This window comes from Primulina huaijiensis, chromosome 2 (genome assembly GCF_012295235.1).
Source record: "Primulina huaijiensis isolate GDHJ02 chromosome 2, ASM1229523v2, whole genome shotgun sequence".
Lineage (NCBI taxonomy): Eukaryota > Viridiplantae > Streptophyta > Magnoliopsida > Lamiales > Gesneriaceae > Primulina > Primulina huaijiensis.
In genome coordinates, this window is record NC_133307.1 from 4495767 (window position 1) to 4567855 (window position 72089).

The 72089-nt window shown below is 34.5% G+C and overlaps 7 protein-coding genes across 11 annotated transcripts in view; 4 read left to right on the forward strand and 3 right to left on the reverse strand.

Annotated features, from left to right (window-relative positions):
* Positions 1-1365, reverse strand: part of LOC140965217 (casein kinase II subunit alpha-2-like) — an 8142-nt gene extending 6777 nt beyond the window's left edge. The window contains exon 1 of the mRNA XM_073425345.1: positions 1102-1365. Coding sequence (XP_073281446.1) covers positions 1102-1187 — 86 coding nt within the window. The 5' untranslated portion in view covers positions 1188-1365. The remainder of the gene's footprint in view (positions 1-1101) is intronic.
* Positions 1366-9563: 8198 nt separating this feature from the next.
* LOC140965221 (transcription elongation factor SPT4 homolog 1-like) lies at positions 9564-18007 on the reverse strand. 4 transcript variants are annotated; one of them, XM_073425363.1, is made up of 6 exons: positions 17826-17981; positions 16957-17067; positions 16747-16838; positions 16586-16641; positions 10208-10269; positions 9564-9830 (listed from the first exon to the last, which is right to left on the reverse strand). In XM_073425363.1, the coding sequence occupies exons 2-6, from the start codon at positions 17056-17058 to the stop codon at positions 9780-9782; spliced, it is 363 nt and encodes a 120-aa protein (XP_073281464.1). In that variant the 5' UTR covers positions 17059-17067; positions 17826-17981; the 3' UTR covers positions 9564-9779. The 4 variants fall into 4 exon arrangements, with proteins under 4 accessions (XP_073281464.1, XP_073281474.1, XP_073281481.1 ...); XM_073425373.1 differs by having other exon boundaries at positions 16957-17077; positions 17840-17966; XM_073425380.1 differs by lacking the exon at positions 17826-17981 and adding an exon at positions 17253-17808 and having other exon boundaries at positions 16957-17077.
* Positions 18008-19649: 1642 nt separating this feature from the next.
* On the forward strand, positions 19650-22619 carry LOC140965244 (uncharacterized). Its single transcript, XM_073425391.1, has 4 exons — positions 19650-20172; positions 20636-20864; positions 22021-22145; positions 22298-22619. The coding sequence occupies exons 1-4, from the start codon at positions 19864-19866 to the stop codon at positions 22379-22381; spliced, it is 747 nt and encodes a 248-aa protein (XP_073281492.1). The 5' UTR covers positions 19650-19863; the 3' UTR covers positions 22382-22619.
* A 5827-nt stretch (positions 22620-28446) lies between these two features.
* Positions 28447-30303, forward strand: LOC140959028 (uncharacterized). Its single transcript, XM_073416731.1, has 3 exons — positions 28447-28986; positions 29475-29548; positions 29975-30303. Exons 1-3 carry the CDS (start codon positions 28878-28880, stop codon positions 30140-30142), a joined length of 351 nt encoding a protein of 116 aa, XP_073272832.1. The 5' UTR covers positions 28447-28877; the 3' UTR covers positions 30143-30303.
* A 5547-nt stretch (positions 30304-35850) lies between these two features.
* LOC140965252 (QWRF motif-containing protein 2-like) lies at positions 35851-43659 on the forward strand. The gene is made up of 6 exons (XM_073425402.1): positions 35851-37311; positions 42034-42153; positions 42545-42658; positions 42773-42862; positions 43131-43241; positions 43321-43659. Exons 1-6 carry the CDS (start codon positions 36022-36024, stop codon positions 43375-43377), a joined length of 1782 nt encoding a protein of 593 aa, XP_073281503.1. The 5' UTR covers positions 35851-36021; the 3' UTR covers positions 43378-43659.
* Positions 43660-44632: 973 nt separating this feature from the next.
* On the reverse strand, positions 44633-45742 carry LOC140965262 (zinc finger protein ZAT10-like). The gene has a single exon (XM_073425412.1). It carries the CDS (start codon positions 45532-45534, stop codon positions 44797-44799), a length of 738 nt encoding a protein of 245 aa, XP_073281513.1. The 5' UTR covers positions 45535-45742; the 3' UTR covers positions 44633-44796.
* A 1822-nt stretch (positions 45743-47564) lies between these two features.
* LOC140965269 (adenine phosphoribosyltransferase 1-like) lies at positions 47565-52177 on the forward strand. 2 transcript variants are annotated; one of them, XM_073425424.1, is made up of 6 exons: positions 47565-47855; positions 48010-48120; positions 48340-48432; positions 49545-49694; positions 50040-50098; positions 50655-51926. In XM_073425424.1, exons 1-6 carry the CDS (start codon positions 47606-47608, stop codon positions 50724-50726), a joined length of 735 nt encoding a protein of 244 aa, XP_073281525.1. In that variant the 5' UTR covers positions 47565-47605; the 3' UTR covers positions 50727-51926. The 2 variants fall into 2 exon arrangements, with proteins under 2 accessions (XP_073281525.1, XP_073281534.1); XM_073425433.1 differs by having other exon boundaries at positions 47570-47855; positions 51879-52177.
* The last annotated feature ends 19912 nt before the right edge of the window (positions 52178-72089 follow it).

Consider the following 72089-nt stretch of genomic DNA (forward strand, 5'->3'; position numbering starts at 1 on the left):
ATCAACATTTAAAAAATTATGGCTAAAATAGATTCAAGATTACATTAAAAAACTGCAGATTTCTACTAAAGTCTAAAAACCTTTCAAGCAGAATTGAATAAAAAACCCAACCAAACTGCACCATTTTTTTCAGGCACCAGCATCAGACGGATATGGTTAATTCAGAAGGCACTATGCCAAAGACAGTTTGCTAGGAGAAAACGAGATTTTCAAAAAACAAGAAGTGAGGTATAATTAATGATAAAGACTTTCATAAAGGGCATAGCAAGTCATGCGTTTTAAGAATTACATTGGATACATCGAGTAAACCAATCCACTTGAAGTTTGGAACCAATTAACTGCAAAACCTGATTGCCAAAGTGACAAGTTGTTTGCACAATATTTATTGAGTTGCTGGCGTCCAGGTGCTACAAGCACCGATTTGTGGGACAAATAATAAAAATCTAACTTCCAACTATTCAAATGACGTGAATTCCAAATTCGATTGTCGGTTCTGATATCCTAAACTAACATGCACCAAAATAAAAGAACTTGACTGAAACGACATTAGAAATTGAAAAAAAGAAAATCACAACATGATTTTACTTTCATAAATCATCAGGAATCCGCATAATTGCAATAAAAATTGCTGAAAAATGAAAATGAATAAAAACTTGAAAGTAGACTAAAAAGATAAAAAATACTTGAAGATGAAAACTAAAGATTTTTGCATAGTGTTTGCAAATTGTTTGAGTGATCGGTTCTGTTCTCCTTCAGCTGTTGAATTTCTTTTTCTTTAGATTTCTGGGTGGTTCTCCCACTCCCCCCACTAATCACGATTTCCTCCATAAAACTGATCATCCATCCCCCAAAGCACTAAACTAGATAATCTGAATGACGAATTATATTACACTTTGTTGGCAACATTTCATTACACTGATGCGATCAGGTTTCCGATGAGCAAACAAAGCGACCCATTGTTCCACAAGCTAATTTATGAGTCGAATACAAATATACTACTGTCCACGCACACATCAAAACTATCAAGGAAAACAAATTTCCCAAACTCTTCAATATGAAATATTTGAAAAAGTGGGGGAAACGCATTCCAGAAATCCATACCCCCATTGAACGATGAGCGACTCGTAATCCCAATAATCTCGCGCGCGGTGAACGTTGACGTCAGCGTAAACGCGAGCTTGCGACATCGCAAGCTTCGGCTCTCCCGCTGGAGAAGATCTGCACAGGATTTCGTCTCCGGGATTCCGATTCCGATTACACCTAAATTTTTATTAGTTATTCATTCGTTCAGATAAAATGATATTACGAACTGTACCGGCCGGGTGAGGTAATTAGCTAGTTGGGCCGACGGCATTTTAAAAAATTGGATTTGAATTCGGATTTTGGATTGGAAATTCACAAAAAAGACGTTCTTTTAATAAAATTTTATTATGAATTTATAAAAATATTATTCATTAATATGTTGAATTGAAATTTTGATTTCAATAATTTGAATAGTTCATTTGTCGTTTTTCATAAATTAAATTGATTTAAATTTTAAGTAAGTAAAATTCATTTATATTCATAAATAAAAAAATAATTTAAAATTGAAGATGGTATCCATATCTAATAATTATTTAAAAGAAATTAATAAAAAATAAATCACAATTATAAATTACAAAATTCACACAATTCTATGAAAAAGTTTACAAAAATATACAAACATCTTGAAAAAAGTCTATAAAGAGTCTAAAAAATTTGTTTTATAATTCTATGAGATTTTATAAAAGTCAATAAAAGTTCATTAACTCCACAAAAGTCTATCATTTAAAAAAGTCATTAAAAGTCTTTAAAAATATAGAATGAATACATATCTTTAATAATTTTTATGGAGTTTAAAACTCTAGAGGTATTCAATCTAGAATTTTGTATCTATACTATTCTATACTTTATTATTTGTTGTTACTCTGAAACTTGTAGACAGAAATTATGTGCAGCAGTGAATATCAGTAAGTCAAGGCAAGGATGTATCATTTGTTCGCAAGACGAAATTGTCCGTATACCAGTGCATTACATTGGCGGCAATCGTCTCTAAGATACAACGACACAACCCAGAAAGTGTAGCACAATAGGTTCTGGATAGCAGCGAACAGAAGTATGTTTGAACTCTCAAGTTTCGGAAAGAAAGGAATGCAGCGAAACGAGGATGCAAAAAGTGTGTAATGAATGTCTACAGAGAACTATTTATAAAGTGAGCCTCATATGCCAAGAGACACACCCTTCTGTCCAGAAGACACACCTTTTTGCCCAGGGGACACACACCCTTCTGTGGTAAGTCACAAGCGAGGGGACACATGGTTCTGTCGACAGACAGTCACACGAGATGTGGTTCGGATCGGAGGGTACACTTTGAATTGTTTCAAATTATTTTCAAATAAACTTTCTCCAAAAGATTAATATAGTCAAGAGACCACACCGCACCGAACCGAGCCGGGCTGAGCCGAGCCGATCGGCCGCGCGTGTGTGTTTTTCACCGAGATCCAACCTATTAGCGTCTTCCCCCTTTCCAAAAACTTCTGGTGTCCCTTGGGGCCCAAACCAATAGCTCAAACATGGAGCTAATAAATTAGATTTTCCTTGGCACATTTTCCAATGTGGGACAAGACACATTTTCCAATGTTCATTCACCACTCATACTTATCTAACAATTCTCCACATGAATGAAATTAATGCATGTGATACATTTGTCTCACATCTTGAAAATTAAATATTTAAAATGAGTTTATAATGGGCTTACAATAGACTTTTATCGCAACTTGGGTTAATCATTTTAGTAAAGTGAGGACGAATATGAAATAGTTGCTATAAAGATCCATTATGCAGTCACGTGGCACGGGCTCGGGCGCAGGGCGTGACATAATGGCATCAGAGCCGGTCACCGGCAAGGAACACCGAGAAATAAGTGCTATGCAGGGTAAAGTGCTACGTGCATGGGAGCCATCTCTTGAACCTGTGGGGCAAAGTGCTACATTACGGAAGCCACCTCTTGAACCTGTAGGAGCCACCTCTAGATTCTCGGCACTGGTGGATCGAGGGATCAGGCCGCGACGAGGACGTCGCGTTCTGAAGGAAGGATAATTGTGATACCTTTGTCCAACATCTTAAAAATTAAATATTTAAAATGAGTTTATAATGGGCTTACAATGGACTTTTATAGCAACTTGGGTTAATTATTTTCGTAAAGTGGGGACGAATACGAAGTAGTTGCTATAAAGGTCCATTGTGCAGTCACGCGGCACGGGCCTGGGCTCGGGGCACCTTTTAATCTGGGTACTTAAGCCTGGAGGTCATGGGTTCAAGTGTTGGGGAAGGCGAAAGAAACCACTTTCCAGGGGTGGGATATTCTATGAGTGACGGTGCATAGACAGGGGCCGAGGCCCATGCTGGACTATCCTAACGACCCATGATCAGTAGTGGTGCATGGGTATGGGTCGAGGCCCATTTTTATTCAGCCTAATGGTCCATGATCGTTACAATGCATGTATGCAGATTCACTTGAAAGCTCTTGTGAATTATTATTGCATCAGGATAGGTAGTTTTTGACTTTGAACCTTCCTTAGTAATATACTATTGGATTTACTAGTTGTGTAGTGACGTGATGTCTTGAACTAGCTAAATATTTATGTAAACCAAGTCAATAGTACTTACGCAACAATGATTCTAACATATTCTTGTTCTCATGTTGTGTCCATTTCGACAGTGGACCATATCTCAGATTAATAAGTGTTTTTCATTGAAGCGGTTATTACTTCTCGCTTATATAGGTGATCTCCTATCTAGAGTATCCTTCCATATCCTACCTATTAGGTATAGGAATAATTAAAAGAAAACTTAACATCACCACATGTTGCAGGTCTTTTTCTACTTGGATTTTTATAGTAATGAGCCTTAACTGATTCCAAGTATTCAGACTAATATTTACAACTTAGTTTTCTCATTGGACCAAGGTCTTGGGATCTCCAATTCGTAAGGTTGGGTTACCGCCATAAATATTTTATTTTGTAGGTTTTAAGCTCATTCCTCTTAATAATTTGTACATTTGATCTCTTTTTATTCCTTTAGTAAATGGATCCGCCATGTTTTCCTTTGATTTCACATATTCAACAGAAATAACCTCGTTCGAGATCAATTGTCTTATGGTGTTATGTCTCCAGCGAATGTGTCGAGACTTACCATTGTATATACTACTATGTGCTCTTCCTATTGCCGATTAACTATCACAATGAATAATAATAGAAGGCACTGCTTATTCCAACAAGGAATATCTTCTAGAAAATTTCTCAGTCATTCGACTTCTTCCCCAACTTTATCTAAAGCAATGAACTCGGATTCTATAGTGGATCAAGCTATACATGTTTGCTTAGAAGATTTCCATGACACCGCTCCTCCACCTATTGTGAATACATATCCGCAAGTAGATTTGGAGTCTTTTGTGTCAAATATCCAATTGGCATCATAATATCCTTCTAAAACTGCAGGATATTTTGTATATATCAAACCATAGTTCAATGTATATTTTAAATATCCAAGCACTCTCGTTAAGGCTTTCCAATGATCCTTACTTGGATTACTTGTGAACCTGCTTAACTTATTCACTGTATATGCAAGGTTTGGACGGGTACAGTTAGTCAAGAACATTAAGACTACCTATTATCCTTGCATATTCGAGTTGTGAGATAGGATCTCCTCGATTCTTTGCTAAGTGAACGCCTAAATCTGTAGGTGTTCTAGCGGGGCGACTATTTAAGGCACTAAACCTTTCAAGTACCTTTTCAATATAGTGAGTTTGTGATAAGATAATTCCATCAGGTGTCCTAGAGATTTTACTCCCTAATATAAGATCACATAACCCCAAGTCTTTCATATTAAAATACTCTTTTTAACATTTTCTTGGTATTCATAATCAACTCATGATTACTTTCCATAATCAACATATCATCTACATAAAGGCGGACAACTACATAAGAAATTGCAGTACCTTTAATATACACACATTTGTCACATTCGTTGATTTTGAAAACATTTGACTTCATTGTAGTGTCAAATTTTTCATGTCATTACTTAGGTGCTTGTTTGAGTCCGTATAGTGACTTGACAAGTTTGCACACTTTCTTTTCTTGTCTGGGTACGACAAACCCCTCAGGTTGTTCCATATATATTTTTTCTTCCAATTCTCCATTCAAGAAGGCTGTTTTTACATCCATTTGATGAATCTCAAGGTTATGCAAAGCAGCAATTGCTATGAAAACACGAATGGATGTAATCCTAGTGACAGGAGAGTATGTGTCAAAGAAGTCATATCCTTCCTTTTGTTTGAACCCTTTAGCTACCAATCGAGCTTTGTATTTATCTATAGATCCATATTCTTTGTATTTCTTTTTAAAGATTTACTTGCATCCTAAAGGCTTACAACCTGGAGGGAGATCAGTCAACTCCCAAGTATGATTATGCATTATGGAGTCTATTTCATTTTTTATTTCTTCTTTCCAGAAAGGAGCTTCTGGATTGAATAGAGCTTCTTCTTGAATAGATCTTGGTTCATCATCTAACATATATGTTAGAAAGTCAAGACCAATGGACTTATCAACTCTTGTTCTTTTACTACATCTTGTTTCCTCTTGGCTTTGAGTGGAATCAATTGTAGTCTCATGAAGTCTTTTGTTTGAATTTTTTGCCTTCCTTTCCTTACAAGGAAAAATATTTTCAAAAAATACATCATTCCTTGATTCAATTATTGTTCTTTCATTTATATCAGGAATTGTTGACTTGTGCACCAAAAATCGATAAGCACTACTGTTATATGCATATCCAATAAAAATACAGTCAACTGTTTTAGGTCCAATTTTAATTTGTTTTGGCTTAGTTACTTCTGCTTTAGCCAAACACCCCCACACTTTGAGATATTTGTAAGAAGGTTTATGACATCTCCATAGTTCATATGGAGTTTCATCTTTCCCTTTGTGTGGTATCTTATTAAGAATGAGATTTGCAGATAAAATAGCTCCCCCCTCCCCCCCCCACAGGTTCTAAGGTAAGCCAAAATTTATCAATAACATGTTCATCATCTCCTTAAGAGTACGATTTTTACGTTCTGCAACTCCATTGGATTGAGGTGAGTATGGTGCTGTAGTTTGATGAATTATACCAGAGTTAGTACAAAATTCTTCAAATGGAGCGACATACTCTCCACCTCGATCACTTCGAATCATTTTGACCTTTGAACTGAGTTGATTCTCAACCTCATTCTTATACTTTTTTAAAGCTTCTAAGGCTTCATATTTGCTTTTCAATAAATAGACATAACATAACCTAGTGCAGTCATCAATAAACGTTATGAAATATTTTTTTCACCTCGAGTTTGCACAAGTTTTAAATCATATACATCAGTGTGGATTAATTCAAGTGGCGTAGTACTTCTTGTCACAAAATGGAATGAAGCTTTTGCCATTTTTGCTTCAACACAAATCTCTTGGGGCTCAAACCCAAAGCTCAAACATATAGCTAATAAAGTAGATTTTCATTGGCACATTTTCCAATGTGAGACAAGACACATTTCCCAATGTTCATTCACCACTCATATTTAACTAACATTATTAAGTTTGAGACGCTTAAAGTAACTACTTTTTGGTGTCATTGTTTGTTTTAATAAATCTATATATTAATAAAGTGTTAAAATTTTAATACAAGTCACAAGTAGTTCAGTGGATAGAGTTTTTGTTTTTAGACATCAAATTGTGGGTTCAAATACTACTTGTATCTTTTTTTCTATTTATTTTTTAATTCATATATCAAAATTGTAGTATGATCTCTCACTATTTCTTATAATTATATTTTGATCTTCATTTAAATATAAACTAAATGAATTATAAAAATATTAGATAAGCACGCAACACGTGCATCGGTGTACTGTACTCTATAAAAGTTTAGTGGTATTCAATGTAAACTTTTCTAAAATTTTAAAAACTCATGTGATATTCAAACTTGACTTTTAAAAACTCTACAAAAGTTTATAAATATTTAAAATATCAATAAACTTTTAATAACTCCTTAAATTCTATTAAATACAAGAATTAAAACCTAAGGCACAACAATAAAATGTCCAAAAATATCTTTGATTCAACATAAAAATTTGGATGTATATTTAATTGATATATCAACCAAACTCACATACTCAATACGAACACTAAAATTTTCATTCTTTTCTCTTCCATTTATTTTTCTTTTTATTTGTAATTTTTAAAAACATATTTTTTTTATTGCTAACAATAGTTTAAAATCAAAATTATTAACATTATTCATTTTATTTTTTGAAGTTCCAGTCACAAAACTTCACAAAATTTAAAATTATATTTATTAAAATTTTTGAAAAATTATTACACTGCATAATAAAAAAATTATAATATTTTATTGACCTATAAAGTGAAAATAATAATAATTTTTAATAAGTAAAAAAAATTGACATATTGTCAAAAACAAAATTGATATATTTTTTGCAAAAATTTATTTAAAATGAATGAAATTATTTTAATTTTGATTATTTATTAATACTGAAAATTATTGTTATGTATTTTTAAAAAATATTAATTATTTAAATAAACATGTTGAATTGAATAATTGAAGTTTAATTGTATTAAATTTATTACCGACTATTTATTGTCTTTCGTAAAATCAATATGTTAAAAATATTATATTGAGATAGAGAAATATTTGAAATAAATAAAAAGTTATTCACGTTTAATTGTTAGTTCAAATAAATTTTAAAAATCACAATAATAAATTAGAAAATCCATAATGTTCTATAAAATTTTTTACAAAGGTCAATAAAAGTCGTGAAAAATAAATCTACAAGATTCTGTGAAAATCTTTAAAAATATGTGAGATTATGCAAAAGTAAGTAGAATTCTATCAACTCCACAAAAGTCTATTATTTGAAAAAAGTCAACAAATCTCTGCAATGAATTTGAAATTCAATTTGGATGTTTGGTAAAATTTTAAATATAATTTGAAATTTATTTTAAGCATTAAATAATTTATTTTATATTAAAAATCTTGTATTGCTATTTTTAAAATGATTTGCTTATTAACAATATTTATATAAATATTCTTATTTTTTTATCAAGGAAAAAATTATTTTCGAACATATAAAAAATATTTTTAATTAAAATTTTTTAATAAATGCAAAAATTATAAATTTATCATTAAAAATAAATTCAATTCGAAATCTCACCGAATCTTCTTGAATTCCATGATTCCAAACACATTGATATTCTTTTTGGCCCAATTATAATTCCTCTTCGCATTGGCTTTTATTAAATTAAACTTAAAATATCAAATATTCTAACTTGTCTTACTTCTGAGTTCAGATCTCAGTAATCGAAAATTGGAGGACCCGAAAATATTTGAGATCTTTTTTAAAAATAAAAAATTTGATATCAATTTCAATGAATCAATCAATCAATCACATTGATGGTGACTTCTTCAATCCAACCTAGGTGAGGTTCCATTAGGAGATTATGTGCTACACTAGGTGCCCATCCACATTCATTTGGCACCAAATGAACCATGAAGATCCACCAAGTGTGTTGGTCGATCATAAAATCTCCCGGTTTAATTAGTGAAGAGTTTTTCGTATCAAATACCCAAATAATTTCAAGTAGAAGATTTAAAAACATTTGTGGTATATATGGAATACAAAATCGATATCGTTGGGAATACGAACAAAGTCTGACATTGGAAATTCATGGAGATGATCGCTTGTTTATAAGATAAAAGATATCTCTAATGGTATAATATTTTTTTGGGTAAAGTTCTACGAGAGTTTGAGCTTAAACTGAACAATATCATATTTATAGAGATATGTGAGTTCCACTTACCACATATATTAAGTACCAGCAATTCAACATATACATATACATACACATTATTGAACAACAAAAAAGGATCTGGATCTCATACAGTGCACCAACCACATCATTTGGTGTTGTGGATATTTAATGAGCTCTGTTGATTTGAGCTTATTTTAAACTAGTTTTTTAGGTTTGATTTTATTTTCTTCTCGATTATTTCATCTTGTCTTCTTTTGTTCATTTTCTTCTTTTTCTTGTTTTTTTTCTCTCATTCAATTTTATTATTATTTTTATTTTTACAAGAAATAATATAACATATAAATTTCGATTTTCTTGTTCTTTTGAATGTCTAAATCTTTTTCTAATTGTTTGTACTATCAAATTTTTTACTTGGTTTTGTTTGTTTATATTTATATTGTGCTATTGATCTGAAACTCTTATTAATTAAAATGTTTATATTATTTCATATAAAATTGTTCGTTAATATTTGTGGGAGTAGAAAAAATTGGAGGAAAATGGAGGGAAAATAAAAGAAGAAACAAGTGGGAAAAAAGTGAAAAAAAATAGAAGAATTTAAAAAATTAAAAGAAAAATAATATTGAAAAAAATTGTGAAAATTGCCATGTATGCACACAACATCATTTGCTGTTTTACTCAACACTGTAGGGGATCCTGATCCAACGAAGGGGCATGCGATCGAAAAATGAAATGCATTAAACAGCTTGTTCATTAATGCAACACAAGCATCAAGAACGCTTCTTTAATCATAAAAAATATAGAATAACTCAAAAATGCTTCTTGAATCATCAAAATAAATGACATAGCTATGTCACACGACCCCACAGATGTATACTAAAGAAGTAGAGAATATCATCAGGGAAAACATTCAATCACTTATGCTCGTTTTGGTGGAACATATGGCACATGCTCGTCTTCACAAATATTCTGCAATCATGCGCGAATAATTTATCAGAAACAGTAGACATAACAGATAAAGAACGTTAATAGCAAACTTATGACTATATGGTGAACAAGCACGGCTAGTGACACACTTAGTTTACTTTAGTCAAGATCAACTAAATGAAACTATAGAGTTTTCTGCGTGCAGAAAAGGTTGAGTGACACTGATAAAATTGGCCATGACTGGGGCCGACTCAAAATTAATATGGGGCCATCCTATTTTGTTTCTCCTTCTGGGCAAGAACATTTAAAACCACGTAAGAAAACACAGGGCTAACGGATCGATGAAGAGGGGGAATAGATAGTAGGGTAAGACCATTTTTTGGGTTTATTTACTTGAAGTGATACCCAAGATAGCATACCTGCAGGTCGTGAGGGAGTGCTTCAGAAACTGCAAGTGTGTAACAACCAGGAACGAATTTTCCTGAAAAGTTTCAAAACAATCACACAAACGAAATAATCATAGTACATTTTTTCATCATAACAAGACACGTAGAGGTATGCATCAAAACAGCATGCAAAAGGGAGCGTGAGGATGTGCAAAAGAAATTATGTTCGATGAAAAATGAGCTAGCCCAATCTCTTGAAGGTTCATGGAAGAAAGAGGAATAATGGTGAAGAAAGAATGCGAAAATCCTTCTTCATTTCCCCTAAAAAATCTAATAGCAAAGTTCACATTTGTCTCCTTGATGTGATCTATCTTCCAGATCTTAATGCTAACATTATAAGTCATATTTAACAGATATTCCCAACCATTCAATCCTTTGTTGGTAATTATGGCCTCTGTCTTTAGCATGAAAACATGCAGGTTGTCTACAGCAGCCAATTTTTTTTTAAGAAAAGGAAATCTAAATGGTTCGAGGTTCTGAAAAATCACTGTCACGAGCCGCGAAGACGACGTGGGCCGAGAAGGGGTTGTGGACAACAATGTGGAGAACGAGCCCAAGAGGTATCAACGTTTCACACATGGGAAATTTAGGGTTAAAAGTTGAGGAGCAAGAAGATTCTTTCCTTAGTTAGCAAAGATAATTATTTCCTTGTTTTTACTATTTTCTTGTTTTTTGAGATTTCAGCATATCTTTTAAATTTGGTAGGATTTCCTTTCCGTTGTGGGGGATTGCATCATTAGTATATATAGGGATTTGGGAGAAAGAGATGCTGAGGAAAAAATATTATCAATAAAAGTTTATTTTCAAGATCGGGTGGTTCTCTTGTTCTCTCGAGCCCCAATTCTTCAACTAATCATAGGTCGTCAAGGGCGTAAATCAAAACGACAGGAATCCTACTCCGAACGAGAAGATTTCACTGTCAAACGACCCATAACACGATCCCTAACGCAGGCACGTAACATATTGGTATCAGAGCCAGCCGTTATGGGGGATATCAACAAGCTGGAACAACAATTTGCGGCATTAATGAACATGTATCAGGAGGATAAACGTGCAACCGAACAGCGGCAGCAGGAGATGGCCGCACAATTGCAGGAGCTTTCACTGAGCTTGACAAACACACGTTCTGAACATTCAGGAGGGCACAACGGGGAAAGTAGCTACAAGGACTCGCGCATTCCGCGCCGTGAGGACTCGAAGCGCATCGACGAAGGAGAAGGCCGTAGGTATATTCCAAAATACTCAAAACTAGATTTTCCTAGTTACAATGGCCAGGGAGACCCGTTGGGATGGATCCATCGGTGCGAACATTTTTTTCGACATCAACATACACCGGAAGAGGAGAAGGTGGAGTTAGCATCCTTCCACCTAGAAGAAGAAGCGCAAGTATGGTTCCTCAAATTGGAAAGGGATAGGCCGAACTTACAGTGGGAAGAGTTCAAGATCCAATGCAATCTCCGATTTGGCCCGACGATCCGCAGCAATAAATTGGGAGAATTATCTAAGTTACGCCAAACAGGAACAGTAGGGGAATATCAGCGCCGATTCGAACAACTGGCTGCTCATGCCTGTGCTCTCACCAGTGAACAAGAAGTAGAAATATTCATCAGCGGGTTAAGGGAGCAGATTGCAATTGAGGTGGAAATCCAGCAGCCCAAGGATTTAGCAAGCGCAATGAGCCTTGCTCGCCTATTCGAGCGAAAAGAAGGGACTCAAGCACCGCGCAAACCCGGGGTTAATCCGAGTCCACCGCCGTTTGTTAAGAAATTGAATCGAGCGGAGATGGAGGAGCGCCGATCACGGGGGCTCTGTTTTAACTGTGATGAAATGTATGTCCCCGGTCATCGATGCAAAAAATTATTTTGGTTAGAACTAACCGATGAAGAACAAGGTGAATCAGAGGAATCCCACGACTTGGGGCTGACCATAAACGCTATTTCGGGGTCCTCACAAGCGCAAACCATGAAAATTAAAGGGGCTATTAATGGTGTTCCGGTCTTGGTACTCATAGATTCGGGCAGCACACACTGCTTCTTGGACACCAACTTGGCCGATAAATTGAAGTTGCCAATAGAAAATCCAGCAGCCCTTTGGGTAACAGTGGCCAGTGGAAAAAAATTATCATGCACTGGAGTTTGTCGTAACATAAACATCCAACTGGAGCGACATTCCTTTTGTGTGGAATTTTTCATTTTCTCATTAGGTGAATTCGGAGCAGTCTTGGGCGTGAATTGGCTCAAAACACTGGGTCCTATTACATGGAACTTCAAGGATATGTCGATGAGATTCTTGCAAGGGGGCACAACAATTGCATTATACGGCGTACAAAAAGGCGGCACTACAACTAGTCTGCATTTATCTACGTTGTGTAACAATAAAGAAGACTCCCAGGGACAATTAGCACATCTTTTGGAAGAATTTTCTGATATCTTTGCTGAACCAGGGGGACTTCCGATTTCTCGCAGCGCCAATCACAAAATTATATTGGAACACGGTGCCAATCCCGTCGTGGTGCGCCCATATCGATATCCTCATGCACAAAAAGATGAAATTGAGCGACAATGCGCTGATATGCTCGAGAAATGTCTCATTCGGCCCAGCAATTCGCCATTTTCATCCCCAGTACTTCTAGTCAAGAAAAGTGACAACACTTGGAGGTTTTGTGTCGACTATCGGGCTCTTAATGCAAAAACTATCAAGGATAAATTCCCGATCCCGGTCATAGACGAGCTTCTGGAGGAGCTTCATGGTGCGAAATATTTTTCAAAGCTGGATCTGCGGGCCGGATACCACCAGATTCTTATGGATCCTAGTTGCGTGCACATGACAGCCATCCGCACCCACCACGGCCACTTTGAGTTTGTCGTAATGCCCTTTGGCCTTACCAACGCCCCTTCTACCTTCCAATCAATCGTGAACTCGGTATTTGGACGATATTTGAGGCAATTTATTTTGGTTTTCTTTGATGATATCTTGATCTACAGCCCAACGTGGGACGACCACTTGTGTCACATTCGCACAGTTTTTTCAATATTACGGCAACAACAATTTGTCTTGAAGCGATCTAAGTGTATCTTCGCCAAAAAAGAGGTGGCCTATCTAGGGCACGTCGTCAATCAAACGGGTGTCAAGGTTGATGAGGACAAGATTAAGGCAATCACACAATGGCCAGCCCCAAACACAGTTAAAGGGTTGCGAGGATTTTTGGGGCTCACCGGTTATTATCGTAAATTCGTCAAGGATTATGGCACCATCGCAGCTCCCCTTACGCAGCTATTAAAAAAGAACTCCTTCAAGTGGAGCGACGAGGCTTCTCGTGCGTTTGCCTTATTAAAAACTGTTATGACAACAACCCCTGTTCTTGCCTTGCCGGATTTTTCAGCACACTTTGTGGTCGAGTGCGACGCTTCTGATACTGGGATTGGTGCAGTTTTGCATCAAAATGGGCGTCCCATTGCTTTCTTTAGCCAACCCTTACCACAACGACACAAAAAGCTTCCTGCATATGAGAAAGAGTTGATTGGGTTAGCTAAAGCGGTGCGCCATTGGCGACCTTATTTTTGGGGCAACACTTTTGTGGTTCGCACCGATCATTATAGCCTTAAATTTTTACTGGAACAGCGGATTACGACTTCACCACAGCAGCATTGGGTTAGCAAGCTTCTGGGTTTTGATTTTCACGTGGAATACAAAGCAGGCAGCACCAACGTGGTGGCGGATGCGCTGTCCAGACGTGATGATGCGGAGGGCAGTTTACAAGCTATCTCCCTGCCGCAATCCGCGATTTTCAGCACCATTCGGGAGGAACATAGGGACACGGCCGAGCTTCAACCCCTTATCCAGAAAATCCAGCAAGGCGAAGCTATAGGGCCTTGGGAATTCCGGGATGGTCTTATATGGTATCGCCAGCGTATTTATTTGCCGAAGATCTCTCCCTCCATTGCCAGTATCATTTCGGATACCCATAATGCCTACCATGAGGGCTTCCAGAAAACTGTTCACCGCATTTCCCGTGATTTCTTTTGGGCGGGAATGAAACGCCAAGTCCAAGAGTATGTGGCTACGTGTCTCATATGTCAACGTAATAAGGTGGAACTTTTAAAACCGGCAGGGTTACTCCAACCCCTACCGATACCTCAGCATATATGGGCCGATATTTCCATGGATTTTGTTGAAGGGCTTCCGGTGTCACAAGGCAAAAGTGTGCTATTGGTCGTTGTCGATCGCCTCTCTAAATATGCTCATTTTTTGGCCCTCTCCCATCCGTATACCGCGGTGCACGTCGCTCGCATTTTCTTTGATCACGTGTTTAAATTGCATGGGCTACCAGAGACAATTGTTACTGATCGGGATGTCACTTTTACAAGCTCTTTTTGGAAGGAACTTTTCCGACTGAGTGGTTCACAATTATGCTTTACGTCGGCATATCACCCACAATCTGATGGTCAAACAGAGGCTGTTAATCGCATCATGGAAATGTATTTGCGCTGCTTTACAGGGGATTATCCAAAGAAATGGGTAGGTTGGCTGTCATGGTCTGAGTATTGCTACAACACCAGTTTTCACTCTTCTCTTCGCAACTACACCATTTGAAGCCGTCTATGGGCGCCCCCCACCACGCCTGTTGTCATGTTGCCCCGGTCTTTCACGCATTGATTCTGTGGATAGAGAATTACAAACTCGTGATCAAGTTCTTGGGGAATTAAAAAACAGACTCTTGCAAGCACAAAACTCCATGAAGACACAATATGATGCTACTCATCGGGAACTCCAGTTCGACGTGGGGGACAAGGTACTGCTCAAACTGCAGCCATATCGTCAGAAATCCGTAGCTTTTCGCAAAAATCAGAAACTCGGCCCCCGTTACTATGGTCCATTTTCGGTAGCTAGTCGCATTGGCTCCGTCGCCTACAAACTTCAACTCCCAGAATCATCCAAGATCCATCCCGTTTTCCATGTTTCATCACTCAAGAAGTTCAAGGGCAATCAGGAGGCAGACCCCGTACTTCCACATTTTCCCCTAGACGAGGAGAACAGACAACCACAGGCCATCCTTGATACCCGCATACGCAATGGCGGCCACGAGTTTTTAGTTCATTGGCAAGGGCTGGCACCATCTGAGGCTTCTTTGGAAGCGGGTTCAGCCTTCGCAACCCAATTCCCTTCTTTCAAGTTTGAGGACAAACTTGCATCTCAAGGGGACGGCAATGTCACGAGCCGCGAAGACGACGTGGGCCGAGAAGGGGTTGTGGACAACAATGTGGAGAACGAGTCCAAGAATGGGGAGGACGAGCCCAAGAGGTATCAACGTTTCACACATGGGAAATTTAGGGTTAAAAGTTGAGGAGCAAGAAGATTTTTTCCTTAGTTAGCAAAGATAATTATTTCCTTGTTTTTACTATTTTCTTGTTTTTTGAGATTTCAGCATATCTTTTAAATTTGGTAGGATTTCCTTTCCGTTGTGGGGGATTGCATCATTAGTATATATAGGGATTTGGGAGAAAGAGATGCTGAGGAAAAAATATTATCAATAAAAGTTTATTTTCAAGATCGGGTGGTTCTCTTGTTCTCTCGAGCCCCAATTCTTCAACTAATCATAGGTCGTCAAGGGCGTAAATCAAAACGACAGGAATCCTACTCCGAACGAGAAGATTTCACTGTCCAACGACCCATAACATGATCCCTAACGCAGGCACGTAACAATCACCATTGGCCAGCTTGAACATAGTTGTGCTAACATGCATCATGGAGAATACAGATGATTATTATGTGGACATAATGGCCGTGGAACAGATATAAAATGGTTTTACAGTTGACTTCAAGTAGAAAAATAATCAGAGAGACAAACTAAGCATTGTCCCGAGGTATTCATGGGTTTTTCAAGGAGATGCGGAGTGGTTTAAATCCCCAGTTATAGTGATGCCTGAGTTGAGAATTTTTTGACGCCTTGCAAGATTAAAGCATAGGTTTAATACGAGGCAACACATATCTTTTACACTGCAGCTTGGAAGAATTAATTCAATGAGGAACAAATCCCAAGTTCTCTGGACTTGTTTGCACTGGGCATGATGACTTTACATTAAAGAAAATGAAAGAAGACAAAATTCATCACACATGGGTGTGATATCGAAGGTTTTTTTAGACATACTGTAAGAATAGGAAAAATCAAAACAAACACGTTTTTTTCTTCATGCATAATTTCCAAGCTTGATATGACATACAGATAATAATTTATCTATCTTAAGGTTCATCGACTCACAACTACTTTAATTTTTTATATTTGTGATACAGAAAATCATTTTATATAAGTGAGAGCAACATGATTCTAAAATAGTATAGCAATGAAAATACCGATGCGGAGCCACCGAGCAGCCCAACTCCTAGCAGGGTCCATGACAGAGATTATCCTATTTGATTCATAAAACAAATAGTGTGAAATAGATTACAGCAACAAAATGTTTCATTTCTCTGACTAATTATTTATTTTATAAGTGATATTAAAAGAGTAAAACCCGGTGAAATTGGGAGTCGTGCAGTCAACAACGCGTTCATGGTCATCCTCCATTTGAAAGAAAGGGCAGTTCTCGCACCCTGATTCCCGAAACTGCAATAGTAGCATGTGTAAAACATGGAAAATATCAAATTTCATATTGAAAATGAAAAAAATAAAAGTAAAAAAGGAAACAAACAGGAACACATAAATTTATGGGGATAAAGCCAACCTGATCATACGTCTTAACAAGACGGCAGCGAAGACAAGCTCGAAGCTCATGTCCAAAGCTTGTGGGTATCTGTGCAGCCACTACTCCCCCATGATTAGCCATTGCTTCCCTCTAGGTGGTACTACAAGAACAATGAAGGCAGAACTATTAACAGGGTATAATATTACCAAATAGTTTTGCACAAAAGTCATCCTCAGAAGTATAAGCAGTAGTCAATCAATCCCGCCGATCATCCTGATCCCATGAAAAAATTTGAAAATTGTAATTGCAAAATTCTTACAAATTTATTTTTCTACCCCAATTATGTTAGACAACCGTAGCTGTGCCCCGGCATCCAGCCCATCCCACTGCAACAAATCGTACCTCAGAATACACGAAAAGCAACTTCTTTCATACCAATAACTACACGGCTAGGATGGTTGACATGGAAAAAATATGTGTACTGAATTATAAATTTTATACAAATACTCCACAGGTAGTAAGTAGCTTACTACTAACTTGTTCAAGACCCTTAAACCTTAAAGAGGATTAGAGCAAAAAATCAAATCAATTCATTCAAATTAGATGAACATAAAAAAAAGGAAACAACGACAATCAGAATAAGTTCACAAGTCAATAAATAACAAATCGAAAAACGTGAGAGATGTATCAGCTCAATGGCTTCTAATTTACAGACATCAAATTCATTCATTCTCACTTTCCCTTGTCACACAAATTGAAACAGCACATGAAAACACGCATCCTGATTGTAAAAAAAGTTCACTTTTTTTTTAAATCACACAAATATAAGAAATGAATACAACTAACCATTTTCTGGAATTTTTAGGACAATAAAACAGAAAAACATATAAAATTAGGTTGAATTATACCTCACTGGTAATACCGTCAAGCTTTATCAAATTTTTGCTTCGACTATGGCCTCCTTTCAACGGTTCCGGATTCAGAGTCCGATTTTTCGCCTGGCGATGAATGTATTATTTTCCTGAAATATGCATATGAATGCGAATGAACTCGGGTTAATAGACTGGGCTATCTGATTTGTTGGGCTTCATGGCAATTGGGATATTAATTACCACACCAACGTAACCAAATTTTTTAAAATAATAACGATTACGTATATAAATAAAGATTATGATTACTATTTTGATATAATTTTTAATTATTATTTGAATAACGATAATTTAATTATATTAAATATGTTAATTTTAAGGTAATATGAGAATTTTTTAAGGCAAAAACTTATGTGAGACGGTCTCATGGGTCGTATTTTGTGAGACATATATTTTATTTGGGTCATCAATGAAAAAGTATTACTTTTTATCTTAAGAATATTATTTTTTATTGTGAATATCGGTAGGGTTGACCCGTCTCACAGATAAATATTCATGAGACCGTCTCACAAGATACCTACTCATTTTTTAATATCTAAAATGGATTAGATGTTGAGTAAGTCTCTTGTGAGACGGTCTCACGAATCTTTATCTGTGAGACGGGTCAACCCTACCAATATTCACAATAAAAAGTAATACTCTTAGCATAAAAAAGTAATACTTTTTCATGGATGACCCAAATAAGAGATCTGTTTCACAAAATATGACCCGTGAGACTGTCTCACACAAGTTTTTGCCTTATATGTTGTAGTATTTTTGTAAAAAATAATTTGTGTAACAAAATTGTAGCATTAAGAATTTCAATTTTATATATAATATAGATAACACAAAACTTTATTCCTTTGATATGTGTAAATATAATCTGAAATAAAAAATACAAATAAAAAAATCAAATAATTTCATAAGATCAAATATTAAGCAAGTCACTAGTTTTTTTAAAATAATATTAAAATAACAAAATATATATAAAAAAAAGAAACTTTTAAAATTTTTATAATAAAGCGGTTTGCTTTCTAAGGAGTCGATGTTCTTTAATGTTGGATAATATAAATATTGTAATAATTGACCTCGTAAAAAGAGTTGATGTTTCTGTATGATAATGTGAGCCACAAAATAAAGAATATATCATATACTAATAAGTCACGAAGATAACATCGTCAACAAGAAAATGATAAGAGTGAATTTTGGCTGATACGAGATAATATCAACAATAAGACATACTCGTATTCTGAATCATGAGTCTAACATGACACCTACGCATGTGTAATCTTTTATGTCCATATGTTGCTTAGTATGAGGTTTTGCATTGCACAATATAAAGAAATAAAGTTGCGTTTCTATTAACAACTATAAATTTTGGCATATTGATAAAACTGTGGAAAATGCTCGACACCCAACCCTAATTTCATGAAAATTATTTTATTATTATTTTTATTTTTAATATTTCTAATGTTATTAATTTTTTTTAATATTATTTGTTGTTAGCTTTGGGGAACAAAANAATTATTGATGAAACATATCAAACTTTTTATTATTATTGTTATTTTTAATATTTCTAATGTTATTAATTTATTTTTATATTATTTGGATTATTAATATTATTATTCTTATTTTATTTCTTATTAATAATCACAAGTTTAATTGATATGTAATAATATTTTATTTCTTATCAATAATCACAAGTTAGTATTTAATTTAAAAAATAAAAAGTTCGATATGTTTCATCAATAATTTAAAAATATTAAATATATGATTTAATATTATATATATATATAATTTAAGAATTGTTTTTTTTGTTCCCCAAAGCCAGTGACTGTAATCGTGAAAGGAAGTGGGTCGGTCTGGTTCCGTTGTGAGACCTAGGCATTACAGTGAAATCTGAATCTTCTCTTCCCCTGCTCTTCCCCAATCTCCGCCGCCCTTTTCCTCTAGCTTCCCTCGGAGACACGCAAGTTTCAACTTCCTCTGTCAAATACTCTGTGTTTTCTCCCGATTAGAAAGTATTTAAGAAAGAAAAATGAGATTTGATTTCATAACAAACTTCGCCAAATGCGCTGTTCTCCAACACCCAGAGCGACGTTTCTATGGCATATACAACCGCCAATGCCACAGCCCGTCCCAGCTCCATCAAAGAACCAATATTTCTGGAAGCCCATTTAGAATTTCCTCGCACTTCGTAATTTTGTGCAAGCGGTATTCGTCGAAATCGGCTAATTCGAATATGGGACTCCTGGCTTGGTATTTAGGCATGCTGGAGTCGCGTCCGATTCTGACGAAGAGCATATCTTCGGCCATTATTTACGCGGCAGCTGATGTCACCTCGCAGGTGGTTTTACATGCTTGTTAATTCCTCTGTTCATAAGTTTCTCTGATTAGATTCTGCCATATTAAAGCTCGATTAATGAAAAGATTGGCTTCGATCGGTATAAATGGTTAGTGCATTTTGGCATTCTTTAAGTTTGGTTGATTATAACTATTTAAGATTATCGCATGAAGCCGTAAGATTTTGATTATTGCAGGAATAATAATGTCTTTATTGAGGCTTTATTGTTAATTTGTGTGCACCAATAATTCATTTTCTATGATTTTATCAGCCGGAAGTTGATCATAAGTAAAAAATGTTCAGTCATGTCAAATTCTGTGTGTAAATGTTGGGAAATTTAACTGATTAGAGTGCATTGTGCCGTTGATACAAAACATTTATTTGTTTTTGGTTGTGAATATAAAATACCGGTGTGTGAAGCATTATGAATTGAGATGATTGATTACTTGTGTCTGAACTTTGTTAGACAATTACTATGGAGCCACACGATGCATGGGATCCAATAAGGACATTGAGGATGGCTGGTTTTGGGCTGATGATTTTAGGTCCGTCGCAGCATTTTTGGTTTAATTTTGTGGGGAGAGTGGTACCAAAGCGCGATGTGATAAGTACTTTCAAGAAGTTGACTATGGGACAACTTTTCTATGGACCTACTATAAATGGCATTTTCTTCTCTTTTAATGCAGCTCTTCAAGGTATGCTACCCTTTCTTTGCAATATTTGAAAACTAAAATTGCAGCAATATCATTCTGTCAATATCTATGTCATTTATCTGTTCCCTTCCGATGTATTTTGATTGTATTAGTTGAATTTATATTCCCCAATGCTACATTTGGATTGTCTATTTAAGCTGTATGGATTTAAAATCCATCTTCCAAATTCATCGTATACATTTGGCAACAAGAATAAAATAATGATTTTGAAATAAGCCTTTCAAATCCAATGCATTATTAGCTCGTTTCGGGGGCATTTGAAATTTCTGTTAAAATATCACACCAAATCTATGTATTTTCCAATCCATTCATTTAATATTGATTGTCAGATCCAAATCCAGCCATTCAAACACAAGTATTGAATATAAAACTTCTGAGGTTATAGCTATTTGTTCTCACTCGAGGATGCGGTATATAGATGTCGAAACATCTACTTCAGCGACAAACATCAAATTCTATTAATGAGTTTAAAATCTTGCTGATTGGATTAAATATAAATTAATCTTACTAGGGTTTGTCATTGTATGTTCTTGCTGGTAATGTTAAACCTGGTGGCGGGATTTTACCTTGTGGTTTTTTATAAGCTATGTATGAATTGAAAGATTTTGATATAGATTTGGAAACAGTCGTTTCATCATCATTTCAGTTAACACAGTATCTAAGGATCTGAAGACCATAAAAAAATCTAACCTTTTGGGTATAACAAAGTTCAAAATTATAAATCCGAAACGAATAATTCCAAAATGCTCAACAAATTTTTTTATTCAAAGATTACCTATTATAAATTTCAAAATAATGCAACTGGGTGTAGATAATGAGTTTACACAAGTATGCACCCATTCTAAGACAAGCATGAGGCTTTATCATCATCCTTTGAAATTAAAAAATCTTTTGGTAGCGACAAAAACTTGAAAAAACAAAGAAGTTTGGCTTTACTGTATCTGGTCGTGAAAGTGAAGGGAGATTTTGGTTGCCATAATGTTTCCGTGTTATGTTGATATTGTCAAACTAGGTTGAATCATATCTTTAAGAAACAAACGGTTTCTCTATATATAAAGAAACTTATACATATATTGTCAGTTTTGTTTTTGTGTTGATTCAACCTTTTGAAATGGCTTTACTTTAATGCTATATTAAGGTGAAAATGGGAATGAGATTGTTGCCAGATTGAAGCGAGACCTGATCCCTACATTGTTAAACGGCCTTCTATATTGGCCGATGTGTGATTTCTTCACGTACAAGATCATTCCCGTCCATCTGCAGGTACTTTAACGTCTCCAAGTCTATCTTGACATTTTTATATACCGGCAGTTCAGTACAGAAATTTGAAGTCTCTAAGCTTTAAATCCGCAATAGTGAGATTACTTTTAACTCAATAAGTTCTGTAACATTTTCCATGTGCCACTCTTTTGCAGCCCTTGATGAATAGTTCATTTGCGTTCTTGTGGACCATATACTTGACATATATGGCAAGCTTGCAGAAAGCCATTCCCGAGTAGCTTGCTAGTTCCTTCTTCATGCATCTTACTAGACGGACGTTTAGGTGGGTAAGATTCGTTCGCTTTTCCAACACCGCAGAATTTGGAATCCTGTGGTATTTGTCATTTTCTTATGTACTCTCTACTTCAATTAGTCGTTGTTGAGCATAACTCAATAGCATAACAAATTTTTACGGCTGTAGCTGACGCTTTGGTTTCTCGGTGAGTCTCAGTTGTTACAAACATGTACTCCATGTGTTACAAGCAGTGTTTTAAAAAGCCCGCTTAAGCCTCGCTTAAGCGCGCTTAAGCTTGAAGCTCGGCAAAAACTCCCCGCTTCGGAGAAAGCGGAAAAAAGCGGTCAAACTATAGTTTGAACGAATTAAGCGTTTAATTAAGCGTACTTAAGCACAATTAATCACATCTATTTATTTTTTAATTTTGAAGGTATGTCTTTTTATTTTAAAATAATAAATTATGTTTATAATTTAGATGTTTATTTTTAAATTTTAATTATGATTAAGCGTGTCTGATAATGATTTGACAAATATTTAACATTTTTAATGTGGTCTAGTTGCAAAAACAAATAAAGATTGTAATGTTGAGATTTTTATGCTTCTATAAATATGAGAATTAATGCATCAAACTTAAATTTATCATATTTATGTATTATTTGATCTATTTATTGGTTTGAGATAATTACAATTACACTAAAGATAAAAAAACGTTTTTTCACGCTTAAGCTTGTGCTAATCTCGCTTAAGCTTGAAAAGCTTGGAGCTCGACATCCGCGCTTCGGGGCGCTTCACCCTTTTTAGAACCTTGGTTACAAGTGCAATGGAAGCTCTCTTCATCTTCACAATTTTGTACTCCATATATTTGTGGAAATATAATAAAATAAAATTGTGACTGAATCTGTGTCAAGAAATAAAATATTAAAAAAACTATGGAGGATTCCAATTTTTCTTTGTACAGACGAGCTTTAAATTTTATTTGCTGTGTGTATATTTTTTCAGAAAAAAAGTAAAATCTAAAAGCGACACAGGGGATATGAATACAAGAATATTTTTTATGTCAAAAATATTATTTTTCAGTGAAATTGTTTTACGAGATACTTACTCATATATCCATACAATACATCTTTGTGATTTTCGTCTATATTATTAAATTTATGTTTTAAATCTGTATTTTGCAATTTTAGACAATTTTTCAATATATATTTTTTTTTATGAAAATGTTGATTTAGTATTGTATCTGTCACGTTATATCGATTATGTCTCAATATATATCGAAAAAAAGACTAAAATTGAAAAAAATAATAAACACGAGATATAAGAATAAAATTGTAAAAAAACAAATATATAAAACCAAATTTAGCATGGTGATTGTGAAACCCAATCATCGAGTCTCATTACCTCGCACAATCAAACGAATCGGACACGGTGAAACCAATGTTGGAATCCAACGAACGCGTCGGCAGAAATTTGTTGCTGTGAGTTCCATTCTCGTACGCAAATCCCCTCATTCGGAGGAAAGACAACCCCCAAAAAAAATAAATAAATAATTGCCACAATTTCTAGGCCTCGAAGTCGTAAGGTGAAAATTCTCGCAATTTTTTTTTTGTTAATTATGCCGTGATTTGATTTCCGTATTAATTACTTGGTAATTTTGATCAAAGTTTTTCGATGCGATTTATCTAAATAATATGGTTAGCCGATTGTTACTTTAGTACGAGATTATCTGGTACACACCAAAAAGTATAGCAACGTCAGTAAAAAAATTTATATATTTTCTCATCAATATTTAGTGTGTTGAGTTGTTGGATATATCATAATTTATGCAGCTTAATTATATTTTTAGTCACTCTTGTTTTCTGAATTTTCCAACATATACTTTAATTTCTGGATTTTAATTATCTTTGCTCCCAACAATAATTTATTGTTAAAAACTAGCGTACATTCAAAAATGCCTGACACCAACGTCTTGGATGAAGATGACATTACTTTTAAATTTCATGGGATTTTAGAAAAAAAACTTGGTTTTACCTCCTATAATCAGTCCTGAGTTACCTAAATGATAATACACAATGGATAATTCCACATGACTCAAAATATGGACCCTCAAATCTCTATGTTTGCAAACCACTAAAAAAAATTTACTCCGAATCTGTGAACGCGCGCATTTCTTAAGATGGATGCTGTGAGTATGAGGACGTCCATATCTTGTGGAACATGCTGAAGAGCAAAGAGATGCACCTCATGATCAGAAGCAAAAAGATCAGTCGTCGTTGGAAATTTGTTGATTGTGTCGCGGCTCGTCGTCTTTGGACATCATATGTATGTATGCGCTCTGGGGATCATACACCGGCCTTTGTTACTATTCTTCAAGGAGTAATCCAATATACATCTGGTGTGTTTGATGTAAGAAGAATGATCATCTAATGGTATAATTGGCTGTCAACATACATACTGTGTGCTTAAAGGCAGAATGTGATCCTTTGAAGTTGTATCTTATTCAAAGACGAGATACATGAATATGTACTATCATCCACCACCACCTAGCTAGATGATTTCATATATAGGCTTGGGTTGGGGTCTTTGTTTCATGGTAGAAGTCGAATACGTGCCATGTTTCATAGGCACCATGGTGTTCTTGATGTGATTCTTCAAACAAGAAATGCAAACGTGATCTAAAACGAAACTCATGCTCTCAATTCAATTAAATAAAGAACTGTTACGTGTCCCGATCTTTTGAAACAAGTAAATAGTTGTGATATTCACCCCTAAACTATGAAAATTTAGTAACAAATAATCGCGATATACAAACAATCAAAATTCAAACGAACCTTCAAAGAACTCGTCTTTGACAATCCGCGTGAAAAATAACCGACAAACGTCATAAAGATTGAATATTTGATAAGTTTTATTTTGATGAACCAAGCAAAAGCTTTTGAAATAAAAGAGAAAACTCACGAAGTTTGATTAAAAAAATATTTTCAGTAATGGTCAATAATCCAATTTACAATGTATATTAATTAAATACATGGACAATATTGTTTCTATAATTAATTTGCGTCAAAATCTTGAGTTTCTGAAGTTCTTATAGAGGGGAACGAGCTGGGGTGTGCAGGAATCCCTGCTAGGCACTATTACAAAAACGGCATTCGACAACGGATTTTATCCGTTGTCGTAGTCATACTAAAACTGTTGTAACTGAGGGTGTTGTTGAAAGTCCTTTCAACGACAACGGTTTTTATCCGTTGTGGTAGGTCGAATTTGCGACGGTTTCTTAAAACCGTCGCAAATAATAAGAAACCGTCGCAAATAATATTAGCGACAGATTTATTCAAAACCGTCCCTAATTTTGAATGAGCGACGGTTTATAATCATGATTTCCGTCGCTAAATTGTTTCGAAAAATAAAAAAAAACTTTTTATAATTTAATAAATCTAAAAAAACTAACAATCGAAACTAAAATCGTGTCAAAGAGAAAAATTTTAAGTGTTATGTGAAGTGATAAATTTGTGTAGGGAGAAAAATTTAAGTGTTGTGGAGGGAAATGGACCGAGGATGGAGGTATTTATAGACAGTTTGCGAAGGGTTTTGTTTAAACTGTCGCTATTAGCGACGGTAATTGAAAAACCGTCGCAGTTTTTAAGTTTGCGACTGTTTGGATCTTAACTGTCGCTAAATTTAGCGACGGTTTTGCCAAACCCGTCGCTAATTTAAAATTAGCGGCGGTTGTGTATTCACCGTCGCAATAGTTAGCGATGGTTGTATAAAATCCGTCGCTAAATATTGTAACGTTCTCAAAAATCGTTGTTGTTTGTCCAAAAATCACGCGCAGGGCCAGCTCCTTTTCCCTGTTGGGCCACGCCCAGATCGGCAGTTACTGTCCGATCGGCCGCGTTCGCTTCGGCCTGGAGCCTCTTTCCCTGGTCTTGTAACACCTGAATGACATTATAATGGTCATAAACTTGATTGTAATGCTTTGATAGCCCATCATGAATCCTTGAGGAGATTCTTTGTACTTTTTTTCAATAGTTATCTCGTAACGTCCGGTCAGATTCATATAAGTTCTTACATGCAAGGTAAAGACAAATAAATACTTTCACTAAATTACGTTTTATGGTATCTTTTATTAAATAAAAATTGAGTATTTTTGTAATAAATATGTCTCTCGTGATATGGTCTCACAAATCTATATTTATAATATGGGTCGACCCAAACATATTTGCAATGAAAATAATACTTTTGATATAAAAATAATATTTTTTCATGAGTTAGGTTATGTCTAAGGTCTATATCATAAAATTGACTCGTAAGACTATTTCATAAGAGTTTTTATGTTTTGTATTCTGATAAAGATACTTTGATGCTTGAAAAATATAATACTAAGTTAACAAAAGCAGTTAATCTAAAAGTTCCGTATTTTATGATAGTCGAAGAATACATGGATCCTTGAGTTTTATATATGAGTAGGTCTCTTGTGAGACGATTTCACGAATCTTTGTCTGTGAGACGGGTCAATCCTACCGATATTCATAATAAAAAGTAATACTCTTAGCATAAAAAGTAATAGTTTTTCATGAATGACCCAAATAAAAGATTTGTCTCATAAAATAAGATCCGTGAGACCGTCGCAAACAAATTTTTATCTTTATATATACGTAGATAATTTTGAATTTAGGTTATAGTAGTATTCTTCTGAATCTTCGGGATTCTCGTCCTGATTACTCGACAAGTTGCCGATAAAAACATATAAAAATGTACAAGGATATGCCATCATAGGTCGTATGTTTCCCTTTCTATAAAAGCTTCGGAAGTCCATATTGATTTGACATGTATATTTCTATACTGGTTTAATATAAAATTTTACTTTTTAAAACTTATTTAAGGTTTAATATTAGATGTCAATAGACAGAGTTATATTTTTTATAAGCTAATTTTACGTATTTTTACATCTTTTAAAGCAATTTTATAATAAAGTACTCAATACTTTATGATTAAAACAAATATGGTCTTAAGATAACAGATTCTTTTTTTTAAAAAAAAAAAAAAAAATCCCAATACGGTTATCACTTTGCAATAATTTAATATAATAATGTAGCAGCTCTGATTTCGAAATTGTGCATCGCATTGAATTCCAGCATATATGTCCAAAACAGTTTTTTACTTAATTAATAATAATAAAATAAATACTTTGGTCTTTGGAATTTGATTGCATGCATGGCCTCCCCTCTGTAATTTTATAATAATATCGTGGTGCACTGGTGCTGGCTCATCATTTCAAAATTTGTTATATTCACCGCCTAACTTTAAAATAAGTATTAAAATTTAATGCCTCTTGAATAAATATTTTGGAAATGGTATATATTTCAAATCTTCAATCTCACGACCCTTATTTTTCCACTCTATATAATCTATTTTATTATTAAGAATATGTATTTATAATATAAACAAATTTGGTATCTTGGTACGATATTTTTTTACTATTGTCTAATAATTTCAAATGGTATCTTAACTCTTCCTTGAGTTTTAGAATTACGATATCATATTTATTTGAATATAAATCAAATTAATTAAAAAATATTATAACATATTATATAATATATATTGTTAAAATCAAGTATCACTAGATCAAAAGTTATAGATGTTAGTCGAGACGTAACTTTATTTCTTTATACTCGTGGCAGTACATAATGCACTTATTTTGGTGCGCATAGTTCGGGCTGTTTAGCCCATGAGTCCAGAGAGATGCGTGTCTATCTGCTTGTGTTGTCTTATATCTCTTATAGATCAGTTTTACCATTTTCCTACCGTCGATCCTATCCCCGAAGATACAGTATTATTCGTTAAGATCTGATGTCATTCGTTTATGGCTCACCTAACCAACTTGATCAACCCAACGTCAACAGATTGACGTGTGAAAACTTTCAGAACTACTATCACTCATGTTTTACCTAACATATATATGTATATGTGTGTATCACTGGATGAGATCAATGTTAGAGTGAAAATTACTTATAATATATAAGATGATAAAAAAAAACACGCGATAAACACAAATTTTCAGATATAAAACGAAAAAATACAAATAGCAAAGTGGAAAGTGTTTCAGGCTCATAAATTTGAATCCTGCAAAGGGGCTCGAATTCCACCGCTTCTGCAGCACATGCAGCATTCATTCCTCTGAGCAACTGAACAAAGACTTGAATGTCATGAAAACCCTTTTCTATCTTTTCACTTCCTGCTATTATACTTCATCAATAAAATATATATATATAACTGGGAATGGGCATTCGGCCATTTTTCCTTCTTGCCATGCACTGCGGATTTTATGGGGTCGAGACTCTTAAGCAAGATGACGAATTAAAGGCTAGCTGTTCTATTTGAACAAGACTTTAGTTCGTCTGTGGTGTTCTTCGATCTCTCTATATATACATCGGTTTTTCCTTGGAAATTTCTGCAGTTTCTTGGATCATATATAATATATACAATATCTGTGGGTCAAAACAATGAAGGGATTTGGAATCTTGTTTTGGTTCTTGATGGTGATTGTGGCAGCCGCTTCTTCCGTTTATCTTGGCGGATTTGGAAGCACCTCCTCAACTACTAGTACTCATGGTAAACGTAAATCTTCATTATCAATAATATTCAATTTTACGGCAAAATATTTGATCGAACTCCCATTTGATTCTACATTGATATATAGTTGAGTCGAAATTATTTTTTAATTAGAGTAATGTTTTTATTTTATTCTTCATTTTGCATGCGATCTTTTGTAAAAAAATTTTAAATTTATGGTTAATATAAACGAATATTAAGAATATAATTTTATTTTTATTACGTTAATTTTAAAATAATTTTATGTATAGGAGAAAAAGGAGCCACTTTACTCTAAAAAAAACTTCAGAAGAGGGTTTAATTTGTCCCATACAAAATTTTAAAAATTCAATGATTTTTATATAATCGATATTTTTTTAAATAAAATTATATAGTTAAAATTTATTATCAAAACCCATATTTTTAGCTAAAAACAATTACAATTTGGAGCACATGTTATTGCAATTAAAATCTTTTACCTATTTATTAATTGTGATTAATTAATGCAGGTCCTACCTCCATAACCAAAAAGCTCGTAGTAAAGCATGCGATGGCCTCGCCTATAAAAAGCAGAAAACTTAAGGTACAATTACTCGTACTTATTTAGTATTAATTATTACTAAGAGAGGAGGAATTAATATTCAAAAGGAAAAAATGAGAGGAGGAAAATTTTTATTTGGGACATATATCCTTAAACATTCCTCCAAAAAATCATAAGTCGACAAATAGCAAAACACTAATCAATCCTTATGTGATCGGCTCGATCGAAAAAATATTGATATAAGTGTAGAAGGCTCGATCGAAAAGGTGTTGATAAGAGAATAAGCGAACTTGTGGTTATTTGTCGTTCTCTTTTACTTCATCAACTCGAATATTAATTCATGAGCCTGACAAATATATAAGATTGATTGTTGGACAGATAATTTTCTACCATTACTTCAAGATTTTAAATTATCTTCCTTGTGGATTTTATTTAAAATGAGCTATTAAATGAAATATTATATTACAGGAAGAAATGGCTCCATCTACTGGGAGAGTTAACTTGAATGACTATGGTCTTATCGATCCCGTTCCGAGTTCAATCGCCTCCATAAGGCCGGGACCGATACAGCACGGCACGCCTTTGATGCCATATATCCCGAGATCTACTCCGCCTCCTCCGACGGATCGAGATTAAATTATATCGTATCACGGTTTCTTGGAAACTTGGTTAAGATAAATTATGATGAATTAGTTATTATACGTTTTGTATGTGTAACTATTATAATGCTTACAATATTTATCATGGATCGAACTTGCTCATGCTTTTGATATATGATGATGTTAGAAAAAAATGATCAGTTGGAGTCCGGGTCCAGTATTTTGGTTGCGGGTCGACCCGATCAGTTTGTTTAATTGTTTATGACGTTATAAATCGGGTTTGGGCTTTGTCCAAACACAATACATTTCATTTGGGTTAGGTTTAATGTGGCTAATCTCACTTGAAAAATTCAAAATATTTCAACATGCGTTTAATGATTTTATGGTTTAGTTATTTAGCATCGAATCTAATTATATATATAAATGAAGAATTTATTATTATATATTGCTGGGTTATATTTTAATTAGGCTCAAAGTTGGACAGATCCAAAACTTAATCAAACTCAGGAAGAGGAATAGAAGAAGCAGATCAGATAAGAAAGTCAATTAATTCAAAATATGTTTGAATAGTTCAATGACGTAGATAAGAGCATATTGTGGAAAAGAAATATTGGTAGATCGTGAGTTATGGAGAGAGTGGAAAAAACCAGATAGTACATTCAAGAAAATGAGTGCATCAGTCAAAACAGGGAGCGCACACATTCTCTCGCACAATTCTAGCAAACTCCCTGCAGAATTCTCATAGCATTAGTCAAGTGTTTTTATAGTCTTCATTCCAAATTCCAGTAGTTTGAGTCATTTTCGTTAATATTTCAGCAACATTCTTTTGTTATATGTTAATATTTTGTAAATTCATATAATCTATTGAAAATATAAATCATGATAGGAGTTTATCTATCAATTTCCAATAGGTTTTCTTTAGTTTTCTTTGTTTACAGCATCATATTTGTTTATGTTATCATAACAGACAGTCAAATTTAATATCTACAATCATCGTGTTCCTAAAAATTATATTTTTATCAGTTTTTACATAAATTGGTGCATCTTTGCACCTGACACGTCTGCAACTCAAAATATTGTACAAACATAATGAAGATCATTTCTGCAACTATAGAAAAAGTTTTGGATTGGTAATTTTTTTTGGGGCGTATTACTTCTACTCTATCTTTTCTTGGTTGTGGACCTACGAGTCCACCATAACATTCATATTGAATCTTATAAAAAAATTATGCGTATTAGCTACATATATTTTTGTATATCAAATAATATTATATACACTATTTTATTAAAGAGCTTATAATAAACGTTTTTTTTAATTAATTTGGTGAAACATTGAGCAAATTTACAATTAAATCGTTTTTCCCTTTAACAATAATCAAACTCAAGTAAAAATAAAAAAATTCACCTTCACATTGGATAAAAAACTATCAATCTTATCTTTCTTACGTTTAATCCTATGTTTTCTCCGAAATTTTCTACCTTCAACTTCCGACCATGATTTTATCTCAATGCGCGCAATTGCATCTCATTTGCAAATACACAACGCGTGTGTCGACCGCTGGAACATATACAGAACCATAATCGGGAAGAAATCTAAGAAAGAAGGGGACCAATGTTCCAACTTAAATATCCATAACCCTCTATTTTACTTTTGATGGTGGGAAAGTGGGCACTCTACTCGAAACTGAATGACTCTTTGCTATCAATTGCTATTAGTGACTTGCATCTACTTTTTTACCTTTTTCTCTGTACTTGAAGTAATGGGCCTCTTCCACTTCGACAATAAACTTTTGCTAACCATAAGAAATTATGGAGTAATAACTAATACGTTTATGCCCCATATTTTTTAGGTAAAAGAATCGTTCGTTAGCCATATTTTATGGCAAGTAAGTTTCTTAAATTGTGAGACTTTTTGTTGTGAAATTTTGGTTTTGGTCATGTAAGTTATGTTCTGTTTTGACATTTTGTCTTTTTTTTATAAAGTACTGAAATGACGTCGAACACATCAGTGTTTTTCAATGTGACTTCGAATTTTTTGGAGCCATGTATTCACTTTGGCATAAAAAAACCGAAAATCAAAACATAACCTAACTTAGAGAGCTAAAATATTATAAATAGACAAACTTAGATGATTATTTTGACTATTATCCGAAAAATTTATCCAACTTTGAAAAATCAACCACAAATTAGTGAGTGTGACTTAATTGGATGTACCGTAGATGTAGGATCCATGTAAAATGATTCAGCATTTAATACATCTGAGGGGCGAAATTTGGTTAGAAGTTCAAAGAAAGTAGGATGTTTAGGAATTTAAATTACTTGCAAACTAACACTGTCTTAGTTAGTTGAACTTACGAATGGAAGAAGCTGGCGGGGCCCAAACTAAATTTGGGGAAAAGAGAAGTAAAGAAAAGCATAAAAACAATAGTGATGGTAGAGCATAGAGCAGCACTATTAATTAAAGGGTTGGCATGTGATTTATTTCTCTTTTATGCTGGAAAGTGGAGGTTCTATTTCTTGCATTTTGTCAATGGAATAATATGGGGAAAATCCTTTTTTACTAGTTTTTTTGGGGTCGATCATCTCATGACTTGAAAACAAAAAATACGGAGTTCATTAATATTTTTTTATTTTAAAATGAGATAGTCGACCGATCATCTTATATAAACACACTGAAAGTAGAACTCTCTGTGTTGCATAGACTCACATATTAAAAGAGGTGTGTCATACCCGTCCTATCTTTCCTTTGGCTGTTGTAGTCTTGATATACATATAATTTAGGTAGTTAGATTAGACAATTGATAACTTGAAGTGTAATATGCTTTGCATTTAGACAGAATCATTGCATAACATCATACATTACTTAAGTTGTTTCATCATAATAACACTTCGTTTCCCTTGGTTGCCTTTTCAAATGTTTAATGACTTTTGATAACCAACTTTAACCCTTTGTTCTAGACTTTTATGTATATATATAATAAATTGATCAGTAAGTCTCTTGTGAGACGGTCTCACGGAACCTTGCTCATACTTGCAATAAAAAGTAATGTTTTTGACATAAAATGTAATATTTTTTATGAATGACCCAAATTAAATAAATTAAAATTAACTATTAAGATCGTCTAAGATAAATTTTTGTATAAATGGATAACGATGATAGCATTATTAAAAAGACGAGGTGAATTAACTGAAGTGGATGGGAATTATTACGCATTGCAATGGACCTAATTGCAGTGGAATGTGGTCCTCTTCAGCCTCAACTAGTTAACTAGCTAAATGCTATAAATTTATTTGTTAAGAAAAATTGGACATAATTTTAGTTTATGACAAAAACTTGTGTGAGACGGTCTTACAGGTCGTATTTTGTGAGACGGATCTCTTATTTGGATCATCCATGAAAAAGTATTACTTTTTATACTAAGAATATTTTTTTTTATTATGAATATCGGTAGGGTTGATCCGTCTCACCGATAAAGATTCGTGAAACCGTCTCACAAGAGACGTATTTTTAATTTAAAAAGTAAAAACTAAAAAAAAAAAAGTGGATATACTTTATTATTTCCTTAAAATGTAGAGACGAGTTCACTTCTCTTTAGAATATGGTTTGCCTTTAGTTAAGAGTGACGCTACCTCTTGCATAATTAGTTATTAAAATAACGTGCATCGGGTCCAATCACTTTACTTGCCTATTCATCTCTCAATTCTGTCATTTCAACGATGGCCCTTTGAAATTCTACGTGTTCCAAGGTAGTTTCTTTTGCTTTTACGATGGTTCACACTGATCTTTTCAAAATCGGATCGAACCGATCTTTTTTTTTGTTTATTGAGAATCAATCACGGGTTCGATTATGATATCAAGTAAGAACGGTTTGATTTGTACAATCGGTAAAAAAAACGGTCAAGAACCATTCGGATTGGTATTGAACCTGAAAATCGGTTTCGATTTTTTTAAGAAAAATTAACTTAATTATTTTTAAAATCTTAAATTTAATATTTGGTTATATATAAATTATTATTATTTGGAATTTGAGCTTTAATATTAGACTTTATTTAAACATATGTTTTTGTTTTAAAAACACATATAACTATAATTGATATTTTGAATATATGTATATAGTTATTTACTTTAAAAAATTTTGTCAGATATATGTATTTTTGTGTATTTAAATTAATTATTTATTTTATTTTATTTTAAATTTTAAAATATATTATTCATTTTATTATATTAATATTTATATAATAAAAAAGTGTTTCGGTCCGACCATCCGGTTAGATCGTTTTTTAAGTAAACCAGTTCGATCACGGGTCCGATCATGAAAGCATTGTTGCACACTTGTTTTAAGCTATATAAAAAAATGTATGCATTAAATACTTTTTTGTATATCGAGACTATATAGCTGCCTAGCAAATTATGTCGTCACAATATATGTGATCTATGAAACTCAAATTCTGCATATAGATTTTGTATTTTTTATACTATTAGTTCTTTATTCATTGAAATTAAAATTTTTTGTATTTCCATATATATGTCACATGCCAAATAAATGATTTTGAATCAGCACATCAATTTAAAACATAATAATGAGTGGCAAAACTAGTTTAGATAGGGGATAGATCACATATTTAAATATTTGCTTGGGGGCGGAACCAGCATGCCTGCATCGGCTCTGGTGCATTTTTCTTCATGTACGTGATGGGGCGGACGTTTTCACCCGCCCTAGCGCGCATGTCTTGACTTTTGTCTTCTATCTCTCATTTTTTCCTCACATGCCCTACAAATTAACCCACACACATACAAAATACTTATTAGCCATAACAAATAAGAAAAACAACGAAATATAAATGAAATATCACTAAACATGAATGAATGTGACTCGAAATGACACAATAAAAACACAGAAGAACGATACTTAGCACTTAGCACCAAATTGAAGATTAGAGGGGCCGATTATTATTATTACTCTTTAATGAATCAAAAACATAAAAAATACAAGGATATATAATTTCAATTTTCGATTCCAAAATTAAACAGGAAATAGAAACTTCACATCGATAGATTACCTGGAACACACAATGAATTTTCTTAATCTTAAATATAGTGATTCAATTATTTTTAAATCATGAGACTGCAAAATTTTTTCCCCTGTACTCTATAGCAACTAAAGGGCGGCGGAAGTGAAACCATGAAAATTGAAAGTTGAAGCTAAACATGGAACTATAAGTCAATAAATTGACTGATAAATATAATATTATTAATATAATCGGGTCGGGTCAGGTTCCGTCGCGTGGAAATTAGTTAATCGTTTCCTCTCCCGATATTGATCAGGTCGGGAAAATGTCGGGTCGGAATATTTTTGGAATGGGTTCAGGATGGGAAGCGGGAAGGGTCGGGATTTCGGGGAATTTTTCAAGTCCTTCTAGATTTCAATTAATACAGGAATGAATGATACTTATTTTCCCAAAAAAAAAATGAATTGCATATCATGAAACATAAGCACGAACTGATGATGCAAATCATTTTATGTTTAAAATCTAAATCGTTGTTTTGAAAAATACATTTATATCTTCAATTCAAGATTTAAATCTTCTAAACAATTAATGTCTCCAAATAAATAATTTTGGATATATATAACAAATTTTCAAGCTCCCACAGTACACGACAGTTATGCTCCGATCCAACACCCCCACCCACCCGCCCCAAAAAAAAAAACCAACACACTCCAGCGTATAAATATTGTGGCCAGTTTCGTAACGGTCATATTCCCGATCTCTCTCCCCAAAACCACTCATTAATCCTACTCTACTTTCTCTCTCTACTCAATTCCTCCTCTCACACACGCTTCCTGCACCAGAATCAGCTGGATTTGGGTTGAAACTAGGGTTAAGGGGAGTGTGAGATTCTCTGGACGACGTGTTATGGTTACTGCCGTTGCATTGAATCCTAAGCTGCGTTCATCGCAGAACGAGAAGCGGCCGCCGTTGCTTCCGTCGGATTCCGACAACGAGCCGCAGCGTCGTCCCAAAGGACGCGAAGTTAGCTCCCGCTACCTGTCTCTCTCGATTTCGTCTTCTAACTCGTCCAACTCCTCGAACACGACTTCTTCATCTAACACGTCGGGGTCATGGTCTTCTTCCATCTCCTCGAGGAGGTCGCAGTCTCCCATGGTCATCAGCAGAGTTGCGGTCACAACTCCGAAGAGCTTCGTTAAGGACAGGGCGGTGTCTGCGGAGAGGCGGCGACCGGTGGTTGCGGCAGCGGCAACACCATCTAATGCGGAGAGGATGTTAACGACGTCTAGGCGTAGCTTATCGGTGTCATTCCAGGGTGAGTCGTATTCATTGCCTGTGAGTAAGGTGAAGCCTCCTCCAACCTCGGTGGGAACCACCGGCAGTTTGAAGAAAGGTACTCCGGAGCGGAGGAAAGCGGGAGTCACACCAGTTAGAGATAGACGAGAGAGAGACGTCGAGAATTCGAGGCCAAGTGAAAAGCCGAAGCAGCTGTGGCCGGGGAGATTACGTGGGGAGAATTCGAGTTTTTTAAGTCGGAGTTTAGACTACGGTTCTGATAGGGCGAAGGTTAGTGAATCGGGTGCTAGGTTCAAGGAATTGAGACCATCTGTGGCTGATCCATTGAATTCAGATTGTGAGAGTGTCTCATCGGAGAGTACTGCTAGTGAGAGTACGATTCGTTTGAGAGGAGAGCGGCGTGGGATTGTTGTCCCAGCAAATTCTTGGCAAGAGGGAAATATGTTGTGCCATAGAGTACTAGAATCTGCATCACCTGTATCAATTAATGCTTTGAATAGAACAGCTGGTTCCTCAAAACTAAGCGTCGCAAAGAAACTTCTAAATGATAGTCCTGTGTCATCCCCTCGGGGCGTTTTTGCGGGTAAGGGAATATCACCTCTTCGAGGGGGCGCAAGGGCGGCATCACCAAGCAAGGGTTTGGGTTCATCCACTGGTGTTCTACTGAGGGGTATGGCTAGTCCTACAAGAAGTAGAAGCGGAATGGATAATTCAGTGAATGATTGCAAACCGTGCACATGGATGTTGAGCTCTGCTGCTGATCTCGGGAGAGGGAAGTCTGGGGAGAATCGAATTGCTGATGCACACGAGCTGAGATTACTGTACAACCGTCAATTACAGTGGCGATTAGCAAATGCAAGGGTAGAGAACACCCTGTTGGTGCAAAAACATAATGCGGAGGTACCAATTTGTCCCCAATTTTTTGACTTTTGATTGAGTTACTAGCTAGTGTAACAAATCAGTGATCAACTAGTCTGATGAAAGCAAGCCAAAGTCGATTTATAGATGTGCGATCATATCGTGCTTAAGAAATAAATATAACCACTCGCGTATTACTTGGTAACTCAAACAGAAGTTTATCATGTTGCTAACAGCAAATTCATCTTTGATTACCTTTGAGTGAACATTCATATTATGATTCTCTGAAGAAATCATACAAAAGTTAACTCATATTGTTTTTAGTGATACGAGTTCCAAAAAAAAAGTGTAGTTTGTTGTTCCAAAACTGGAATCTGTACGGGTGAAAGAAATGATGAAAGGATTAAAAGATGTTGGGAAGTGGATATTAGACAGTTTTTGTCTTAACGTCGAAGTTTAGGTATATCGATTTTAATAAAAAGAGCTTGTTTTATGAAAAATATATTTATCATCGTGTAAATTGCTTTTACATTCATCCTTATTATTAATGAGCAGCCGAACTCAAGTTCATGATGCCTAAAGTTTGTGAAAGTTCTTTTTCACCTTTTACTTTAATAATTTACTTTTGTACATAAGACTAATTGCACACTCTAATTTGCTTTTGATTATGATATGGAGTGAGGTATCTAGTGCAACACGCTATAAGAAAGATTAATTTGCTTTCTAGTGTACGACACACAAGACACATATTAGGTAAGAAGATGCGATTTTTATTTGTGTTTTTTCTATTAGCATCATGATGCCTCACCCTACTGAAATCCTGAACACCGTTACCAATCTGTAAGAGCCTGCGCAATGGCCGATGAAGCCGCGATGAACACTGCAAATCCTCGGCCTCCAAAGGACCAAGACCTCTCACACGGATGTTTCTGAGTGTGAGGATACGGATGGGCCCCACGTGGAGGCTAGGCGTGTAATCAAACCGAATCGAGCTGAATATGACGAAAATTTGAATGTTCGAATTCGGCTCAAGTTAATTCCATTCGAGTTCGAGATCGATTCGAAGTTCGAAAAATGTAAAAATTTTGGCTCTAATTTGGTTCGAATTAAAGTTCGAGTTCGGCTCGAAATATTCGAACATATTTGCCAACTATTTGAATTATTGTTCGAAAACAAGTACTTGAAAGGCTCGAAATTTATTTATTTAATATATATTATATTATATTAATAAAATACTAGATCGCAGGCGGCTCGCGAACTATCAAACAAATCAAGTATTTTTCGGTTCATTTACACCCCTAGCAGAGACCCTCCGTGCGGTGAAGAGCTCACTTTTTATTTTATTTATAAAATTTGGCCATTACTAATTTTTAATAATTAAAAAATGATTTTAAATTTTAAAAAATATTAAAAAATTAATAAATCAGAAAAAATATAGAAAATTTATTGTGTGTACTTTTTAAATATGTGTATTTTTTTAATCATGTATATTTTTAATCATATATAAAAAATTATTCATTCATCTTTTAATCATGTTTAATTTTTAATTATGTGTATTTTTGTTTTTTTAATTATATTTGAAAATTTAATTATGTGTGATTATATTTTTTTAATTTTCCGTTTTTTAAATACAAAGTTATTTTATGGAATAAAAAATTCATATTTCAAATTCATCTCACCATGACACCACTGCTAAACACTTTGAATTTTGTGAACTAGGTCTCCTTGCCTTTAATTGCTGAGACCTACCAATAAGTTACACGAAACTTAAACATGCAATGGGCAAGTGTTAAATAAATAGAACAATTGCATAAATGATTGTAAAATAGCTGATTGCTCACACACCGAGAGGTGCACTGAGACATAGTGTATGAACATAAATGAAATTATAGCACCAAGGAAAAATCTGAATTATTCCTTTGAAAACTGTTAAATTGTGGTAATCATACAAATTTCAAGTTCTAGCTGAAGTCTCGAGCTCTAGTCTTTAGATTCCTAACACTTATTTATCTCTTCCCAGGATACTTAACTAAATTTGCCTTCTCGACGGGTCACCTGAAATACTAAACATATGTTTCATGGCAAATGGTTGTCACCAACTCTACAACCACAATTATCAAACAATCATAGATATCATGGAGACGTTTGAAAATATATATCGTACGATTTGCATAAATGAGCTGAATAAAAAATGGTATAGAGCTCTAGCACATATGATTGTTGTTTCCAAACACATTATTTATGTTATAGTGATTGAATCATACATAGCCATAGATTTTGGTTAAGAGAATAAAGGAGAGAAAATTCCGAAATCTTATTCAATGACCGAAGATTGAACCATTCATTTATACATTTCCTATTAAAACAAATCGCTATCTAATATAAACAATTTAAAGTTTAAAATTGCAATAGATAGACTCTTATCGAACTAACAAATAGTTCGAATAATATCATTATCTAATCTTCATATTTCAACACTCCTCAAGTTGGGCGAAATATGTTGATCATACTCAACTTGGAAATCAAGTCTTCAAAGTTGGGTCTATAAAGGGACTTGGTTAGGATGTCTGCAACTTGTAACCCAGTAGGAAGGTAATTGAGGTTCACAATTATCTTTTCAATCTTCTCACTTATAAAGTGACGATCAATTTCAACATGCTTGTTCAATCATGGTGAACTGGGTTCTTGGCAATGCTTATTGCATCTTCATTATCACACACTAGTTCCATTGACTGATGACCTTCCCGATGCAATTCCTTCAGTAATCTTTAGAGCCATATCCCTTCGCAAATCCCATGGGCCAGAGCTTGAAATTCAGCTTCTGCACCGCTTCTTTCTACTAGAGATTGCTTCTTGCTTCACCAAGTTACTAGGTTTCCCTGTACAAACGTGTGGTAACCTAACAGAACCTTCTAGTCAGCATCACTGTAGTCTTTGATATTCATAGTGGAGTTCTTGCAAAAAGTAGTTCTTTTCCGGGGAACCCTTTTAGGTATCTCAACACCCGATACACTGCCTCTATGTGTTCTTTTGTGGGATTATTAATGAATGAACTGACCGATGACACTTACAATAAATCAAATGTCCGGCCACGTGTGAGAAAGATATATCAGTTTGCCCACCAATCTTTGATATCTTCCTTTATCAGCTAGTGGGCTGTCAGCTGGTGTGCATTGAATACGTGTCACGTGCTGTGTCCCAGATACCTTTGGCTGTGGAGTAGAGTAGAAAATTCTCGCCAATGTCCGGAGTCATGGAATTGATCAACCACGAGATGACCATAAGGAGGTCATCCTTTCCTGAATTTTGGATTGTCGGAAGGAGGACGGGTCACTGTGCCCGTAAGGAGGTCATCCTTTCCTCGCCGGCAGATGTACATCATTGCAGATTAGGACCAAGGAAATTTCTGTCATTTAATTTATGGCACTTGATGGGTAAAAGACACGCGTCGCCCAGGCCATTGGCCGTGGAGACTGGGGCGGTTGGTTAAGAGAATGAAGAAGAGAAAATTCTGAAATCCTATTCATTGACCGAAGAATGCACCATTCATTTATACATATCCTATTATAATAAAATGCTATCTAATCTAACCTATTTAAAATTGCAACAGATAAAGATTTATCTTACTAAATAACAATTCATATAATATCATTATCTAATCTTCAGATTTCAAGAATAACCATATGAGACTACACCTGCTCAGAGGTTAGCTTATTTTACCTTGCCGCTTATTAGTGATAGAAACGGAAATAGGTTTGCTGTCTTAGGTCAGAACATGCATTAACCTGTCATTGGAGCTCAGAGCTCCTTTGTCGCATAATTCTTCTTGCTTGGTTACCACAATGTTTCTTGTAATGAGAATCAGAGATTAAACATAACAATACTTAAATATATACATTACAATGTCTCTGCTAGATTTTGTGGCTGTGATCATAAATAAATAAACATTTTGAAACTTATGTTACATCTATTGATTGAAAAGAAACTGAAGCGTCAGCTAGTACTCCTTATTTGGGTAAAGTATGCTCCGTCAGCTAGTATTCCTTATTTGGGTAAAGTATATGTTCATCTCACCATATCATTTGAAGTTCATCGTTGAAATGGAAAAATATTATTTTAAAGCCTCTGTGATGAGCAATCAATCATCTTCGAACTTCAATTTCCAGTTTAAGAAGCGCTTACTAGAAAATATTTTACCATTTTCCTTCGAATGTAGACATATGTCTAGTATTAAATTCAAATATGACCTCTATATTTGACTGATGTATTAAATGAAAGATGGTAATTTGTTGAAGGGAATCACAGGAATATTTTGTGAAATGCCAACTTGGAAAATGACTAATTTTTTTACTTACTAGACCTGCTTGATGTCAATTTGAATTTAAAAAAATGATGTGTAACACGTTAGGTGTCTTAAATAGTTACGGTTATCTGACATGCTGGTCTGTGAGCTGTGGATTCAAGTTGATTTGAAGTGCCTCTTAAGTGAAATTTTGCTATGAATGACATTTAGTTGACATTTAACTTTATTCTTGATGATTAATGATAGGCGCACAAGTTTATAAATTGCTCTGTCTGCCAACATGTGCCCTTTTATTTGAATGATTAATTGTCCCACCCAGTTAACTGATGCTTAACTTTACAAGCATGATCCCATTTACCTAACACAAGATCTTGTACGTTTTTTGTTTGTCACATATTGCTTTCTTTTATTAGATTATGAAAAAAATTGTTTTCACTTGTATCCTTTTTTTACTTCCCTAGAGAAACATTTACAATGCTTGGGTGAGTACCTCAAAATTGCGGCACTCTGTTAAGTCCAAGAGAATTGAGCTACTACTATTGAGGCATAATCTAAAGATTTATTCGATCTTAAAGGAACAGGTGAGACTTTTTTCTTTTCTTTAGTTGCTCTGTTCCAGTACTATTTCAGAGGTTGATTTTAGAATGTGTATTTGCTATTCAGATTCTTTTTGGCGGATTATCTTTCCCTTTCTATGAATTTTGACTAAGCTAAAATGTTAATCCCATTTGCAAATCAGTTTCCATGAGATGATTTTTGGAGTCAAATTTATATTTTGATCGTGTTGAAGACATCATCTTTCAGTCCTTTCGTTGTTTGAAACGAATGTGCGTGTATTCTTTTTATGTTGTGATGAGTATTCAAGAGTAGTTGTGGTTTTCCAGTACCTTATACACATGCACATGAATTAGATACGAGATTAGTTGACTTCCCAGGACCATGTTTTTGTATTCATGAATTTGTTGATGGCAGGAGCCACATTTGGAGAACTGGTGTTTGTTCGATAGAGAGATCCTGGATTCATTGTCTGGTGCTATCGTTGCCTTGGAAGCGACCATTATTCGTCTCCCTGTTGTTGGAGCGAGGGTGTGGTGTTCTCTTTACCCAATGACTTGACAATAAATTTTGTGCCTTCGGAAAATTAATCATTATAGAACTTTGCGGACCTAATCACTCCTTTGTTGTTTTTAACATGTTCAGGCAGATGTTCACAAGGTGCGAGAAGCTATCGCTTCAGCTGTTGACCTAATGCAAGCAATGGCATCTTCAATTCAGCCTTCACCACCAAAAGTAATTTATTTATTTTGAAACCATACAGTTAGAGTAATTTTGCAGTCATATACTTAGCTTAGGCTTCTTTTGAAAGTTATTAACGGGTCTTCAAATTATTTTCGTAGTTTGTAGTTTTCGAAATTTATACGTATCAATTTGATTAATGTGGTAATTTGTGATGGCACACCTATATAAACCACAGTTGTATGTGTTTTGCTTTTAAATTTTTGTGAACTGTATTCTCTGGAAACGCCTTTTGATCGGAAATAACCTCTGGCATCCACAGGTGGAGCAGATGAACTTACTGGTGTCGGAACTTTCTAATCTAAGCGCAAGGGAACGCAAGTTGCTACAGGAGTGCAAAGAATTTTTAACAACGACCTTCATACCCTTGCAGGTGAACAAATTTCCCTTTTCACTTCAACAATCAATGAAAGAAATGTATTATTGCATTTTAACATGAGTTATCTTCCCAGGTGATGCATTGTCACCTGAATACCCATGCATTACAATTTCAACGTCGACAAACTTGACAAGTATGAGAAGATTGACCTCTTTTTAATCGTTCACACGAAGCGCTAACTCAGAAATGGTGGCCAACAAGTATGGTATACAATCTAGAGCAATCTTTAACCCAAAAAAAACACCACCACAGTATATACATGTAAATGTTTCTGGTTTAAATTTCTATCATACAGTAGCCACTTTCTCGAATGCCATATCTCGAGATTCTGATAGATGAAGCAATCCAATAAATTTGAATCATACGTGGGTTGTGTTTCATCTGATATAATATAAAACCATGTTATCCGCCATTTGTTTTTGATAAACATGTCTTCATGGTTAAACAATCATCATAAAAAAGACCCTACACAATGGTCGAACGATGCAAGTGTGTGACACATGCATGCATTTAAACAGAAGTTGGGATATTGCTGCCGCAAATATTATTTATAAATTATGAAGAAGAGAGAGGTAACCATTTGTCCTACGCCAGGACAGTAACATATTTTGGTATCTATCCTCTTATCTACCCACTTCAAGATTTTATATATATGTCGTTACAAGATGCTCCAAGTTGGATTATATTAGCTTTGATAAATTCTAACATAGAATAAAATAAGGCAACAAAGACGTGTCTTCCTATGACACAAGAGGTTTATGTAATTTGGTGGCAACATGGATTTGTAATTATTAATTTTATATTGGAGAATGATTCATTCATCTACCATGTTAATGGGAATACGATAATGGGTTGGTTATCCATGCCTGGTAGTGAATAGAGCAAGTTATTGAAATATTGAATGAATTAGTCTACTGAGCTCATACGTTGGATCTCCAAGTAATTCATTCTAAATTCTATCATAATTGCTATTTGCCTTTCCATTCTATCCGTCTAAAGCAGCATTACTAGTTCTGAACAATTGTATACAAATTTTATATAAATTGATGATTTATTTACGGTAAAAATTTGTGTGAGACGGTCTCACGGGTCGTATTTTGTGATACAGATATCTTATTTGGGTCATCCATGAAAAAGTATTACTTTTTATGCTAAGAGTATTATTTTTTTTATTGTGAATATCAGTATGGTTAACACATCTCACAGATAAAGATTCATGAGACCGTCTCACAAGAAACATATTCTATATTTACATAACCTATTCTAATTAATATTTATTTCTTACAGTAATGACTAAATTACAATAAATATTTTTCATCGGATCATGAAATGTATGTAGTAAATAATGAATTATTGTAAAGATCAACATGAGTATGATATATTAATGGAGCAAAACCATTAAATAATGAATATCAAATAAAATCGATTATAAGTCTTATGTACAAGAATGAATTTCCACCAACCAAAATGTTTTTAAAACAAACAAATAAAAACAATGAATTTCCCAATATTAATTAATTTCCTAATTCTGCAGCTGTGCTGATTTTGTTCAGAATATTTCCGATTTTGTTGCCAGCGAGAGACGCGATTTCTTGGCAGGGTGTGGGCTTTCAACTTCATCTTCAACGCCGGAGCCAAATCCCGGCCAGAAATTCGGCAAAGCTGGCAGATTCAAGTCGAAGTCTCTGTGTGTAACGGTGGATCCCGCACCCTCCGAAGACGTCACCGTACCGTTCCCTGCACCGACGTTGCCTTCGTAGTGGCGGCGCTTGTGGCCTCCCAAGGCCTGCCCTGTGGGGAAGCGCTTGTGACAGATGGAACACTCGTGGGTCTTCCCGCTCAGTGCTGTAACAGAACTAGTGGAGGTCGTGGCGGCCGAGGTGGAGGTAGTAGAGTTCTCATCCCCGCCGTTAAGCTTGCGGTGGCTGGCTTTGTGTCCACCCAAAGCTTGGTAGGATCCAAACGCCTTGTTACAAACAGAACACTTGTAAATTAACTTAGCCGAGTCCACCGCAACTGGAGGCGGTGGAGTTCTGGTCCGAGTTTGTGAATTCTTATCCATCATCACTGGGACAGATGTAGAAGTGACACCGCGAGCGAGCATGATAAGACAAAGAGCCAAGTACTCTTCCTCAGTGGGTTCCTGCGTTTCAACGCTTCTTGGACGCTTTGATCTCTTGCCTTTGGTCCATGAATCAAGTTGATACATCAGACTGGCATGATCATTCTCGTATAGAAACGAGGGAGGCGCAGAAGCAGTCGGCGAGTTCAAAGCTTCAAGCGCCATGTTTAAGTGATCAAGAAAACGAAGAGAGAAGACCAGAAAGATACTGTATGAATTCGATATACATATGTGAAATGCTATTGGGTTTTATATAAAGAAGAAGAAGAAGAAGAATAGCCACGGTGGGAAAAGGGGATAGGAAGCTGCGTGACAAGTGTGAGGAAAAGAAGAGTTCTACTCAAACTTGCAGCCAAAGTACAAGAAGAGTCCATGGATTCGACAACACGTTTTATATTTTTAATTAAAGAATAAATATAACAAAATCTGGAAGCCAAGTGGGTTAGTTGCGTGGGAGCAAATAGGCTAAGTGACGAGTAGTCGGGGCGGCAGTACTATCGACTCAGTCCAAGTCAAACCTTGTACGCGGCTGCCGCGTTGAATGAAGGATATTGTGATCAAATTTTACTTGATTTCTCTTGGATATAATTCGTAGAGTACCGACGTAGTATCGGACACTATTTTTTAGAACGAAGAATATGCTAATATATATAGAACAAATTAAGAGCACCTAAACTTAGAAATTTCAAAAGTTGATCTCCTTCACTCGTCATTTCGGTGTAATAATGCAGTAATTTTCGATTTTGACTATGTTGGGATCCTCAAATCTGACTTCTATCGAATTGACTTTGACTTTTCATGATTCATACCATTATAGAGCTTGCCTTGCCACAACTTTTCAATTCTTCCCCTTGTCGAAACTTCCAATTCTTAAAAACTTTTTTTATAAATAGTTTTTCTTTCGCTAATACATTCATAGATATTATTGTTGTTGTTGTTGTTGTTGTTGTTGTTGTATGAGATCGATTTTTTTCGTTATTAGCTTGAATCCAAGTTTCTCAAGCAAAAACTTTTGTGAGACGGTCTCACGGCGTATTTTGTGAGACAGATATCTTATTTGAGTCGTCCATGAAAAAGAATTACTTTTTATGCTAAGAGTATTACTTTTTTATTGTGAATATCGATAGTGTTGATCCGTTTCAAAGATAAATATTCGTGAGACTGTCTCACAAGAGACCTACTCCCTCTCTTAATGCCACTATAATGTAGTGGAGTGACAAATATGATATTCTTTTTTTATTTTTGTTTTTGGTTTTAAGATTGCGTTTGGGCCAAGTTGATCAAAACAGCTAATGTGTACATTAAAATAGCCCAAGTTTTCAATGGAAATTGGACAATGAGATCCAATAACCGATAGTATGAAAACAAAAATTCATTTGCAACTCATTAATTTACACAACGATTCTCTAATCATGTTACATGCATATGTTATTGACATCTTAACAGACACACACACACACACATATATATATATATATACACACACACATATATATATATATATATATATATATACACACACATAAAAATTTTTGTGAGATTGTCTCACGAGTCAATTTCATGAGACAAATTTTCTATTTGGGCCACAAATGAAAAAATATTACTTTTATGCCAAAAATGTATTATTGAAAATATGGATATTGTTACCGTCTCATGTATATATATATATACATACTATTCATGAATCAAGAATAAGAGGTTGATACTGAGACAAGCATGAAAGTATGTAAAATAACCTAGCCAAGGTAAATGTTACCAACTCTCTTGATGGATGGTATTTGTTTTCTTATATTAAAATCCAATTGTGGCCACATTCCTCTATCCCCACGTTTTTAATATGAAAAGAGAAAAAGGCCTATCTGTAAAATATTTTAAAATTTGTGCATAAAATGAACAGCCTTTTTCTCTCCTCAAACAAGATGTGGATAGCTGAGTCCACGACATAATCAATAATTGATAGGATTTTCTATCCATACGTATATGTTATATGGTTAAAATCGATTCATATCTACGAGCATAAAATTGACTAATGAAACCACGAATATAAGTTTTTATAATGAATAATAAGTTCAATCCATCCACTCTAAACATAACTTTTAAAATAGGATGAAATTATTTTCATTAAAAAGAAATCTTAGGTAATTATTATTATCTCTTCCATGTATCCTTAGCTTCCCCCAACTATTTTTCATTTCACGCATTTACCCCCAACAACTATTTAAATCCCTCGCATGTCATGTATTGCCTACCGAATCTCACTCCCCTCAGCGCAACCGGCGATAAATTCGTCAAAGCAAATTGCTTTTTACCTAACACTAGCTTCGCCACCGCCGCAAGGGGAACTCGGCTGACCTACTGCGCGTCGACTGGCGGAGCATCCTCGGAGAGCGCCGTGCGGATGGCTTCCTTAAGTGTTGATGCTACAGATGATCGGATCCTGCGAATCTCCTCAACCATTCGGGTCATACCCGACTTCCCAAAGCCAGGTGATGGATACTCTTGCATTTGTTGAATTTATGAGTATTTGAAGATCTTGCATTTGTTGAATTTATGAGTATTTGAAGATTTTGCTGTTGTTGAATGGGANAGATCTTGCTGTTGTTGAATGGGAATTGATTTTTTTTTTTTTTTTTATGTTAGGGATTTTGTTTCAAGATATAACTACGCTGCTCCTTGATCCGAAGGCGTTTAAGGATACGATTGATTTGTTCGTTGAGAGGTACAAAGACAAAAACATCAGTGTCATTGCAGGTGAATTATCCTCTCTGTTGGATATTTTTTTGAAACTTCCGTTTCTACTTGACTAATTTTTTTGTTATTTGTGGGATTATTTGCTGCAGTTTTGTGGTTTGAGTTTTTAAAACCAAATCTGAAGTAGTTTTTGTAGATAATTCGTCATTCAGTAGAATACATGCATGATGCAATTGGTTGTGAATTTTGATCTTATAGTGATTCTTGAATTTGTTATAGGTGTTGAGGCAAGAGGTTTTATATTTGGTCCTCCAATAGCATTGGCCATCGGCGCGAAATTTGTTCCTTTGAGAAAGCCTAAGAAACTCCCTGGTAAAGTTTCTGCTGATGTCTTTATGATTCAACAAATGAATTCATTGGTCAATCATAGATTAGGTGCGTAAAGTGTTATGAACTTGGATGATAAGTGGCTTCGTACAAAACACACATAGATGTGAGTGCATAGCACATAAATCATCGGTTTAGATATTTAGATAGATGATCAGTTTCTGACTTGAAGCGTGAGTGATTTTCATTGCTGGGTCCTGATTTACGCAAATGAACATTTATCTCAGATGTCATAGCATTGTTTTCCTACTTGGGCATACTTTTGAAGTATTGACAAGTCGTGTTTTTGCGTGGATGTAAGTGCATGGCGCACAAATCATCGGTCTAGATATTTAGACAGATGATTAGTTTCTGACTTGAAGCGTGAGTGATTTTCACTGCTGGGTCCTGATTTAACGCAAATGAATATTTATCTCAGATGTCATAGCATTGTTTTCCTACTTAGGCATGCTTTTGAAATTATAAATTTTAAAAATTCACGAGGCAACAAAAGATGTCGACCTTTAGCATTTTTAGTTGTGGAATTGAGCTTTATGCTAAAAAAGAAGGCTCACTATTTATCCAAGTGAGGTTACTGGTTATGTCACTAGTAGGTTATACAATTAGAATGTGCTAGGTGGCATGAAAATGTTGGGAGATAAAACGAGGTCAAAACAACATAGAAGTGATAATCTTAGTATACATCAATTGTATTCGCATAAGGTCTGCTGCTGTAAAGCAGACGTTTTATCAAATATTTTGATTTGAAGAGTTCAAGCGACACCTGTAAACACCTTCTGCTCGTTATTCTGACTTGTTCTATGCTGTTAAACTTCTGGTATAAGTTTGTGTTTTATTCTTCGTCATGTTAATTAATCAGAGTATCCTTGCTTCACACAATTCTCTTCACCACCCTTATATCCTCGTGAATCATACGTATCATTTTACTATGTTAATGTCGTGCGAGGTGATATATATTGGGTTAAAGCTTCTTTTGCAGCTATTTGTCATTGTGCTTCTTTTATCTTCTTTAGCATAGATTTATCAGTTTTATACGAACAACTTTTTGTTTAGTATATTGGCTATACCAAATAACTTAATCTTTCTTATCCTATTAGGGGAAGTAATATCAGAAGAGTACTCCTTGGAATATGGAACTGACAAAATGGAGATGCATGTTGGAGCTGTACAACCTGGAGAGTGTGCTGTTGTAGTAGATGATCTAATTGCGACAGGAGGGACCTTAAATGCTGCAGTCCGTCTTCTTGGTATGATGCATTACTCTACTGGAGTTTTAGTTTTGATTTCCTCTCTCGATGTGCCGATAAAACAATCCAACCAATTAAAGTTCTTGAAGAGATTTCCTTGTTTATCGGAAAGACAATCAGCCTTTTTTTATTGTATAGTCTGACTTCAGAGGTTATGCATATGAATGAACTTTAGCAGAAGTCATGGGGCAACTTATGAACATTTTCCTTTAGTTTTAATGTGTGTTTAACAATGTAAAAACGAGTTGTGGAAAAAAATGTAAAAATTAAAAATCATGTGCTATACTAATGTTATTTGAAAAAGCTTAATAGTTAATAACTAAGCTCTCTTATTTTTTATTGCAGAGCGTGTTGGTGCCCATGTGGTTGAGTGTGCTTGTATCATAGAATTGCCAGAATTGAAGGTATGGAACCATGCACCATATCAATCTACTTCATAGATTTTTCATGGTAAAATGTCGGTCCCTTAAGTTTTGCTAATGCTTAGCTAGGATGTCCTGCACCATAGTTCGGACTCTAGATAGATGTCTCTGTAGCAAGAAAAGCAATGACCATGAACATGCATGGATATTCCTAGCGATAAAATCATGACAATGTAGCGGTGTACAATTAAACTATTGAATCATCTGTGTATAGTGAATTCCCATGACACTCAAAGTACCGGTTTAAATAAAATACAAACTGCCTCCTTGAATGTGTAAAGCTGACATTATTATTATTCAAATTATCTATATGATATAATTCAGCAACAGGCACCTAAAGTAGCCGCCTTTTTTGTAGCTGTTTTGCTTTCTAAAATACATATATTGTTGTTTCTTATATTATATGACACCGTTTGGCTCATGTGATTGGATAGTAAAAGGTTTAAATATCGGAATGGTAATTTGAAAGATATGGATGATATAATTATTTATAACTTCAATTATTGTATAATTTTTTGTCAACTGCTTGATGAAACAGGGATGCAGAGTCTTGTCATTCGCGCCAAACGACGCCTATCTGTATATATTTCTATATGCATTAAACTTTTAGTGAATTTGGTTTTTTCTTTTTCACTTCTAAAATAATACTCACTTAAATATTTGTATGCGACTTTAAATTTATATTATGTTAATATATATCTTGAAATGCTTATTCATTTCCTAAAATATTCCTTTCCCTTCGTAATGATTTAAAACATTAAATTTTGGTGTGACAATTCTGAATACTATAATTTGAATAATTTAGATTTACGCAAAACATACGCATTATTACTAGTCTTTCTTATGTGCTCATGGGCCATCACATGCTGAAGCAAGACTTCTTTTGTTGTTCATTCCTATACTACATGGTGGCTTATAATCCAAGGTTTTTTTTTAGTTACAATGGGGAGTGGAGAGTTTTGTTTTAACATGGATTCAAACCCTTGCTTCTCCCCTATTGGGAGAGGTTTATGTCACTGCAACACGAGGGCGTTGGCTATAATTCAACGCTGTCTTCAAAGAATAAGGGTTTAAGGAACTATATTTGTTCATATATCCTTGTGAATTTCATTTCTATATTTGTAATTTCATCTTTCTAATTAGTAAAATTGGGGGAAAGTTTTGTCCCCATTTCCGAAATATCGACAGAACATATCCCCTTGCCCATCCTCGAAGTCTGTATTTTCCTCTTTACAGCACAGCTGTGTAAGTAGAGAACACATAGGCAAAACAAAAAAAAACGAGCTCAGATATAATCAACAATAGATGGGGGAATGTTAGAAAGTTTGGATTAATGTTGAATTGCTGTTGATAAGGCGACAATGATGATAAAATGAGCTTAATTACCACAGAAGTCAATAGTGGTTGGGCATTCTGAGCATGATTCTAAGTTGGTGTTCATAATGAGAGGAGTAGACGAGATTCAAAATAGGAGGAATGCTATTAGAAATTGCGAAATGGATTGAAAGTCGAAGATCTATTAGGTAATTCGCTTTTCAGGTGACGGATTTGAGTTAATATGCTTGCACATAAACCGTTTTAATTTTTCCTCCTAGACGAATATTTGTTTCATCAATGGGCCAATAATAGTTTCTGTGAATGTCCAGTGTCTTTGTTTGTTCCTCTGCGCTTCATTCGTTTATATCACTTTAGCACCATCCAGTTCGAAGTATTTGATCACAGTGTAGCTGAAACGTGGCTGACCAATTTCCCTCCAACACAGGGTCGTGATAAGCTAGGAGACAAATCACTGTTTGTCCTTGTAAGCTAGCATAGATGCAACACAACCATGGAACACAGATGGGTACGAGGTATGCCGAGAATAATAATAGTTATGGCTTGTGCCATTCATTTCTGAGTATTGTTAACTTGTGATTTGTCCTTTGCAACCGGATCTTAATGTGGTAATGCTTTCATTCGATGAAGATGTTGCTTGTAATATTGTCATATACTTGATTGAAAACCATGTAGAAATTGTTATGTTTTGAGGAAGATTAATCTCTGCACAGCCATGAATGTGCACGACTCGATCGTTTGAATGATTGCATCAATGAGATCTATGGGGCAGAAAGGATAGTTGCATCTGCTCATCTAAAATTTCTTGTTATAATTTTTAAAATACAACTGCAGTTATCCGTAAAGCTTGTGTTAGTTTTTTAAACTGCAAACATGGTTCTCAGTTCCATTATATATATATTTTTTTTGCCAAATGATGTGGGATATATCTACTTCATTTACATGACAGGACTGGCAAGAATTTGAAAATCAATGGTTTAAATTTTGAAACTGATGCTTGTGATTTCCATCAAGGGTAGAGATTTTGAACTGAATATTAATAAAAGATACACACACCTTGTATGTTTTATTATTATTTTTAATTTGATCAAATAATAATAAACAATTAAAACGAAATTATTTTCAATTTAGAAGAGTAGTTTGATTTAAAAGGAAAGTTTTGTTTAGATTTTTTTTAATGTAAAATATGAATTGACTTGAAGAGATTTTTAGTAAGGTATAAATGATAATTATGGAATTAAATATTTTGGTGTCAAGTAAGGTAATTACTCTAAGAGTTTTAAACTTAATAATATAGTATAGATGGATATGGTTCGATTTCGGTTTATGACATTTTTTATTTTGAATCCGGTTTTGTTATCTTTCAAAGTAATTGTATTTAACCTTATTCATTCATATTTACCCTATTTAAGGTTAAATTACAACCAGCTGAGAAATAATAGTATGGTTTCTAAAGTTTCACATGTAAAATTTCATAAAATGAATGTCGATTGTACATACGAGGTAATAGCGAAGAAGAATACGAAATTATAAGGTCGATTTATAGTAATTATGATAAATGATGTTTGTTATTTTTTAAAAGAAATTTAATTACTTCGTTGTTTGATATTTGTCTAAGTTCTAAATTATTTCGTTGTTTGATATTTGTCTAAGTTCTAAATTTATATATAAAATAAAACATCAATTCCAATCTGGTCCTACTCCATTCCGATTCCATCATAAATCCGGTTCAATCTGTTTTATTTTTATCTGGTTTTGGATTGAGTTCGATACATATTCCAGAAAACTTTGAACGGGTCAATATGTGCTATATAAAATTGTTTAATTTGGTTCAAATCCAAGTCCTCTTGCAATTAATAGCACATCGAAAGAATATGAAACTTTGAAACTCTCATTACACATAGGGTGACATCTGGGTAGGTTTGCCCAGCATATAAACACACCTCTCCAAATTCATTGACCTAACAACCTGACTCATTAACACCCAATTAGTTGCGTTATGCATTGTCACGAGTATAAGAAAATAAAGTTGTATTTTGGCTAACAGCTAGCTTGTGGACCTGTTTCATTAGGATTAACCGACCCCGAACTAATTCGCTTGTAGGAGCGAAACCTTGTCAATTTACCCAAAAAATATAATTAGTTATAATGGTACAACTCAAATCTTTTAAATCATATATCAGCAAAAATGTCGCATTTCGATTATTTTTCCCAGTTGGAAAATTATTGTACCCCAAAAATATTCATCTTAATAATTACACTAATTGCAATCAATAGAATCGAACCGGTGACTTTGGCTCTGATATCAATTTTCAGAATCAAGCTTATACCACTAGGCCAAAAATTATAGTTGTTAGCCAAAACACAATTTTATTTTCTTATACCCGTGACAGTGCATAGCGCAACTAATTGGGTGCTAATGGATCAGGTTGTTAGGCCAATGAATTTGGGGAGGTGCGTATCTATATGCTAGTGCTGTCTCATATATCTTATAAACCAGTCTTATCATTTTCCTTCCGTCAGTCAGGTATTGCCCTTTTACAGCTTGACACATGAGAACGTTTTAAGAGGTCAGTTATCCCGATACTATACTCACTCAGGGATGAATCCAAGAATTAGACTTGGGGCAAGCTTGAAATTAATGTGATAAATTATATATTGTAAAAATTTTGGATTAGACAAAAATATTAGCAAGAGTAAGAGTGTTCAGAAAATTTTTCATTTATTTATAAAAATATCAAAATAAATTCGAAGAATAAAAAATTACATGAGATCGACTTCTGAATTTGAATCAATTGAGCAAAAGCAGAAGCAAAATTTGGGGATAAGAAACACAAAAATAGTGTTTTTTTTAAAAAAAAATTGAAAAAGTGAAGAATCGATTTTATTTAGAGGTTGCAATATTCATTAAATTTTATAAAATCACACATATATGTGAAAAAAAACCTTGACATGTACTTTTGACCATATGACATCTGCGTCCCATTATAAAGATGAGGTCATGGTTCAAGACTTCATCTTGTAATCGTCTCCGCCAAATATGTTTTTAAAAAGATAACGAAAAATCGTTCTCAAGTTGTATATGTAAACAATCATGGAGTGGTGTTGAACTATTGATTGGACTGACAACTTGCAAGAAATAAGTCGATTATGATAAATCAACCATTCAAAATAAATATCGGGTCACAAATAACGTGTATGCAAAACTATAAAATAAATTAATAAGAACTTTGAAAAATAACTTCATTAACCAATTTATACACAAATATGTAAAAGTAACACATTGGATAATATATTACATACAAAGAAAAAAAAACTAAAGAACAAAAAATGGGTGATTTGTCTTTGCGATCAATTATTATTATCATCATCAAATAGTTAGGTGGGTTAGATCGAATTTTTTACTTCATTACAAGAAAATATGGATTTAACAACATTTAAAAGACAACGGATTTTGTTAAAATCGTTGTCTTTTTTCTTTTAACAATGATTTTAATGAAAACTGTTGTCTTTGTGCGGTTTTTATGATCAAAGACAATCGTTGACTTTGTGTGTCCAAGATAACGGAACCGTTGTCTGTAAACGGATTTTTTTAGACTATGACAACTGTTGTCTTTGTGCGGTTTTTATGATCAAAGACAATCGTTGTCTTTGTGTGTCCAAGATAACGGAACCGTTGTCTATTAACCGATATTTTTTTTAAAACGGTTGTCTATGACGGTTTTTTAAGAGAATGGTTTTACGAAAGAAAGGAAATCTATTTTCCATCCCAAACCAATTCCCATAAGAAAGAAACCCCAATCCCAAACCCCAATCCCGTTGGCCATTTTCTCCCCCTCTCCAAATTGTGACGGCTTGCACCACCAGAAATGGGTCGGTCGAGCACCCTACACATAGCCCTGGACCTATAGCTTGCATCTAAGGTAGAATTGAAGAAAATAAGCTTGAATCGTTGGTTATTTTGCGACCTAAACCGCGCGCTATTTTTGTCCGATTTTGGTGAGTTTTTGCTTTGTTTTGCTTGGGTATTTTTTTGGTTTTTTTTTAGGCCGTGAATAGTAACTCCAGAAAGATTCTGGCGTGTCACAACCTCGAGACCGATAGCGATTAGTTCAAGCTCTGATCTTGGTAAACATTGTGCTCAAATTTCAGCCTTGGTTCATTTAAGTAGGCTCCGATTTTTGAATTTTTGACCACTCCGATTTAAACTCATTTCTTCAATTTTAATGCTTTATATTGACATATATATCGGATTTATGTTGTAGGTTTAGATAATTTTGAACTCGGAGGTAAATTCGGTAATTACGCTTTATGCACGAATTTATCCTTCTGTTTTGGGGTTGATGTGATTTATGTGTTCGTATTTTGTGATTATGGGCTGAAGTAAAGTTGAAGAGCTATGTTTTATCTTCAAAATGACAGCAAAATCGTTTAATTCTATGAAGAATTGAGAGTGTTATGAATATTTTACTGGAATTGCTCATGTTTTGAATTTGTACCCGAGCTCATGTGGATGTAGTGTGTTCTATTGAATTCTAAGAGTAAACGACTATGATTTTGAATTTAGTTTCGATAAAAAAAATTTATATGATCAAGTTTTGCAACCCGGGTAAAAAGGGATGCGAGACTACGTCCGAGCTGCATTCTTGAATCTCTCGGTCCCGAGCAATTTTCAAAAGTACATGAGGTAAATGTCCCGGGCCACCTTTCTTGGGAGCTCTTTCGTCGGGCTTGGTTACCCGATCTCCTCTGGCTCTCTTTAAAGCCTCCCTCTTTTGGTTCTGCGCCTCTTCCATATTAATGTATTTCTCTGCACGGGATAAGAGATCCTCGAAGTTCACGGGCAATTTCTTAGTTAGGGATCGGAAAAAATCCCCTTCCCATAACCCTTGCATGAACGCTGTAGTTTTCGTTTCGGGGGCGCAGGCTGGTACACATCCAGGGCCACTCGGTTGAATCTTTTGAGATATGCCCTTAGGGTTTCGTCTTGCCTTTGTTTGACCTCGAATAGGCTGAAAGCAGTCTTCCTGTACTTCTTGCTACTGCTAAATTGATGCAAAAATACCTTTTGGAAATCTTCAAAACAATTGATACTTTGGGGCGCCAGCCCTTCGAACCATCTTTGTGCAGAGTCGACGAGGGTGGTGAGGAACACTTTACACTTGATTTGGTCCCCGTAGCAATGTAACATAGCCATATTTTCGAAGCGAGCAAGGTGCTCTTCGGGATCAGAACTCCCATCATAGTCCTTGATCTTGGCTGACTTGAAATTTCCGGGTAATGGTTACCGGATAATAATATCAGAGAACGGGCAACCTTTTACGACTGGAACACTATCCTTGGAACCAACCTGTCCTTCTAACACCTTTACTTTCTTCCTCAACTCCTCCAATTCTTCCGCAACAGTAGGGGACTTAGAACCTGCGCTTGACTCCCTCTCCTATTCCTGATTACCATGCAACTGCTCCCGTTCTTCTTGTAGTGGAACAGAATGATTAGGAGCCTTATTTGCCATGGCCGTCTTAACAACATCAGCTACAATTTTGGTCAACTCTTCAGGTGTTAGATGAATGGCGGGTTGAGGACCATTGGGTGGGGGGCCTCCTGCACCAGAGAGATGGGTATAGTTCTCCTCCTAAATTCGGGAAGTGTCCTGATGGGCTCTCCTAGTAGGTGCCATATCTACGTCTTAAAACTCCAATTTCCCACAGACGGCGCCAATGATGCAACCCGGGTAAAAAGGGATGAGTCGGGTCGAATACTCAACCGGGTATACTATCAAAATATATAAAAAGGAATATGAGTCGGACGTTAGGACTTAAAAATTTCTTCCGTCGATTAACAGGGAACTCAAGTAGAAAAATTAATACAACCGAATGACAACTGTGAAATAAATGTCCAGGTAAGATGTACAATAAATGAGAGTATTCAATGCGCAAGTTAATATCTGAATGACCCCTAAATGCAAATAAAGCACTTGATATTTATAATGGAGATTGCAATGATTACCTCGTTCCTTGTGCTGATCATTAATTATAATAGGGTGGCTGATTATACCCTACATTCTGACACGTCAAATCGCATACTAGTCACATCCGGCCCACTTAATGTTGTCAACCATTTATGTTATTGTCAGAGGTAGGTCGGCTATGCATGCTCTATCAAGTTGACGCCATTAAATGCTTTACTTATATCGAGGTGACCGAACATAAGGCCTCTCGGGCAGTTATAGAAGAGCTCAGGCATTTACACGTCTTGAGGAAACCAAGTCCCCGGGTGGTCCAATGACTTGTCGTATTGACTAATTGCTCATTTTATGATCTTTCTGAGTTGTGTTTTCGTCCCGAGCAATTATATGACCCGGGTTATTAACCCATCTTGCCACGCTATCGGCCTGAGAGCATCCCATCCTGACCTGGGCACTAATGGATATACTTAATGACCCAGGAAGTCCCAGGGCCTATCCATGACCCGGGACGTCTCGGGGCATCACTTTCATTTCCATTGGCGGATCTTGATTTGAGTGAAAAATGAGCAATATATTAATTTGTGCTATCAAGTGACGAATCTAAAATCTGTTTCAAGAAGTATTGTACAAAGTTTTTGTTTTGTACGAATTAGCCTACCAAAACGAACGAATTTCAATTCAATATCTTCTGATGAATAGGAAAATTGAGTTAGAAATTCAGCCATGTATGATTAGTGTGAGGCCCGGGGCCGAAGAGAGCGGGGGGTGATCGCCGGTGCCATGAGGTTGCACGGACAATGAGCGGCTCTTGGCAGGCTTCTAGGCGGAGGGAACATGAATCAACCGATCTTACACCGGAAGGAGAGAGATTCCGAGACTGTTCAATGTAATGGACTGTACAGTTGAAGAGGGCTTAAAAGATTTGATATGTACTACTCATACCACGAAGGTGCATCTTCCTTTCGGTAGCTGATCATATAAGAACTCCAAAGTTAAGCGTGCTTGACTTGGGGCAATTTTGGGATGGGTGACCTCCTGGGAAGTTTCCTAGGGTGCGTGTGAGTGAGGACATATGCACGCTGGAAAGACTCGTCTTGGTACAGTGAGGACAATCGTCGAATCTGGGGCGTTACAGTTGGTATCAGAGCCGACCTCTCCTAGTACGGTGTGGTTCGGGGACGAACCAAGTGGAAGCTGCTTGGCATGTGAGGCCCGGGCCGAAGAGGGCGGGGGGTGATCGCCGGTGCCATGAGGTTACACTGACAATGAGCGGCTCTTGGCAGGCTTCTAGACGGAGGGAACATGAATGAACCGATCTTAGACCGGAAGGAGAGGGATTCCGAGACTGTTCAATGTAATGGACTGTACAGTTGAAGAGGGCTTAAAAGATTTGATATGTACGACTCATACCACGAAGGTGCATCTTCTTTTCGGTAGCTCATCACATAAGAACTCCAAAGTTAAGCGTGCTTGACTTGGGGCAATTCTGGGATGGGTGACCTCCTGAGAAGTTTCCTAGGGTGCGTGTGATTGAGGACATAAGCACGCTGGAAAGATTCGTTTTGGTACAGTGAGGACAGTCGTCGAATCTGGGACGTTACAACCTGACTGCATACAAATCTAGAGTATTATTAAAATGTCTAAATTATTATTGTAAATGCACTAAATACATGATTATGACATGATTATATGTTTTTATTCATGAATTACTAGATTGCATTTATTTGGGCTTTTAGCAGTATTTCACGCTCGAACGAGGAACAGAGACCGATGACAGTTTGAAGAAAAATGTTTTGATAAATAATTATTTTTAATTATTTAATATATGATGTATTTAATATGTAATTTTCAAAAAATAGGATTTTATGATATATTTTTCTAGTCGAATCATATTTTAAACCGGTAGTCGATTTTTGGCAAAATATGGACTTTTTGGAGGTTCGGTAAATGTTTTGAAAAACGTATTTAAACAAAATATTTTACGTACTCATTAATGGGCCTAATGAGCCTGTATAGTATGATTTTGGGCCTAAGATGCTACTCCCTTGTATATCAAAAGATAGGCCCACTCTTTTATTATTTTCTCCTTCATTTCCACTCCAAAACCCTAGTTCCATCCCAGTCACTCAGCCGCACCATCATCACGTCCAGCAGCAGGTTTTTGAACAATTTTCGCAAGGATTTTCATAAGAATTATGTCTCGTTCCTCCGGTGTTCATCCCTCGCATCGTTCGTGTAGATTTTCGAGCGTATATACGCAAAAGCACGCCCATTACCTTCTTTTTCTCATCTTTCACACCATATTATGCACTTTGAATTATTTTGAATGGAAATTGATAGATCTATTGTTATAAATTGGTTTTACATGATTCTACATGAATATATTGGATTTTCATGATTGGGAACTCACGTTCTTGACATGTTTCGTGAAGGGATGCCTAGGTCGAGAGTTATAGGACTCAAATCATGACTGTTAGATGGTCTTCGAAGGTTAAGATCAGATCTGGAACGGGTTGTGTGATGGTTACGATCGGATCTTCATGTTTTGGGCAAAAAGGTGTTCGATCGAGTGATTGGTCGAGGCGGCTGTGCGCAGGTCTGCTCCAAGCCATGGTTCAGAAATTGGAAAGTCTGAGACGGGGTCCTGGGAGGTCGGTGCTAGGCTGGCTCGAAGGGTTAGGGGTAAGCCATGATGATTAGGCGCGTAGATGTGTGGGAAGCATGGATCGGGTGATGTCGCGTTCTTGCGTGCATGGCTCGTTGTGGGTGGTCTAGTCAGGTGCACGTGGGTTTGATCATAGCCCTAGGTGGTAGGCTAAGGTTTGGAAGTGTTGGTTTTGGGCCCAGGATCGAAAGTTGGAGGCCAGGTGCACTAGGGTTCGGTTTTCTTTTGTGCAGAACATTCCAGCAACTTCCAAGTTCATTTTGAGGGTCTTAAGTGCTCCGGTCTAGGTGGTTTAAGGTCTGGTAGGGTGCCGTTAGGTCATATTCAAGTTTGGGAAAGTTTGATTAAGTTTCGAGTTGATTCAGGTCGAAATTTTAATGTCCAAGGATAAAGTGGTCAAATTAGGGTTTCGGGGGCAAAATGATCATTTTGTACTCGGATCAATTTAGCGGTCCTGGCAGTGCCCTGACAACTGAAAATACATGTTTAAAATGTTTATTTTTATATGAATATGGAATTTTTATGAAAAACACTGATTATATGTATATGCATGGAATTTTATTAAGTGATGAATATGACGACATGTTTGTAGGAGGTGACTTGGTTGTGACTAATACGAACACAAACACGAAACATGTAAGACCAAATCTCAGTTAACGGGTGAGAGTGTCGCCGATTTCCCCATCGCCTTGTACCATGGTTATACTTAGATGAATCCATCGAACAACAGCTGATATGAAAGTCACAACTAATGAACTGAATTCAATAAAAGAAAAATGAATATGTATACAATGGCATGAAATGAAATGACGCGATATGAATATGTTTATGTTTATTTTTATGTCAATGTTTTTGAAGATCACGAAAGTTATTTTAATTACAGTACTTTTCACTTTTACTTGATATGTATATTTACTTTGTCATAACGGTTCAGTTGCTTTAAGTCATTAAACTCACTAGGTGTGATTGATGCAGGTGAGCAGTTTGTTGACGAGGAGATTGGAGGTGTTGAGGACTTTCAGGGAATAAATGGCTAATTGTCATCTTATATTTGTTAGAATGAGACATCTGCTGCTGAAAATTTCATGAAAGAGGGGAACAAGAAGATGGCATTGATGATTTATCTTTGCAGGTATGGACAAACATGAATAATAAGTGGTTACATTAGTGGTGCAAATTAAAATGATCTGTTGTAGGAAATTTCATGAAAGAGATGAAAGTTGTTTTCTGTACAAAACTACCATGTGAAATCAATAGTTGCAGTGATTAGTAAATTATATAGCAAATATCACAGCGTTTGTTTGTTATGTTTATGGTTTTTGTAGTATTTTGTTCGTAATGTATATGAAGGATCGGTTTTGACACACTCAATATTTTCCATAAACTGCAATAGCTTGTGTTCTAAGAATGAATACACTGATAAATTAAATCGAGTTTGGTTTTCAAACCAAGCGAAAGACACTCGAAATAATCCTTCGTTAAGAAAACTTTTAGTTTGTGTAAACTGAATAACTAAAATAAAGGGGATCAGTTCGGGTTTGTATCAGTTCAATTATGGGAATAACTGAACTGATATTAGTTGGAATATCAAATTAGTTTTAAAACAAAAGTTAAACAGTTAAAGACACGTGATATATTAATGGATGTTCGGAGACTTCAACTGCTCATACGTCACCCTTTCTATCACTTCGGGTAGGATCCACGAAAAGACTTTGATTTATATATCACCTTGTACTAACTCATTCCAGAAGAGCAACACTCAACTAGAACTCCTAGCACTCAAGATTGCAAGTAGCACCTGACAATCCACATAATGTTTAACATCTCTTATACCAAGACTACGAACACAATGTTTAATATCTTTGTGTGAAGAATCACTCAGCTAAACAAGAAGCTCAACTCTCTGTATATGTCAGTGATTGTTTGTGAATGTGTGAGAACTGATCTAATCAATATAGAACGAAAGTGTTCTCACACAACTTGATTAACTGCTTCTGGTAAGCTGATATAAATGAGCAAGCCCTCTGTTTTCTTCACACACTAGTATTTTGTTGTTCCGCTTTTTCTTCAATGGTCTTGATCTGGTATTTATATTCGCTTAGCTGACCGTACATGAAAACTCAATAATAATGTCTGTTGTATTTGCATGTGCTTCCTTATGATACGTCTCTTCATTCTGACAACTGTTCTGGAAGTTTTCCTCTTTTAGCTCTGCTGAAACGTCCATTATTGTACCTTCGTCTGTGAAGTATCTTGTAGATTGTACCTTGTATATTTGTGCTTAGCTGGATTCCATTTGATAGTCTTGTCGTGATATCCAAATTGATCAGTTACAACTGATGCTCTGAACTGGTTATTTGAATTGGTTTGGTGAAATCAGTTTAGACTGGTTCAGTTTTGGCAATTAGTTAGCGTCTCGATAGCTACAGTTTTGGCTCGAGAACTGATCAGTTCGGGACCTGATCAGTTTCAGCTTTTCTACGCACTAGATAAACTTGTTAGAAACAAAATAATATGTTTTGTTAACATCAAAATCAAGATTGCGAACATAATGTTCCAACAATATATTTAGCATATGTAAGAGTTTTTATATAAATTTTATGTAAATTAAATGTTGATTGATATTTAAAATAGTTATTGTTTCGATTTGTTGATTCTAATAATTGTTATTTTTAGAATTTTTTGGCATGTTTATACATTTTAGCATTCAAAATAGATTTTGTAATTAATAGGTATAAACCCAAAAAAATTTAAATATAAAAGACAACTTCTTTTATGGGTTGTCTATGTTAAAAGTCCATTTAATAACAATGGATAAAAAATGTTATCTTTTTTAGCAAAGACAACGCTTTTTATGCGTTACGAAAGTGTTGTTTTTGCTAAAAAAGACGACGCTTTTAATACGTTGTGATCGAACAGACTTTTAACAATAGTGCTTTTAACAACATTATTTTAGCCACCTAGACAACGTTATAACCCAATATAGTCTAAACATTAATCTTTCTATGCTCATTCACTCACGCTTAATCTAACATGATGCATATGAATAATGTTGGATATCATATATCCACATATTATCAATTATTTATTAATATTTACAAGCACTTGTAATTTAGGGAAAAAAATTGTTTCGATATTTTTGAACGCACCCTTCCAAAAAATATACTTGCGTGCTTTATAGAAAAAATTGATTGTTGCCGCAAATTTTTTTATTTTTTTGAGAGTGCAATTTTCTCGTATTGAGTAGAAAGTCAATCATTTAATTTTATCAACTTAATTTGATTCACACAAATAATGCCAGCTTGAAGCATTAAAAATTTTCCTGCATTTATAAGCATGATATTCTTACCGTAAAAAATAATATAATTGAATTATATTATAATTTAATTTCTCTCTATCATTATTTTAGCTGCTATTTATAGTTTGTCACTAAATATATTCTATAAAAAAAAAATATATTATTTTTAAAAAATAAATGTTTAATGTACATGTACAATACATGTGTTTGTTAAATAATATTAATAATAATAGTCATAAAATACTTAATGTAGTGCTGCAATATGGTGCACTTAAAAAATTTGGTATATGTCAACTTTATATATTAAAAAATATTCTTTAATTTATTATTTTTCCTCTCAGTNGGCTTTTATACTTGTCGTATCCCTTACCGGGAGTGTGGGATGTCGTCTTAACATCCTCCCAGGATTTATAACAAGTTTTTGAAAAAATTATTTTTATTATTTCTAACAATAACATTATATTATATATTACATATATAAACAATAAATAAATAACAGTAAAATAAATATTATTACTTTTGTTACCTTTTTCTTCTGTTCGGAGCTTGGAAAAATATGGAGGACTTTTAGAGCTTCGTGCTGATAACGTGTTGTGAAAAAGTAAAAATTTACGGTAAAAAAGTAAAAATCTCAAACTCTCAAAATTATCACACTACACACTTTATAATATTTTTCTCTCAACTCAATTGTGATTTTCTTCACAAATGAGAGATCTATTTATAGAAAATTTTTACAAATAATCCAAAAATAAAATACATCATTACCTACATCATCACACACTAATTTTCAATATTCAACACCTAATTTTACCTAATTTTCAACATTCAACATTCATATTTTCAACACAAATATTTAACACATTTTTAAATAATTTTTCAACAGAATGAAGAATTTTAAAACGAAAAGAAAAACATGAATAGTTCAAAGAATAAAATTCAACTATTAAACATATAAAAATTATTTTTTTTAAAAAAAGTCGCCTTATATTTTAAACTAATTATTCTTTTTTTTTTTATTATTATTCAATACTTGCAACATAGTTTGTATCAAAGTAGACGTTTATATATATCCAAAATGGATTAATTATCGGACAATATTAAATAACGCATTAATTATATATATATATATATTTAAAAAAATAGAACATGTAGGACGGAGCGCTTAATGTTTTATCAAAATTTATAGCTGATGATAATAATATAACTCAAATATTTTAAACTGTAAACAACTCAAACGTCATATTTTGATTGTTTACGCGACAAAGAAAATTTTTAAATCCAGGCAAAACATAAAAACTATATATATATATATATAAAAGATTTGTTTGATGCGTAATTATGTTATGATGCATGCATCCTAACGAAGAAACAGAACATAATTCAGATTTGCTGACAATGATCATGCAAAGTATAACCATTAATTAATCATTTTATCACGATCTCAATATTTCTATACACATATTCTCTCATTTAAGAAAAAATAACATAACTTAATCCAGTCAACACATTATATATATATATAAATGTCGTACGTACGTGCACTGACTTCTGAATTATTCCTCCAGTTAGAAGAAGTGATGTTATAAAGGTCAAACCTTAAGCAAATATATAATATAATAACTAATTATAAGTACATTTCAATATATATTATATATAAGTTTTAATTTTATTTCCATTGTGTGTGTGTGTGTCAAATTATGTTAAAAATTACTTATGATATAATATGTTTAATAATTGATACCCCGGGATGACCCGGGTCATGGATAATGCCCGGATCAGGGAGGGTGATTATTCATGAGACGTAGTAAAGCCGAAACATTGGAATAGGTCGGCAAGGAAGCCCGGTCCCTGGAGGGCGCGGGACGATGTAGGGATGAGCTCGACAGAGACACTCCAACGAGTTCAGAAAAGTGTCAAGCCATTGGAGCATCCGGGACATAACCTCCCCGGGGCATTAGATGCCCAGGCTCTCATGTAATTTCCCGAGAGGCCTTCTACTCGTGCCACTTCGATATAAGTGCTGCATTTAATTACGCCGACGAAGTAGGGTATGTGCAGCCGACCTATCTCGGACACTAATACCAGTGGTTGACAAAATCAGGTAAGCTGGATGTGATTAGTATGAGATTTGACATATCAGAATAATAGGGTATAATCAGCCGCCTTACTATAATTAATGATCAGCACAAAGAACGAGATCATTATAACATCCTCTACTATAAAAATCAGGTTTCTTCCTTGCATTTAGATTCTATTCACACATTGAATGCTCACATTTATTGTTCATTTGCTCCCCATCATTCACACCAATCTCACAACCATCACTTGGTTACATTGGTTTTTTAGCTTGAGTCCTTCACTGACATAAGCATCGGAGTGGTCACGCCGGACACCCCTCCGACGTCCATTCACATGGTTACTTTCTTGGTTGCAGATCCTTTCATCCATCCCAAGAAGCAAGCTTTGGACTCAGACGTTTGGTTCTCTTTTCCTTTATTATATTGATAGCAGATCCCGTAGAGTTCCCGACCCGGCTCATCCATTTCACCCGGATCGAATCAATAATATATTTTTGTTATGATATAATGTGACAAACAAAGAACTTTTCTTGAAAATTTTGACAGACGTAAAATAAAATATTAATAATTATGTACGAAAATGTAAAAGGAAAAAAAAATCTCGAAAAAAAGTACGAGCCCTTTTGACATCTACATTAAGAAATCGTGATCAAATTTGTGTCTTTTTAAGTATTTAATTTAATTTCTTGAAGGGTATATATTTAACCGATAATAAAATTATTTTGAGAACATGAAAAATACCTTATGATATAAAAGTATTTCCCAACATGGATTATTAAAATTCAAAAAATCTTGATAGAAGATATTCAATCTGGGTTATCTATGAAAAAGTATTATTTTTTGTGACAAAAATATTATTTTTTATTATAAATATGGAGAACTTTGAATCATTTAACAAATAAAGATATTTGAGAACGTCACCTAATTTTATTAAAAAAGCATAAACAAAAGTACGTATAATAATTTTTAAACATTTATAGGTATTCTATTTGGGTCACCCATGAAATGTGTTATTTTTTATTATAAATATGAAGAAGATTGACTCGTCTCACGAATAAAGATCCGTAAGATCAATATATTATTATTAAAAAGTCTTACATAAAAGTACGTGAGTAGGTCTCTTGTGAGACGATCTCACGAATCTTTATATGTGAGACGGATCAACCTAACCGATATTTACAATAAAAAGTAATACTCTTAGCATAAAAAATAATATTTTTTCATGGATGACTCAAATAAGAGATCCGTCTAACAAAATACGACCCGTGAGATCGTCTCACATAAGTTTCTGCCAAAGTTACGTATAATAATTTTTTAAAAATTTATATTAGCTCCTTATCAAATTTTTTTTAATTAATATTTCATGTATACCATTAATATACTCAGCACGTCACCAGTTGTATCAAAGAAACATTGATATATATTTGAAGGCAATTTTACTCGTAAGAGACTGCTTCCCATCTCTTTTTATTTATCTCCAGAAAAGGTAGGCGAGTGGATAAAACAATCACAATTTATTATTTTAACAAAGGTCAAAATATGTAATTAATTATTATTATATTCAGTACGGATTTCAATTTCAATTATTTTTAATATAAAAAATCTAATCTGGGAAGTAGTACATACGTGGCGTTGTGTCCTGAATTTGAGTTGGCTAGCTTTGGGTTGGATGTTTGGTTTGGTAGGTCGATGACAGATCCACTCAAGATTAGCTGTCTTAATTATCACAATATTATATATACATATATATTTATACCCCGACAATATGAAAAAAAAGACCCTTAAAATAATGGTGAAAAGCCGGCTAGAAAATTTGGAACAATATCTGATTTTGCCAGTTGGGATATTTAACTGTGCGAGAAAAGAGTAGTTCGATTCACGGATTTTTATTCGTGAGACTGGAATAATATCTGATTTTGCTAGTTGGGATATTTAACTATAGAGTACGTCGATTCACATATTTTTATTTGTGAGACAGATCAATTCTGTCTTAAAAAATGTACTTTTTTTTGTTAATGACTAAAAAAAATATTTATCTCGTAAAATTTACTCACATGAGTTTTCATGATGATAAATTTAAGGGTGTCAATTCGGTGGGTAAAATTGCTCAACCCGAACCCAAGACAACCTGAAAACACTCAACCTAAACCAAAATCCGAATCAACTCGATCAACTCGATTTCGATTTTAAAATTTTTTTTTAAGAAAATTAAATAAAATTCAAAAAAAATATTTTAATTTAAACACATAATAACAATATTTCTCTCATATATATTATTTAAATTTGAAATTCTAATTCTAGAAAAATAAATTATATTTACTAAATCAAATAAACAATTGTTTAGAAAATAATGGGCAAAAACTTGTGTGAGACGGTCTCACGGGTCGTATTTTGTGAGACGGATCTCTTATTTGGGTCATCCATGAAAAATTATTATTTTTTATGCTAAGAGTATTACTTTTTATTGTGAATATCGGTAGGGTTGACTCATCTCAAAGATAAAGATTTGTGAGACCGTCTCACAAGATACCTACTCTAAAAAATGTTCAAAATAAATATTAAATTATGAAATTTATGATATAAATATATAATAAATATTTTTTTAGACATACAATATAAAAATATAGGCAATATTTATTAATTATATTTTTTTAAAAAAATTAAAATTTTCGTCAACGCGGGTTGACCCGAACCGAACCCAACCCGATCAATTTTTTCGGGGTCAGCTATCGGGTCTAACCCGAATCCGAAAACCCTAAACCCATACTTGACTTTTTTCGGGTTGAATCGTGTCGGGTTGATGGGTCGTGTCTGCTTTTGACACCCCTAGATAAACTTGTGTCAAAAAACGAGTAGATATTATTCCCACTTTTCATTTGTTAAATTAAATTGTAATGCATTTACAAGTATGAATTGGCACGCTGTTTCCTTACGGACATCGTGCGATGGGCGGTGCAATTCTCCATATTGAACGAAATTTCCTTGGATGGTCTCTGAATTTCATTCGGGTATAAGATAATATTACAACCAATGTAGGTTGGGTTCGACACGTTTTTTTTTATCAAAGAATATATTAAAATATTTGATCTTTTCGAACTCTGACCGTAACTTATTAGGGGCTCAGACAACAAAGAAAAGACATGTACGAACGAGATATCCAACAACAAGAAGGAAAATGATTGAATAGAGGAACTCTAAAATATTTGGCGATTTCAGATGTGTCGATATCAATGACTACTCATTATTTCGATGAATCATTTCTTCAGACAGAAGAAGATTATGGAAACACTTACTCGAAATCTCACTTATTAGTGCTGAGAATTTAGATGTGACTTTGATATATGCAACACTTTTATTTCATATGTCTAAGATGTGATCCCACACGCATGAATACTTTCTATCGCACAACATCGAGAATCTAGAGATTTTGCTCTTATATATTGATGATTGTTACATATATCATTCTTTCACACTGAGTCCCAATGCATGCATCCTAATCATGGTCAATGGGATTTATTAGTAAGTTNAATTAATTGAAACATAAATATTTCATTTTTAATACATAATATTACTTAAATTTAAAATTCTTCTGTTTGAATTTATGCTGAATTATTTAGATGACTTTCTTCAATTTATAAAATCGTGTTATCCACAATTCATCCCAATTATTTCTGAATAATCGTGCTTATAATTAATTCCACGTTCTACCAATTCTGAAATACTATATTTTTCCTTTTATCCCTAATCGTCAATTTCACCAAACCACACGATCATGTTAAAATACAAAGTTAGTAAATTAAATAATTTCAACTTTACCATTATAAAATTAGAACTGAGACAGATCTAATTAAATACATGAACCCTATTGTTTTTCATTATTATTATTGGACACGATTCTGATTCTGATTCTCATCAATTTAGCAAATTTAGTTTTCCCATGGAAATTTAGTAATTATGATGAGATTACAAGGATAGACTCATTGCAATGAGCTTAAAATGTTTAATTAATTACTTGAGATAAAATTTAAATAATTTTATCATTAATATTGAAGTGACATGGAAGAAGACAATTTATTCATGTATTATTATGAGAAATTGAAAAAAATGGATGAGTAATAATAATACTATTTTTTTTGGAAGTCCTACGTTGTTTGAGTCGGTAAGAAATTTAAAAAGGGGTATTTTTTTTTGGTCATGATAATAAATGGATGTACTTAATTTTGTATCATTAACTTAATAAAAAAATATAATTAACTAGTATTCTGTTTTCCACCAACAATAGACTAATGACATCAGTTACATGCACAGAATTAGGACTAAACCATATTAACTATAAAATAATTTATAAAAAATAAATCAATAAAAAAATAAAGTCAATCCTTATTTCTGCCATTTTAAATTTCTCTCATTGCCACTATAAATATGCAGCTGAATTAGTGGGTATTTCCAAGCAACTGCACAAAATTTATTTAAAAAAAAAAAAAGGGAAGAAGAAACCCTCCAAATTCCCGGCCATATTGCTTGTATCAAGCTCAATGGAGTCATTTGGAGCTTTTCTTGATTCTGAGTCTTTGCTTGCCACAGACTTTTTCTCCAATCATGTTCAAATCCCATCAAGCTTTCAGGCTGAAAATATGTATCATATGGATGATCATAGCATATTTTTCACTGATTTTAGTTGTGTTCCACAGGAAACTGGTGACTGCATCGAATTCGACTGTGCCTTTTTACTCGATCATGGCTATGGAAATAATGTCAATGCTAATGATGTTGATTTTCTTCATGATGAATCCATCCTGTTTTATCCCATGGATTGCGAAAACGAGCCGGTTTTTCCTGACGATATGATGGAAGAGATTCTGCAATTGAGTAATGCAGGAAAAATCCAGGCTATTGGATCCGGGGATCATTCTTCCGAAGAAATGCAGCTCAAGAGGAAGTATGAAACAACAAGAATTCAGATTGATCAGGATAAGGGGTACCAACTCCAATCTCTGGAGGATAAATCTGAGGATAATTCATCCCAAAGTCCCAAGAAAAGATCTCGGGTTTCGAAAGATGTGAGTATAAGAAAGATCATTTTCCAACTAAATGTATATGTTCTTGCTTGTTTCTTGTTTCATTCACCTGATTCCATGGATTAATACTGTATAACGATACAGCAAAATAAGAGGAATACTCGCTCGAAAAAGAACAAGAAAGTCAACATCCCAAGCAGCAATGATACTGAAGAAGACAACATTAATAATGCTGCTGTAACAAACGGACAAAGTTCAAGCAGTTTCAGCTCTGAGGATGATCACTCCAATGCTTCTCAAGATCACGACGGAGCGTCGAACTCGAAAGGGAAAGCAAGAGCTAACCGAGGATCGGCAACTGATCCTCAAAGCCTATATGCAAGGGTAAAGACTCAAAAAAACTTTCAAGATTTCAAGGCCTAACTAGCTAGTTAAATTTGTTATGAAAATGCATTAATAATTTTACATGAAAACCCTTTTTCTGATTTTCAGAGAAGAAGAGAAAGAATCAACGAGAGATTGAGGATCTTGCAAAATCTTGTCCCAAATGGAACAAAGGTAATTAATACAACTACGTACCATTTGGTTAGAATATTATGCGATCACCCCATAATCTAATTTGCGTTGCATTAGGTCGATATTAGCACAATGCTGGAGGAGGCCGTTCACTACGTCAAATTTTTGCAACATCAAATCAAGGTATTTTTTGACAAATGACGAAAATTCAAATTTCGCCCACGAAATTTCTCCGTCGTGACAAGGTTGTGAAAACTAAGTTAATAATTATTGTTTAACGTTTGCAGTTGCTAAGCTCGGATGAGTTATGGATGTATGCTCCAATTGCTTACAATGGGATGAACATTGGCCTCTACGACAAAATATCTCCAAATCTTTGGTCATAATCATCCCCTGCGGCCTTTTACTGCTAATCTTTTGCTCAAATCCAAAGCAAAATGCTGACTTGTAACCAAATGAGGCGATTCGAATTTCGATTTTGAGGATTAATCTCTTGTTTTTTTTTTTTTAATTTTTGTATATAGACAATATTATATATCTGTGAAAAATAAAATTCTTATGTTGGATGAAATTCCAGTTCAATACCATTTATTTTGTAAAATACCAAAAAAAAAAAGAAATTTTTTTTCTATGTTATAAACATCCGTGTTTAACTTTTTTCTATATGTTATGGCTATTCCTACTTTAAACCACGGGCAATTTTTTTAAATATATAATTTATATTCTATAAATGTAATTATAAATATATTTAAAATTAATACTTATTTCAAACTTCAGCAAAAATAATTTAATTTTTAGAAAAGAAAATGAAATTCTATTGAAAATTTGAAAATTTGTTATGTTAAATCTTAAGTATTAAAGTTAAAAATTTCAAAAATTAATTTTTCTCGAATCTTCTCTTGTTATATTATTTGATTTGTCTTAGTTGGATCATTAGATATTTTAGAGAAAATATCAATTTTTTTCATATATGATGTGTTATATATAATTTTGAAATCCATTTTTTGTCAAATCTTTGTAAGTTAGTGTTTTTTTTTTTTTTTGGGGATCAATATTCTATTTACAAGTGAATTGAAATGATAAATTATAAAAAAT

Excerpts from the sequence above, each read along its gene's own strand:
- LOC140965244 (XM_073425391.1), top strand. The coding sequence starts at position 19,864 with ATGAGATTTGATTTCATAACAAACTTCGCCAAATGCGCTGTTCTCCAA. Across the intron at positions 20,865-22,020 it reads TTTTAATGCAGCTCTTCAAG|GTGAAAATGGGAATGAGATT; the intron begins GTATGCTACCCT and ends TGCTATATTAAG. Across the intron at positions 22,146-22,297 it reads TCATTCCCGTCCATCTGCAG|CCCTTGATGAATAGTTCATT; the intron begins GTACTTTAACGT and ends ACTCTTTTGCAG.
- LOC140965262 (XM_073425412.1), bottom strand. The coding sequence starts at position 45,534 with ATGGCGCTTGAAGCTTTGAACTCGCCGACTGCTTCTGCGCCTCCCTCG.
- LOC140965252 (XM_073425402.1), top strand. The coding sequence starts at position 36,022 with ATGGTTACTGCCGTTGCATTGAATCCTAAGCTGCGTTCATCGCAGAAC. Across the intron at positions 37,312-42,033 it reads TGCAAAAACATAATGCGGAG|AGAAACATTTACAATGCTTG; the intron begins GTACCAATTTGT and ends TTACTTCCCTAG. Across the intron at positions 43,242-43,320 it reads CGACCTTCATACCCTTGCAG|GTGATGCATTGTCACCTGAA; the intron begins GTGAACAAATTT and ends TTATCTTCCCAG.
- LOC140965269 (XM_073425424.1), top strand. The coding sequence starts at position 47,606 with ATGTATTGCCTACCGAATCTCACTCCCCTCAGCGCAACCGGCGATAAA. Across the intron at positions 48,433-49,544 it reads AAAGCCTAAGAAACTCCCTG|GGGAAGTAATATCAGAAGAG; the intron begins GTAAAGTTTCTG and ends TTATCCTATTAG. Across the intron at positions 49,695-50,039 it reads TGCTGCAGTCCGTCTTCTTG|AGCGTGTTGGTGCCCATGTG; the intron begins GTATGATGCATT and ends TTTTTATTGCAG.
- LOC140959028 (XM_073416731.1), top strand. The coding sequence starts at position 28,878 with ATGAAGGGATTTGGAATCTTGTTTTGGTTCTTGATGGTGATTGTGGCA. Across the intron at positions 28,987-29,474 it reads CTCAACTACTAGTACTCATG|GTCCTACCTCCATAACCAAA; the intron begins GTAAACGTAAAT and ends TAATTAATGCAG. Across the intron at positions 29,549-29,974 it reads TAAAAAGCAGAAAACTTAAG|GAAGAAATGGCTCCATCTAC; the intron begins GTACAATTACTC and ends ATTATATTACAG.
- LOC140965221 (XM_073425363.1), bottom strand. The coding sequence starts at position 17,058 with ATGGCTAATCATGGGGGAGTAGTGGCTGCACAGATACCCACAAGCTTT. Across the intron at positions 16,839-16,956 it reads TTGTTAAGACGTATGATCAG|TTTCGGGAATCAGGGTGCGA; the intron begins GTTGGCTTTATC and ends CTACTATTGCAG. Across the intron at positions 16,642-16,746 it reads ACGACTCCCAATTTCACCGG|GATAATCTCTGTCATGGACC; the intron begins GTTTTACTCTTT and ends TGAATCAAATAG.